Source organism: Nelumbo nucifera, chromosome 6 (assembly GCF_055504915.1).
Source record: "Nelumbo nucifera cultivar China Antique chromosome 6, China Antique-T2T, whole genome shotgun sequence".
Lineage (NCBI taxonomy): Eukaryota > Viridiplantae > Streptophyta > Magnoliopsida > Proteales > Nelumbonaceae > Nelumbo > Nelumbo nucifera.
In genome coordinates this window covers 67125766-67197674 of record NC_142654.1, presented here as the reverse complement: position 1 = coordinate 67197674, position 71909 = coordinate 67125766, and the positions used below count along the sequence as shown (strand labels likewise).

Genomic DNA, 71909 nt, shown 5'->3' with positions numbered 1-71909 from the left:
AACTGTTACGAAACCAAACATATATGAAATCTAAATTCAAAAAATTACAATTATCAATTATGTCATCCAAAAGTTGAGTTTTCAAAATATTACAATAGTACCCCCAAAAATAATCATTACTCTCTTTTTGCATTGTATGCGTAACCTTATGTTTTCAAAATATTAGATTAATATCACAAAAGTAATCACTATTCTCTTTTATTTTTATTTTTATTTGTTATTCTACTTGTTTCTCTCTTTTCCCCTCCCCTCCCATCTCATTCCATGACAACTTATTCAATTAATACCAATTTAATTTATATTTATTTAACATAATTATTTTATATTTATAATACTATATTCAAGTGAGCCTAGATTAATTAATTAATTTATAAGTTTTAATATTGTTTAACCTATTTAATTTAATAATTTTATTATTTTTGTTCTTATAATTTTTATTATTTTTTGTTTTCAATATTATACTAATAGCCATCCTTAAAATCCTTTTTTTATTTTATTTTTTATGATTTTTACTATTTTTTGTGATACAACTTTTATGATTTTTTATTTATAGAAATTATATTTTAATGTAAACAAAAATAAGAAATGATGTTTTAAAGAAGACCCTGTATTTTTAAAATATTACAATAATGTCATAAAAAATAATCATTACTCTCTTTTATTTTCATTTATTATTCTTTCCTTTCTTTCTCTAACCCCTCTTCTTTAACCCTCTCTCCCTCTCTCTCTCTCTCTCTCTCGTCATGTTATAGGATGACAACCTATTTAATTAATATCAATTAATTAATTTATATTTATGTGACATAATGGGTTTGTATTTTTTAATATTATACTCAAGTGTACATAGATCAATTAATTAATTTTAAAATTTTAATATTTGATGGTGCGCAATCCGGTCACTCCTAGCTAGCACTTGCGTGGCTCCTTAAAGGTACCTGAGATGGAGAAGATAAGGGATCCCCGGGGGCTTTCCGGGCGGGAACACTCCGATGCTTAAGTTAGAGTTATGTGAAAGATGTAAAGAGAGGAAGAAAGCTAAGAGTGCAGATAGCGCGAGTATCAGAAAGTTACCTCTGTCCTTTGGGATTGGGCTACTTATAACAGAACTCTATCGAATCAGGCCCACCTGCCTCTAACAGGGCAGGTATAACCACCACTGTCGTTCTACCGCAGTCGTTACAGCCAAGGCTGAGGTGGCACGCGCGGGGCCGTCGTTGCAGGGTACGTACCGGTCAGGTGTAAGACACCTTCTAAAGGTGGCGGGCACAACACTGTCTGACGAGAGACGTGGTTGCAGTCTCCAGGTTTGCCAGGTATGGTGGTCGGGTAGGAGGCCTTCCTGTGATGTGCCGAACTGCTCTTCTCCGAGCTACCCTATATCGAGTTACCCTGCAAGTGGCGAACTGCCTGTGGCAAGCTACACCGAGCTGTCTGGCCCGAGGTGTCTCTACCTCAAGTTATCTAGAGGTGGATCAGGGTGTTCCTGTTTGGGGGTGGCCTAAAATCCACTGAGAGGAGCTCGGGCATTAGGAAAGGTCAGGGGGCCCCGAGCTCGGATGTAGCTCGGAGTGCCTCAGCCTTGGGAAGGAGGTGCAAGCCAGGCGGATCTCTGCGAGTAGCCTAACCCGCCGAGTTGCCAGACTAAACTCGGTGAGCCCTTCCCACCGAGTTGCGGTTGCGCTTGCTGTGCTGCCACGCTGAGTCATTGCTTGAGCAAGGTCATACCCACGTGTACTCGTGCTATGAGGTCGGGCCAAATCACCCTCCATCAATATTCTTTAACCTAATTAATTTAACAGTTTTATTATTTTGTGTTCTTACATTTTCATAATTTTTTTACTTTTAGTATTAGACTAATGACCTTAGTTAAAATATTTTTATGGGAAGATTCCTTATTAGTACCATGTATTTTGGGCCCAATGCCACTTTGGTCCCTGAATTTTAAAACATGACAATTCAGTACCCAAACTTTCAAAATGTGTCTTTCCAGTACCTGCCATTAACAAACTGTTAAGTAGAATGAGAAAAGACACAAATGCCCTTCAAGTGTCATATACTTTTCTTTATCAACCATCCAAATGCCTTTCTCAAAATTAAAATATTGTTCATCATCTTCTTCTCAACTCTAGTGCTGCTTTCTCTAGTGTTGCTTTCCCCAACAAGCAACCCATAAGGGTGTATGACATCCTATGGAATGTAGACGATTGGGCAACGAGAGGTGAGCTTGTGAAAATTGATTGGTCGCAAGCACCCTTCATCTCTCTCTCTCTACTCTCTCTCTTCCCCCCTCTCTTTCTCTTGTCTCTCTCAAGGAGTCTCTTTTCAAGATCTGATTTGGGTCACGAAGCACTATTCCAATATCAATATAGAAGACGATGAACAATGTTTTTTAAGTGTAGTTTTAACATATTAAAAGTTTTAAATCAGACGTCATCACATGATACAGGTAAATGACAGGCTACTAATGGTAAGTGTTAAATTGGCATATTTTGTAAGTTCGGGTACTGAATTGTCACGTTTTAAATTCCAGGGACCAAAGTGACACTAGGCCCAAAGTACATGGTACTAATCGAGAATTTTTCATATTTTTTTTTCATTTTTTATTGTTTTTTGAGATACAACTTTTATGATATTTTATTTATAGCAATGGCATTTTAATGTAATCAAAAGAAGAAATGATGAGAGAGAGAGAGAGAAACGAATTGTGTGGGACTTCATGTCATAATTGGGGGGAAGAGAGAGGGAAAGAGGGGAGAGAAATGGAGGCTATGTGGGACTTGATGGGGTTGGTGCTAGGAGAGAGATGGGGGCTATGTGTAGACTTGTTTATGGGCCGGGCCAGGTCGGTTCAGGCTAGGCTTGCCTCTTTATCAATATAAAATGTGCAGGCCCAAGCTCAAGCCCAGCCCAATCATCGGGCCTAGATCTTGAGCCTAAGCTTGACCCTTATATAAAGCCCGAAGTCCAATATGTACATAAAATGTCTTATTTTCAATGTACTTTTATAAATTAATATTATATTAATTTAGAAAAAAATTAATAAATTAACAAACTAATTTGTATTTCATAATAGTAAATTAATACTTATTAATAATTTAATAAACAAATATTTATTATATATAACATAAGTACCTTTTTAATTATATGTAATAGTGTCAGGCTGGGCTTATTTGAGAAAGTCAGAGCCCAGTCTAAAAAATGATCGAGCTTGGTATTTAAAGTCTGAGCTCGAGCTCGCGGGCATGGAATTTTGTCCAAAACCGAAAAATAATAGGTCGGACCAGACTGGACCAATCCATTAGGCTACCCAACCCATCATCAAGTCTAGTTGTGTGGATTTTATTTTAAAAAAATTAAATATTATTATTTTAATAAAGATAAATTTATTTTTCTTTTGTTGATAAAACTTATTAAATAAACAACTCAATTAACCAATATTATTGGTATTGATTTATATATTTTTTGAAAAAAATAACATGACTTTTAGCCCCCTAACCAAATAAAATTGTTAATTTAAATACTTTTGTCTTATCATTACTCTGTACAACGTGGGTGTTAAATAAAAAGAAGTGTAAATTTCTGAAATTTCCCCTAAAGTTTTTGGTTGATGTTGAAACCTCTCTTGAAGTTTGGTAATTGTAATCACCATACCTGAACTTTCTAACATGGTTGCAAGTAGACCTCCTTTGTTAGAATTTGCTATAAAAAGCACAAAAATGTCCAAAATACCCAAATAGTTACTTTTGACCAAAATGTTTATTATTCTAAATTTTCTCTTCATATAAATCACTAGCCTAAAGGCCCAAACCCTTCCAATATCTTCTTTGAAATTGATTTATTTTCTAAATTTGCCCTTCACATCAATCGCTCAAATGTAATAATGCAACTTTAAATTCTCTATTTATTTTTGTTTATAAAGTTAGTATTGGTTTCTTTTTTTTTGGTTATAGAAACCAGTCACAATAGTAATTGCATGGATATTTTAGATATTTTTGTGTCTTCTTTTAAAAGATTCTAACATAAAGGGTCTACTTGCAACTTTACTAGAAAGTTCAGGAAAGGTGATTGCAATTATCAAACTTACTTAAGAAAAGTTTCAGCAATTTAACCTATGAACAATCCTTAAAATTTGGAAATCTTTCAGAGGTTAGTCAGACATGCAATCAATGCGTATCTAGAACATATGATTTTTCTCTTGTTTTTCTGCTATAATAAAATGGAATCATGGAGGTCATAGTAGTAATTTCAAAACACATGTATTGAAAGAAGAACAGAAAAATGCCTGTCTTTAGTTACGTGTCGTTTGATTGCACTTTTTAGAGGTCTAAATCTGAAAATGCTACTTTTCAGACCTCACCCTTTATTTGGTTATACCTCTTAAATTGGGTCTAAAACTAATTTTCAGATCTGAAAATCATAGACCTTGGGCAGGCTCTTAACGCGCTCAGACGCGTTTCAGAGCCAGTCCACTATCCAAAATATCCTTACAATTTTTCATAAATGACTCGAGTTACCCCTAATACCCCCAAACCTAGAAAACCTAAACACTCGACCTCTATCTCTCTTTCTCTCTCTCTCTTCGCCCTATCTTCCTGCCACCGCTGTGGTGGCTCTTTCTCTCCCCTGTCTTCTCTCTCTCTCTCTCTCTCTCTCTCTCTCTCTCTCTCTCCCTCTCCCTCTCTTCGCCCTTTCTTCCCGCCACCACCACTGCAACTTGTAGCGGTGACTCTCTCCCCATGTCTTTTCTCTCTCTCTCTCTTATAGATTGCTTGAAGAAAATGATACTTGTTGGCACCCAATTTTTTCTCGGTCCCTTCACCCTACCTCTTGGTACCCTCCTCAGAACCATCCACTTGAATCCTCTCATTAATCCATCCCTATCCACCAAATTTCATCCCTAAATTACTCCGTTTGACCCTTCATAAAACTAAAATTTTGTTTTAGCAAATATCTTTGATCCGAACTTGTTAGCCATAGATCTCAATCATCCCAACCCCATTTGTCTAGTCAAACATCACCACTATGTTCAAAGACTCCCCCAAAAAAAAACAAGACACCAAATTTCATGACCAGATTCACTCATTTGACCATTAAACTAGAAAGATACCATTTCGACGCACTAGATTAAATTGCCACATCATTTGGCCCAACCTAAAGCCTTATATGGATGATGGCTGATGTAAGACCCATTCTTGACCTATTAGAACACATGAATCAATTAAACATGGCCTAATAAGCTTAAAAAATAAAAAATACCAAACATACCCTTACTTAAAACCAAGAAAAGACAAAATATCTTTAAAAAGTTCATCAAATTTACATTTTCTGCCACTGTCAGCCCCAAATACGAGACTGCAACATCTGGCACGCCCTCAGCTCCCATTGACTGCACAAAACCCAGGAAAACCACCCCCAAATCGAATAAAGAGTTTCACCAAACATGAAAGCTTGACTGGGCACCAATTTCTTTGAAGAATCTTTGCCTATTTCAGTGAAAGAACTCTGCTCAGCCACAAGCATTGTAGCTGAGCGAATTTCAAACCCGCCTCCTTCCATTTTCTCTATAAATAGAGGCCTAGTTCGAGTTTGAAGGGGGGACCTGAGAGGCAACCTGATGAAGGGACAGAATAGAGAAAACCTGAGGGAGTCCCCTAGAGAGAAGGAGAGAAAGAGAGAAAGAGAAAGAAGCTTTTTTCCAACCCATACTGCCTCTTGTTCACCTGAAACTCGGAAGTAATCTAAACCCCTGATTCCAAATTTGCCTCATCCATTTTAAAGCAGAAGTTGTCGCAATCGAAAGCACTCCCTAGCTCAAGAACCCATTCAAGCTTCCTTCTACCTCATTTCGAGTTGTTGGAAAACTCCTGTCAAGGCACATATGAAAGGTAAGTCTTTTTTAGTTTTTTTCTGGGTTGCTTGAGGTTCTGAAATGTTGGGGAACCATTGCTTGCAATTTCTTCTTGATTGAGAGTAGAGACAGAGAAGTGAGGGTCTTAGGGAAATCAGTACCTAAGACCCGGTAACATTACCTCAAAATCGGTCTTAGGAGGAGTTGAAAGCATGTTCCTCCAGATCTAAGAAACTCTTGCAACCATTTCTGTTTTCTCTGAAAGAAACTAAGCCTAGACAACTCCCCTTTTGGGCTGCAACAACAACTTGTAGAGAGGGGTGCCTAACACCTTCCCTCCCCCAATTCTTGGGACCCGAATCTCTTGGTTGTATGCCTTTCCCATGGAGGACAGAGTCACTATCAAAGACTTGAAATCAATATTTTCAAATTTGAAATGAAGGCCCATTTCATTTAAAAAATGAGTGGCGACTCCAAATCTTTTGAGTCAGCATGAGCTTCTTGGAGCTCACAATACCACTCGAACAACCTTTGGATGTTGCCTTTCCGGTCAATCACAAAAGCCAATGCAGCTCGATGCAACCCATCCAACTTGGACCCGATAGCCTTGTTGAAGAAGAGGAAGATAAGAAACGAAGATTTATGAGCGGAATTCTTCAAGCAAGCCTTGGGTGAAGAAGGATCAACCAGATTCACGGGATCAACCATTAAAGATAGACCTCCATCTCTATGTTGAAGGCCCATCAATGGTGTCACCATTCACCTACAAAGCCAATCTTTCCTTTCTAAAGGAAAAACAAAACAAACTTTCTGAATCAGATATTTGGAACCCTAGATTCAACAAGATTGTTGTAGTCTCTCTCTCTCTCCCTCCCTCTCCTGTCTTCCCATCACCACCACCACCGCCGCAACAAGCAGCAGTGGTGGTTCGGTACTTCGGTGAATAATAATAATACCTCTCTTAATTATTTTATTATTTTTTATTAAACATTAATTATTTTTTATTGAATTTACTTGTGTTATTTAATAATTATTTTTATTAATTAGTAATTTTTAATTATTTCATTATTTTTTAAAAAATATTTTAATTGTTATTTGTATAAATTATTAATCAATAATTATTAATTATTTTAATATTTTTATAGTCATTAATTTTTTAATTTTAATCGTTTCATTTATTAATTAGTAATTATTATTTTATTGTTTTATTATTATTTTTACATTAAAAATTATTTTTTATGAGATAATATAGATTGAATTCAATATTTTCAAATTGTATATTTTAAGAATAAAATTGTAAAATTAATAAATTTCAGATGGTAAGGATTGATTCAGTTGCGCGACAAGTATCAGTTGCGCGTCGAGTTGCCATTTCCCACCCCTCCAACACCCCCTGAAAAATCTGAACACTCTCCCCTTCGACTCTGAGGAACATACTCTCTCTTTCGCTTTCTCTATTCCTCCCCTCCCAAAACCCTAGAAAAGGACCTCTTAAGGATTTCTCTTTGATGGAGCTCGCACACAGCACTCAGTGAGTGCATCATCTCGCCGGAGCCAAAACTGCCGTTCCGATCTCCGGTCAGTCATTCTTCTCTCTCAAACCCACTATCAAAATGATGCATAGAAACAAAAACCCAATTCAACGACCCTAACCACAACCACTCAAAACATGGAGTTCGAACCTCTGAACATGCCCAACGAGGTTATCGAATTCGACGTGATGGCTGGTGGCTCTGGCGAAGACGACGACACAGCCATCGCCGTTGACGTCGTACACCCCGACGACGATGACGATGACTACAACGACGACGACCTCGTCTCCGGGCGAGACCTCGCAGCAACCGTCGATTCCTTGGACCCGGTTCTGGAACCCTACGAGGGCATGGAATTCGAGTCGGAGGAGTCCGCCCGGATCTTCTATAACTCCTACGCCCGCCGCGTTGGTTTCAGCACCCGGGTCAGCGTCTACCACCGCTCCCGCCGCGATGGCGCCATTATTTGTCGTCAAGTCGTCTGCTCCCGGGAAGGTTTCCGCCGCTGCCGGGACGGCGACGACACTGAAGGTCGGTCATCGAAGCGGCAACGAGCGGTGACGAGGGTTGGTTGCAAGGCAATGATTACGGTGAAAAGACTTGATTCAGGCAAATGGGTAGTCTCCAAATTCTTCAGAGAGCACAATCACGAGCTGGTACCGCCCGATAAGGTGCATTGCCTCCGGTCGCATAGGCACGTATCGGGCCCCGCTCGAAGCCTCATTGATACCCTTCAGGCGGCCGGGATTGGCCCGAGTGGGGTCATGTCGGTGCTGATTAAGGAATCCGGTGGGATTAACAATGTCGGTTTTACTACAGTTGATTGCCGAAACTACATGAGTAGCAGCAGGCAGAGGTCCCTTGGGAGCGGGGGTCAACATGTGTTGGACTATCTAAAGCGAATGCAGGCGGAGAACCCTTCTTTCTTTTATGCAATTCAAGGAGATGAGCTATCGACGGGGAATATTTTCTGGGCTGATGCTAGTTCTAGGATGAATTATAGTTATTTTGGGGACACAGTGACATTCGATACGACTTACAGGACGAATCGGTATAGGGTCCCCTTTGCACCGTTTACTGGGTTGAACCATCATGGGCAGCCGGTGTTGTTTGGTTGTGCATTACTTCTCAACGAATCGGAATCGTCATTTGTTTGGCTCTTTGAGACTTGGCTTGCTGCTATGTCTGGGCGGCGGCCAATTTCGATTACAACTGACCATGATAGAGTCATAAGGGCAGCTGTTGGGCAGGTTTTCCCGGATGCCCGTCATCGGTTTTGCAAGTGGAACATATTTAGAGAAGCCCAGGAGAAATTGTCTCAGGTTAATCAATTACAACCTACTCTCGAAGCAGAGTTCCGAAAGTGTATCAATGCAACTGAGACGGTTGATGAGTTTGAGGCATGCTGGGAGTCGCTCATTCAGAGGTATGGTCTTGTGGGAAATGAATGGGTTCAGTCCATGTACAATGCCCGTCAGCAATGGGTACCTGTTTACTTGCGGGGCGCCTTCTTTGGAGAGATGTCCATTACCCAGGGGAGTGATAGTGTAAACTCATACTTCGATGGGTTTGTTAATGCATCGACCACCATACAGGTTTTAATTAAGCAGTATGAGAAGGCCGTAGCAAGCCGTCATGAAAAAGAAGTAAAGGCAGATTACGATACAATTAACACTGCACCGGTTCTAAAGACACCCTCTCCTATGGAAAAACAAGCAGCAAACATTTACACAAGGAGAATATTCATGAAATTCCAAGAGGAATTGGTCGAAACTCTTGCTAATCCTGCAACTAAGATTGAGGACACTGGGACTGTCACCACATATAGAGTGGCAAAATTTGGGGAGGACCACAAGGCACACATTGTTAGGTTCAGTGTTTTTGAAAAGAAAGCTAACTGTAGTTGCCAGATGTTTGAGTTTTCTGGTATTATTTGTAGGCATATATTAGCAGTCTTCAGGGCAACCAATGTTCTTACACTTCCATCTCACTATGTCTTGAAACGGTGGACAAGAAATGCCAAGAGTGGTGTGGTTTTGGATGAGCGTGCTCTTGACATGCCAAGTAACTCTCGAGAGTCAGCAACAGTTAGGTACAACAACCTACGCCAGGAAGCCATCAAATATGTTGAAGAAGGGGCAAAATCTATACATATTTACAATGTGGCTATGGAGGCTTTACAAGAGGCTTCAAAGAAGGTTGCTGCTGCAAAAAAGCATGGTCCTGGGGTCACACAGCTTGGAACCATGGTAAATGGAGGGAACCGGGAAATGCGTACTGGTGAAGGAAACTGTATGGGCCAGCCTCAATCCTACTCTCTGGTAAGTTCTTCGATAATAAGGCATTTTCTGTTTAAATTCTCTTAACAAGTATTATTGTCCATTATTCTTGCAGAATTATGCTATTTTTCTTCTGTTCCCTCTTTAATAAACGTGGTCTTCACTGTCTTTTGCTAAATTTCTGTCTTCTACATTTTAAAGCAAAACCAGTTCTGTTCTTATTAGGAAATTTTGAGTGGTTACACATAGGGAACTCCTCTCAATGGGAAAGGTGTCATTTTGAATTGTGAGCCCCACACTTTTTAGAGAAAGCAATCCCAATTCTTTATTTGATTTTGAGAATCGTTTAGTAAACATCCAAGGATTGATTCCAGAGGCTCAGTTTGGAATGAGTACAAATGCAAAGATGTACAGTGCAAATACATACAAAATATAAGGTTTTGCACTCTACATATTTGCATTTGCACTCCTTCCAAACTGAGCCTTAGTGTAAAGTGACTACCTTGTACATTCCCTTTGTGTAGCCTCTAGTTGTACAGGGGATTTTTGCCTTTTGAAGATCAATACAATACAATAATTTACTTTTTTCAAGAAAAGGGAACTCCTCTCAATGGTTTCTTCCCTGATAATCTTCAACTATCTTCAGTATGTTGATATTGAACTCTACTACATTAATGTATTTTTGCATAGCAGAAGGGTTAGAGGTTCCCCCTTCCTACACAGACATGCACAGATACAAAGAAAAGGGGAGCTAAAGAAAAGGATAGCTGGAAGGGAACTATTACAAAGAAAAGGGGAGCTAAAGAATCTTAACTCCCTAGGGAAAGGATAAATCCCAAGCTGAAATAGAACAAAACAATTACAACTGAGCCCAGAACCCAGAAATCCTATTCACTCCTTGCCTAGCCAAACCATCAGCAAACGAGTTTGCACTTCTCTTAACCCAATACACTGAACTTCTATATTCTTGGACAACCATTTGAATTTCCTCTTCTCATTACTGTAACTCCAGAGCTTAGAATTGTCTTCTTTCAACCAGTTCACTACCACCACAGAATCTCCCTCTACAATCAGCTTCTTGACCTTTAGTTCTTTAGCCTTTTGTACCCCTTCCAAGGCTGCTAACACCTCAGCCCTCAACGAATCCCCCACTAATTGAGCTAGAGAACATAGTTGTTATATTACCATTCTCATCTCGTAAAACCCCCCAATACCTGAAGGCCCTGGATTCCCCATGCTACTACCATCAAAATTTAATTTGATAAATCCAGGAGGAGGAGGATTCCATGTAGTATTCAGGGTCTTCTTAGCCGAGAGTGAACTTGCAATTTCTTTCCATTTCCTTAACATATCATCTGTTGAAAAATCTGTGAACTCATCCATTGTCTTCAACCAGTGTATTACCCTTATATGGATCACTTCCAACATATTTTCCAACCCTCTCTCATTTTCTAAGAAAATCCTTGAATTCCTTTCTTCCCATATTGTCCAGCAAACAATAGCTCCCACACACCTCCACATGATCCTTGATCTTTTTGTTGGGCAGTTAACAGAGGAAGAGATAAACAAGCTTTGCACATTCGTTGGGGGAGTCCACTTGCCCCTAAACAAAGAAGCAAACCATTTCCAAATATTTTTTACCAAAACACAGGATATTAATAAGTGGTAACCGGACTCACCAGCAGCTCTACAGAGAATACACCAATGTGGAGATAAACAACTATTGGGTCTTTTTCTTTGAATTTAGTCACCTGTGTTAATTTTTTCCAGAAAAGCTTCCCAACAGAAACTCCCAAACCTCGAAGGTATAGGTCGACACCACACATCCTTGACAGGGAATGACAAGCCAATAGGACTTTCCAGATGCAATAGGGCTTTAAAGAAGGAGGCACAAGTAAAGAATCCAGAAGGAGACAAGGTCCAGATCCTACTATCTGTTTTTGTTGGCTCCAAGAAAACCCCATCAAGAATGGACAGGAGATTAGATGTACAATTCAGTTCAAGTTCCACCCAAACCCAGAGTTTGAATTTGAGGGAACAAGGAAAGTGGCAATTGGTTCATTTTTGAAGGTGGAGTTTGCAAAAAGGGCCGGAAATTGGTCTTTCAATGGATGATCCCCAATCCACACATGTTCCCAAAACTTAATTGAGTTACCCGAGTGCAAATCATACCTAATCCAAGGAGAGAATAGAGGCAAAATAGCATGGATTGATTTCCATGGTGATGCTCTTGTTGCCATAGCCATAATCCCAGAGTCCCATCCATTCTCTGCAAGCCCGTGAATACTGCCAATTATCTTAGCCCACAACTTTTCCTTTTCCAATGAGAATTTCCACAGCCATTTCCCTAGTAGAGCCAAGTTCCTCTTCCTAATATTCGCAATCCCTAAGCCTCCCTCTTGCTTACTTCTACACACCACCTTCCACCTAACCCTATGATCCTTTTTCTCCTCCCCAGGCTCCCACAAGAAATCTCTCATCAACTTTTCCAACTTGTCAGCTACCCCTGTAGGCACTTTAAAAACTGAAAGGTAATAAACGGGTAGGTTAGCTAAGGTAGCCCTAATTAGGGTGATTCTTCCTCCTAGAGATAAATAATTCTTCTTCCAAGATGCAAGTTTCTTTTCAAACCTCTCCACAATCGGAGTCCAAAAGCTTCCTTTTTGAGGATTATCTCCAAGAGGAAGACCGAGGTAAGTTAGAGGCCAATCCGACACTTCAAATTCCAAAATGTTTGCACATGCAAAGATCTCACTTTCCCCCATATTCACACCCACCACACAACTTTTATCAAAGTTAACTTTTAGATTTGACATTTGCTCAAAAAGTTGTATAGTGTGTTTCAAATTCCTAATCCAAGTCATGTCCTCTCCCTCACAGAAAAGAATCGTATCATCTGCGAACTACAAGTGTGTGAGTGGTATATTCTCCCTGCCTACCCTCCACCCTTTGATTAAGCTCCTAGAATTTGCCCTAGAGATCAATCTCCCCAAGACTTCAGCAACCAAGGCAAACAAGAAAGGAGAAAGGGGGTTTCCTTATCTTATTCCCCTCAATGCCGGGAAGAAGTCCACCACCGTTCCATTCACCAAAATAGAGTAATGGCAAGTCCTAATACGTCCTAGCACCCACCTGCACCATCTATCCCCGAACCCAAAATTGATCATCACCTCCAGCAAAAATGACCAATCTACCAAGTCATAGGCCTTTTCCAAATCTAACTTACAAACCACACCTTTTTCCTTGATTTCTTGAGTCCTCCACACTCTCATTTGCTATAAGTATTTGATCAATTATCTGCCTACCTCTCACAAAAGATCCTTGGTTATTTGACACAATGGTAGTGAGTACCTGTCTAATTCTAATAGACAAGACCTTCGCAATGATCTTATACAAGCTATTAACTGAACTGATTGGTTTGTAGTCCCTTGGGTGTGTTGCTTCTCTCTTCTTGGGAACCAAAGCAATGAAAGTAGAATTCAACCCCGGATTGATCTCTCCTCTTCTGTGAAACTCATCAAAGACCATTATTAGCTCCTCTTTCAAAATCTCCTAACAGTCTTGATAAAATGCCATCGTAAAACCATCTGGGCCTGGTGCTTTTGATCTATCCATAGAGAATATTGCCTCTTTGACTCCATTTCAAACTTCCTCTCCAACCACTCCCTATCCCTTCCACTTAGATTTGGCCACTCCATCCCCTCAATCCACACCCTATTACTTAAAGGCTTCCTATAGATAGATTTAAAATGGTTTGCAAAGGCCCTAGCAATCTCACCATGATTAGAAATGATTGTCCCCTCCACTTCCAAGCTTGAGGTGAGATTTTTTCTTCTCCAACTTGCCATAGCATGAAAAAATTTGGTATTCCTATCCCCCTCCTTCAACCATTTACACATTGACTTTTGCTTCCAACTAATTTCCTCCTTGAGCAATTCATCCTCCAATTGTTTTCGCAATTTCTACCTTTGTTCTTTGTCCTCCTGTGTAATACAACCCCTCCCTTCCTTCACATCCAGATCTTCCAGTTGTGCAATCACAGCTTGCTTCGTTTTTTCTAGTCTCCCAAATTCAAGCTTATTCCATTCCTTAATTTTGCCCTTCAAAAATTGTAACTTTCTATGGAACCTCATTCCACACCATTCTACTGAGGGGTCACTTTCTAACCACCATTCCTTGATTTTATTAATGAAACCTGGGTGGTGTAACCACATATTTTCAAATCTGAACGGGGCAGGCCCTGTATTTTCCAATTCTTCCTCTCCAATCATAATCGGCCAATGATCTGAGGTTACCCTAGGAAGTGTCATCGAGGTCAAATTACCCCAATGTTCCTCCCAATCTACTGAGAAGATAAGCCTATCCAACCTAGAACAAATGGGATTAACTTGTAGATTGGACCATGTGATGTTACTATGCACCATAGGAATCTCTTTAAGTTCAAACACCTCTACAAACTGGTTAAACTTCCTCATGCTTGTAGTCACCCTCTGCCTAGGATTATTTGTTTCTTCTGAAAACCTGGCTACATTAAAATCACCTCCTATACACCAAAGTCCTTCCCACAAACCCTTATATCCCCCAATTCTTCCCATAGAACCCTCCTCTCTCTATAATCATTAGGCTCGTAAACATTTGTTAAAACCCACTCAAATCCATCCTCCACCTGCCTAAACTTCTAAGATACTGAAAATTGGCCTATCAGCTCTTCCAATCCTATGCAGACCTCATTCTTCCAAAGTGTAATTATACCCCCTGCAGACCCCCCAAGAAGGAGCAGTAACCCAACTGATCCCCCCAGCTCTCCAAATACTCCTGGCCCATCTAGCATCAAATTCTGCTCTCTTAGACTCCTGTAACATAACTATATCTGGGTTTATCTTTTTAATCACCTCTTTAATTACTGCTCTTTTCCTAGCACTTCCCAACCCTCTAACATTCCAACTGACAATTTTCATTCTGCTCTCTTGTTTTCCTCCCCCAAACCCAATAGGTCATCACTTAACCCCCTTCCTTCTTTTCCCTTTGACACCCAAAATCTTGTCCCCCCCAGCATTCCTTATCAGTCTTTCGGCCTTTCTCAGTTTCCTCTTCCTCACCTTACCTTCCTCCTTCTTTTGCAAGAAAATCTTCGGATCATTTGGGTTTTTCAAGCTACACCCCAGGTTCCTCACAAAAGCTGCCACGGAATCCTCACTATTCCCCTCCCTCACACTTAACTTATTGGGACTTCCTTTCCTACTTATTCCCTCACCACTTCCTACACCCTTGTTATCATTTTCTACACCTAACCCATCTGCCATCTCCTTCTATAAGTTATTTTCCTCAAATTCATCCACTAGCCTCTAACATTTCCTAGATTCTTATATTTCTCTCTATTGCCTCCTCCTCCCTTTCACCTTTTTCAATGTCATCTCCACTTCTACCACTCTCTTTTCTTCGTTTTTCTCCAACACGGGCTCTGTCCTCTGGAATGGGAAGGGAATCTGGCACAACAGACAGAGAGCAGTCATTAGTAATAAAATCGAATTGACACATATACATGGGTTTTGCTGGTTCTGGGGGGAACTGCAGTGACTAGTAACAATGTCTGTTATTCCCTGTTTTGGAGTGTGAATGTTATCTATTTCCTCAGCTTGGTTCTGAATGGACAACTTTCCTTTCTCTTGTATAACACAAGTAATATTTCCCACACCCTGTTGTTTACCCCTTACTGACATACTTTTATTTTGTTGCTGGGAAGCATCAGAAGCTTCCTTACATTATAGCCTGCCTTGGAATCTGGTTTGGCAATGGTTCTTCTGGTTGAGAGCAAAGGTTTCCACCCCCAAAGATTTGTCTGTGCTCAGTTGCGTCAGTCTCCTCTTCTCTATCAGGTCGAGTTGTTACACCATCAATAATGCCGTTTTCTACTTCTTCTGTAAAAAATCGTTCCAGGTCTAGATTGGCTACAATCTCTTCCACCTGCAACTCCCTTTCCGCTACACTACCAAGACTGGAGGAAACTTCAGAGCCATCTTCCCCTTCAACCTCCTCCAAACTGCAAGCTACCCAACCTTCATCCACTGAGTCCTCCGCCACATTTGCTCGTGCATACCTAGGGTTTGGGCGGTCTGAATAAGAGTGGCCATCAAAGTCTGTAGCCACGTCTGCGAGAGGTACCCATTGTAGGAAACCCCTTGAACCCTGTTCAGTCCTTCGTGACTGTCCAATCCGAACTATCTTTGTTGGAGAAGAAGATAGACAGAGACTGCTGTCTATAGTCGCGAGTTGCTTCCCCTGACCCACGTGATCACTTAAAACATCACATGGGTCGGTCTTCACACCACTGGCTAAACCGCATCTACCCCCAGTTGGTTCAGAGTGGGCGGTTCTCATAATATAATTACTCGACCCACTCCCCCTCTTGGCCACATCAGCATAGGAAACCCAGCCCTCTTTTGCTCCTAATAATTCAAAATTTTTTGAATTTTTTCCTTTAATTAGCTTACTTGTGCCTTGGTTTTCCTTGGCCAACTTTACAGCTTCCCCAAATAAATCTCCTTGCTCGCCAGTAACTCTCACCACTGGTTGCATGCCACGTGTATACCAGCCTGCCACCTCAGCATCTTCAACCTTTGTTCTTCTTCCCCAAAGAGTCGCTTCCACTTCTGAAATCAGCCAAACACGATACCAGTATCCATCAGCTAACACATCAACTGATCTGGGCAGCAACTCCGGTTTCACCCCTGCAATTTTAACCTCAGCAGCGTATAAATCCTGAAAGTTAAACTCCTCCATGGCTCCTCCCAACAACTTCACTATTTTCTCCAGGTTCGACACGTTCCATAGATGAAACGGAAGACCTAACAACTTGAGTATGAAACTTCCAGGGTTGAGTTCCATTTCATTACAGAGTGGCTTCCAATTCTGGAGCTGGAGCAGACCCTCTTCAGAATCCAACGTAGTGAGATCCCACTGCTCATCACCTACGTCAAGGATTGCTTTCCTTTCAGAAAAGGGCTTCAATGCAACATTGGATTGAATTCCTACATTGCACACCACTGTATCCAACACTTTTCTCCAATCCTTCACTTCCTTATTAGCTGTTACCACCATTCTCCTCACCCAGGTATTCTTCTCCGCCTCCATCAAAAGCTTTTTCATCCCTATCGAACTAGCAAAAGCTTTCCGCACTGTACTGATATACAAATTAGATTGAACCATTTGAACCATCTGGTTGTTAGAACAATGGGCAAACTAGCTGTTTTTATTGAACTACCCAATTTGATAGACAAAAGAGAGAAGTATATGAAGTAAAAGAAAAAGAAAAAAAAAAAACTTTTTTACCTGACAAGTGACAAGAACATCCAAAATAAAAAAGGGTTATTTTCAGTGTTTTTTCCTCATCTTATACTATTTATAGGTGAACTTTTGTACTTCTTTATTCCATATACTGTTAAATTTGCAAACTATAGTAGTTATAGGAGGCAATAAATTGAGACTACTGACATCTCTCAAAAGTAAATCCCTCCAATACATGTCTGCCTCCCTCTACTGAAACACTCTAGGTACAGCATTGTGTATGTCCATTCTGATTTATTTATAAATAGAAGTTTTTTGGGGGGAATTTTGTTATTTTCATGTCCCTACTACTGGCATTAAACAGAGCGGAATGGCAAAACAGAATTCATGTACTGGATTTCATTGCTATAAGGCTTCAACTCCTCATAACAATATCTTTTGCAAGAAGCCTCTTCTTTCAACTTCCTTCTCTCTCAATTTCTGTGAGCAAATGTGTATAAACAGCGACTCTGCTCCTTTCTTTTGTTCCCTTCCCCCTCAATGACACCTCTCTGCATTTCTTTCTATGATCAGAATAGGGTCTCCCCTTATTATTTATTTTATTTTGCGATTGATACATGCATATTTAGGGTCTCTGACTCTCTGCCCCTTTGATTTTCTTCCTGCAATTCTTTGATTTATCACATATGCATCAGTACAGATCTGCTAACCACAAGACACTACAGCTGCACATCGGGAACATCTCAGTTGTCATTCATGGGGAGGTATTCCCGATGTGCAGCTGTAGTGTCTTGTGGATATGTGTGAGTAGCAGATATGAATTCCATTATACATACAACTCTAATTCTTGTGATCTTGGACACCTATCCATGTAATATGCTTATATCATGCTTAAATACCTAGGTTTTGGAACTAATGTCATTTTTCAATACATATCTTGCCAGTTTAATTAAACACCTAATGTGTACAGATTTTTACAACATATTTTTGTTACCAAACAATTTTACATATCCTATTTGTGTTAATACTATAAAGTATACTTCTTGTTGTAATCTCTTCATTTTAAGTTTTAATAAAATTCTTTGAGTTGCTCATACAAAAATGCTATCAAGTTTACTCTAAAGTGCCCATACTACAGTTTCTGGTGTTGTGCCAGATATGCACTGTGCCCTGAACTGTACACTGATACACTAGGCATGTATGGGTATCCTGGTATCTTAGGCTGTATCTGGTGTCATATGGGGTACATATCGTGTTTGATAACTGTATGCTAGGTATATTCAGGCGTTCGGTATTGTGTGTGTATGTGATAGGCATATTCAGCTAGACATCATTCATGAGACTGGATTGAAGGTAGAACCTAGGTTAAACCAAACCATTCTCTCAAATGGTTCAACATCCCAGATCAGTTTCTAAAACATCATTTCAGAGGGCTTCAATAGAAAGGGAAGAGAATACCAATAAAATGATCAGGATTGGAAAGATGTGGATCACAATTCATAACCTAATGACTGAGAAATCCATATAATTTCATGAATCAAACTATACAATTTCCAGCTCCAGCACATCTGTGAGAGTAGATTGCTAATGCAGTGTTCAAGCTGTCATTAACTTCACCATCTTGTATATGTGCAAGGATAGACAAGATAAAATACTTGAATTGCATAGCTTCTAACTTCCAAGTGTATGTTAAGGAAGATCATTATCACCTTGATTGGAAACATTGGACTGCCTCTGACCATCCAAATAAATAAATAACATTGGGCTGCCTTCTTCTTTTTTGGGAGATTAGTCATTGATGCTAATGTATGTAATTATATAACATAAAATGCTATTACATAATATTGGTCCCAGCTACCTGGGTCTTGGTTCTGAGGGATGAATATTTTGGGCCTTATTCAAAATAATAATTGTGTTTGTTTTCAAAGAGTCTGAGACCCTGTTTGGTTTTGTTCCTGGTAAGCCCTTCTATGGCTCTCTAAAAGGGTAAGCACTTTTTTGGTAATTGATATAGAAATGCTTCTGGGGAAGCTGGATGAAATTTTCTTTAGAATCAGAAGCCACAAATTAATGCTCCTGGCTTTCGCCTCTTTGGAGCAGAAATTTCAAACATGTGCTGAAATTATAATATTTAGATTCTTTTTGGACACCTAATTCAGACTTTCAACCCTTCTAATAAATTTTGGAATTACTAATATACAACTAGAACGTGTATTTATTTCAGAAACTCTATTACATAAAAAGAAACCATTAAAAATTCTTATTATCCCTGATATCCCTGACACTAGTATTTGGAAGCTCCACTCTGCTGGTAGGTTCTCAACTAACTCCTTTTTTAGGCTATGGTGCCAGGAGATCCCAACACAAGTTTCCCTTATAAGAAGGTTTGGAGTTCGTGTGTTCCCCCTAGAGTTTCTTTCTTTGTTTGGGAGGCCTGTTTGAAGAAAATAAATGCTTGTGATTTACTGCAGAAGAAGAACTCAGGCAGATGGTGTATCTCACCTACTATCTGCATCCTTTGTCTGGGTGATAGTGAGACTGCTGATCACCTGCTTATTCACTGCCCAATTACAAGGAGGATTTGGGTTCACTTTCTTAACCTTGTTGTATATAGTTGGGTGGCTCTGGAGCATGTTGAAGATTTTATTTGGCAGTGGCATGGCAAGTGGCTAAGTGAAGGAGGAAGATTTTACTGGTGTGTGGTATCTCAGGCGGTGATGTGGTGTGTGTGGGAAGAAAGAAATTCTTGCTTATCTGATAACAGAGTTGAGGAGCTGCTTTCCCACACCACCTATTTGTGTAATTTGTGGGCAGTTAATTCTCAGGAGTTTAAAGGAATCTCTTTAAGTCATCTTCAAAGGAACGTGGTGGGGATTCTTCAGTTGTCTCCAGGCCATTTTAACAGGCCTAGTCTTGTTCCTGCAAGAGAAGAGACTGATTTCAGCTTAAACTTTGATGGTAGTGCCCGAGCAGTCCTTGAGCTGCAGGGATTGGTCTTTTGAGGAGGAAGGATGTAAGCATTTGCTGGGTTTTCAGTGGTCCATTTGGGATTACTGATTCAACTAAAGCAGAGATCGTGGCAGCTCTCACAGGCCTCAGAATAGCAAAAGAAAGGGGTTTGTCTTCTCTAACCATTGTAGGTGATTCTGTTAATACTGTTAAGTGGTTAGGTGAGAGGGAAGAAGGCCCCTGGAGGTTGGCTCATTATTTACAAGAGACCAGAAATATCTTGTTTGTGCTGAATGCAAAGATTTATTGGGTTCCTAGAGTGTTAAGCTCTATGTAAGATCAGTTGGCCAAGTAGGGTACCCACAGGGAAGCTTTTATCAGTGATACAAATCTGCCTTGTAATTTCTAATTGTGGCTTTTCTTTTATACATCATCTCATGTACCTTTGAAGTTCCTCTTTGATATAATCAGTTATTTTTTCTCAAAAAATTCTTATTATGTTGAAGCCTTTTCATTTGTTGGAACTTTCTTTAAGTGCTCCTATTGTTTATAGCAATCAATGGGTTTTGCTGAGGCTTCACTATCCCTGTTGCCTTGTTCTACAACTTCAAGCAGTTAACCTCATCAATTTGAAGATTTACCTGAGGAAAAATTTTGGGGAGTGGGGGAGACATGGCTGACTAAATAAGAATATTTTGACTTGGATGAAGAATATTTTGGAGTTGCAATAAGGTTGTGCATACAGAGGTAGCAGGGTGATGTCTTCTTTTGAGCTGAAATTTCAGGGGAATCAAACAGAACCTTGGTGGTAGTTTTGAGAAAAGGGTGATCTTACATTCTGCAACCCCACATTGTTCTGGAGATGGTTGAAGTTGATTTGTCATGTGGACTGAAATTGGAGGAAAAATAGAGTAACTTTGGCTAATAGTATTACTTTCTTTCTTGAGGTTTGAAGGAGTGACAATGCTACAGGTTGGCTCAACAGACTCATCATAGGTTAAACCCTTTAAATTTATGCTCATTTTCATGGAAATGTGCATATGGGCCTCCCAAATTGAGCTTACCAGCAAGGTCTATCAAGCAGACTTTATTGGGGGGGGGGTATTAGAGTTAGCTACCATGCAACCATTCTACGACTTCATTATATTTTTCTTATATTCATGTTCTTCAAGGTTTATTGGAGTGTTGCTACTGAACAAATTAGGAATCTTCAAAGTTTACTCCTATAGTGGGTTGTGTAGGTCTAAGGCAATATATGCAGAGTGGCCATTGCAAGGAGAGAATCTAAACCATAAACTAATCAAGTCTATGGTATTAGGAGTTGAGCTTAATGGAGATGAAAGGATGCTAAGCAAGAAAGGGGAAAGGTGGGTGGGTATTTAGTGTTGGACTTGGAGGCTTGAAGATTGCATTGATTGGACATGGTTTATGTTGGTTTTCTTATTGTGTATTTGTTTTAGTGGTTTAGCAGGGTGGAGCTTGTCTTGCTTGGGGTGGTTATTTTGTGTGTTTGATTGCTTGATGTGTATGATCCCAAAGGTGTTGTTATGGAATCATTGTTTACTAAAAAAATGATTATCCCACCGTATGTAGTATCTTGCCCAAGAATCAAGTCACAATGATGGTTGAAGTGAGATCAACTGAAGTTTAAGTCATTAAAGCCTCTTTCAGCTGTTTGCATTCTTGGCCTTCAGTCATGTGATCAAGTTGTTCACTATGCTTATGAGGATGCCTATACATAGGCTTACATGCAGTATTAATAAATTCTCCAAACAAGGACGTAATGATTTTGAGAAAAATGAAGGCATGCTCAAGTAGAACTTAGACTAGGGTGTAGATGCAGGCACTAATATCCACTAAAAAACAGTGGCAGGAAAAATCAAAGCATGATTTCTTCCTAATTAAGGAGTGGGGAATTTAATTAAGCCAAAAAGGGATTTTAGTTGGTCCATACTAGATAGTTCATATCAGATCCAAGGTTCAAGATATCGATACACCCGATACACCGGAAGAGGCATATCAGGCAGTATTAATAGCTTTTTTTTTAGTTGTTTTTTTTTTTTCAAATCTGGTTCAGAGGGGCCGGTTTAAGGTCTGTCCACCCCCTGAACCAGTCAAAACCCCGATACACCCTCTTTAGGGGCATATCGGGAAGCTCCCGATACGATACGTATTGGCTGATACAGCCCGATACATGTCGATACTTTGAACCTTGATCAGATCTTATTAGAATTTAAAATCTTGGTCGTCTCAAAGTCCCTGTGGATTTTGCTTAAAGATGGCATTTCCATAATTGTGTTTTCATCAAGGTTCTGCACTTGGCCCTTGTTTTTTTGCACTAATCATAGATGAATTGACTAAACATATTCAGGAGGAGGTCTTATGGTGCATGTTATTTTCTGATTACACTGTTTTAATTGATGAAACTAATGAAGGATTAAATGCAAAATTAGGCTTATGGGAAAAATTCCTAAGAAATATAAGATTTTAAATTAACTAAAACAGACAGAATATATATATCATATGTAAATTTAATAACAATAGGAGTGCAAATCAGGGCACACTTAGGATTGGAGACCAAGAGATAACTCAATGTGAGCCTTTCTGGTACCTTGGTATGTTATTCATAACAAGGGAGAGATTGAGGAGGATGTTGCATATAGAATTAGAGCAGGATGGGCAAAATGGATGGGTGCATCTGGACTTTATGTGATAGGAAAGAAAATTCTATAAAACAGCTGCATGGCTAGCCATGCTGTATAGAGTGTTGGGCAGTCAAGAAACAATATGCCCAAAAAATGAGTGTGGCAGAAATATGTTTGCTAAGATGGATGAGTTGAAAATGTAAAAAGGATAGGGTCAGAAATGAAATCATTCAAAGGATCTTAGGAGTAGCTCTAGCAAGTTATAAAATGAGAGAAAGTAGATTAAGATGGTTGGTTACGTGCATAGAAGACCATCAACAGCACCTGTAAGAAGCGATTATTATTTTATGACAAGCTGAAAGAGTGAAAGGGCTAGAAGGGCTAGCCGTAGACAAAAAAGGACATGGATAGTATTAAGAAATGATTTAAATGCCAATATTTAAAAAAATGGATATGGCATCAAACAAAACGAAATGGCAAAACAGGATTCATGTAGCCAATCCCATATAGTTGGGATAAGGCTTGGATGATGATGGCGTTTTCATAATTTTTGATTTATTATTTATAGTATACTGCTTAGACTAACAGAAAAATTTTATAAAACAGTTACAAGGCCAAGATGTTATATGGAGCAAAGAGTTGGGCAGTCCAGAAACGACATCCAAAATGATTTTGGCAGAAATCTGAATGTTGAGATGGATGAGTTGGAAAACTAGAAAGGATAGGATTAGAAATGAATTTGCTCGAAGGAACCCAGGAGTAGCTTTAATAGGTGATAAAATGAGGGAAAGTTGACTGAGGTGGTTTGGGCACATGCAGAGAAGGCCATCTACAGCACCAGTAAGAACTAATCTGTTACTAGTCAAATGGACTAAAAGAGATAGGGTCAGACCAAAAAGGACATGGATTGAAGTAGTAAGAAATTATTTAAGGTCCATTATTTAACAATAGATATGACACTGAACAGAATGGGGCAAATGCTGTAGTTTTATTTATTTTGTATTTTTTCTGTTCTTTTGTGAAGGTAAAATATCATATATATATTTTTTAATTTTAATATTGGCATTTAACTGTATTCTACTGGATCTTTATTCACAACCACCACCCTGTATGACATGATTGGATTACATCACCTTTAAGTTAAAAGATTCCTTCGATGGGAAAAGGGGCCAAGCAATCCTTATAAAATAAAAAAAAAGAAAAATTGGAAATTATTTAAAGTTAAAAACAGAGGCTCCAAAAACCTTCTCTCTTTTTTCCATCTTCTTCCCTTTTCCCCCCTCGTTGTGGATAGCAAAGAAAGCCCTTCTTCCTGATCACATCCAAACTGTTTGAACTGTTGGACAACCCATGCAGATCAATCTGGTTACTTTTCTAATATAACCTCCTTGTGGGTGGTGGTAATGTTGAAGTTTAACCCACAATCATCCACATGTTTGAACTGTCATGGTTGATCTGCCTTGCAAACTCCCTTGATTTGTACTTTGCAAAGTTGCAATACTCACAATAAGATGGTTATAGTGACTGTGTGATTGAGCTCTCAAAATGTATCCTACTGTCATCATATCTGCACTTGCCAACAGTGCTGGATCACTCCACTTTCCAGTCATGGGAAGCAACCAAAGTAGCAACCACCGCTCCCCTTGAGAAGAGGTTCGGTACTTCATATGTTCTAAGGTGACCTTGTAACTTGCCAACAGTGCTGGATCACTCCACTTTCCAGTCATGGGAAGCAACCAAAGTAGCAACCACCGCTCCCCTTGAGAAGAGGTTCGGTACTTCATATGTTCTAAGGTGACCTTGTAATCCATCCCCAACCAAAACATCATCTTCCCCATGGACAGAAAAAGAATTAGCACACATCCCATATCAACACTCATGTTGTCATGATGGAACCAATACCTTGGGATAAGTCAAATATCAGAGGCCACTAGTCAGATTCTTATGCATTGGCCCATGGCCTAGATTGGAGAAGTGATTTTAGAGATATAGGGGACCCCCTGAATGGGAGTTCTGTTTATTTTCTGCATTTATTTTCTTAATGTAAAAGCTTCCTTCAGTGGTTGCTGAATTAGTGATCTTCTCTAAAAGGGACTTGCTCGTTCTTTAGTGTGATTGGTTCACGAGGTATTTACTTGCTACTCTTGCGCAACCAAGGTTGAATGAAGAATATTTTGACCTTCTTCCATAAATGACTTTTTTGTTTCCTCTTTTGCATAGAATTTATGGGTTATTGCACTGCATTGGGCTTTGTTTTTAGTTTGAAAAACTTGTATTGACTGTGGATGATTTGTGTATCCATTAACCTGTTATCATGCTTGGGTTTTTTTTTTTTGTTAACTTATTTGTCCGTCATTGTTTTATATAGGATGAGAAGGACAAGAAAATTATGGAGTTGACCTCTGAGTTGGACAATGCAAATCAACGATGTGAAGTATATCGAGCAAATCTACTTGCGATTTTGAAAGATATGGAGGAACAAAAGTTAAAACTGTCGGTGAAAGTTCAAAATGTAAGACTTGGTTTAAAGGATTGAATTGAATGAATCTGAATGGCGAGATCGAGTATCGACACATCCCTGCCCTGGCATTGGATATTGATATTTTTTCGTGTATTATTAATAGTGAAGGTGGAGTAAATTTTCAATGTGGCTTTGCTGAACTCTGTTATTACTTTCGTCTGGAGGCTAGCAAGGCTGCTGTTGCTGCTGTACTGACTGATCCATACTCCATAGAGATAGAGATAGAGAAGTATTTAATCATGTATATTATACAGATACAGATGTTTTTATTTAAACCTTATTTTCGGAGTAAGGGAAAGGCTCAGTAACATCAGAGTTGTGGTTTGCCAGACAATGGATGGATTACCCGAGAGAGATAATCAACCATCAAACTTCGTTAGAGTTCAAGATCCATCTTTTACCATCAATATCATTTCAAGAAGAAATACCATGTCCCAACCCAAGTAGAAGTAGTCACGCCTGCCGTATTACTTGCGCAATTCTCAATCTCAAGTCGCTACTGAGGCCTGCCTACAAACGCTTGTTCTGGGTATAACAACCTGTAATTACTTCTGTTTAAGTAAATATTAATTAAATTAAAACAGTTGAAATAGATATTGGTTTTCATCATTTTGTGATGTTTGTTTTGAGTGCATCTCAAGAGTCCATAGTTCACAAAAATAATTAAAATTTTTACCTCAACAGTCGCATTTTGCTTGTCTGGGCTACAAGGGAAGGGAAAGCACAAAAATGTACTAGGATCTAGAAACGTACATGTTGGTACTAGAAACATATCTGAATAAAAGTTGGATATTTGCCATTAATCTCCCATCTAATCTGTTACTACTATTCATTGACATTCTCAGTCACCCAGGAGTCCAGGACCCCCGGCTTGTGTCCTCTCTCTCTCTCTCTGTTATTTTGAATGGTTATTATCTTTTCTCTGTTTCAGGGTTTTTAGACCAGATTGTTTATGCGATGCGATGCCAAAGCATTGGACGTCAAACTCTAGTTACCAGATGTTGGTTATCGCTTAGGCTATGTTTGGTTTGAAGGAAAAGTAAGGAAACTTATATAAGGTTTGTAAAAGTTCCTTTCCTTACTTTTTTTTTTTTTTCCTTAAAACCAAATACAGTCTTCGATAATCATTAGAATCTAAATGTTATATTGTTCATTCGCTACTCATTGGAGGTTTTGATATTTGTCAGAAGAGTAAGGGGAGTTTTTTCAAGTATTTATCCCTGAATTTTGTCAAACTATTAGATAGACCAAAAAGCAAAGGAAATAATATTAAAGAATTTCTTTCGAAAAAACTTTTATGCCCATTTCACATTAGAAAAAACATGGCTTTATATGTATAGCTTTGGGTTAATTTAAGTCTTCTCTCTCTCTCTCGTATTATACATATTGCACAGAGTGGGGGTATCATGGAGTGGAGGCATAGCAAGGTGCACATGAGGTCCATTCTCTCTTAAAGGATGCCTAGTGACCATCCGACTACTAGGTCATTAGCAGGTCAGTTTAAGTTAGAGAGCCCTCAGAATGGCCCATATTTAGTAAGGCCAATGTAGGGCTCATTTGGGAGCACTCAAGTTTCAGTTAACTGAATTGAGTTTAGAGGTTGTGGGTGGCCCGCTCAAAAGGCGAGTCATGCCGTGCTGGCCTATGGGCCATGCTGCCCTCCCCGGTGGAAAATTTGGGGGTTGGCACGACATGGCCCTCGGCCCAGGCCCAGGCGGACCCGTGGTGTGTCATGCCGTGCTGCGAGCCTGGGCTGGCTGCAGGCCGTGCCGGGGCGGGCCTTGGGCCTGGGCTGAATTGGGCTGCACTGTTTTTTTTTTTTTTAATTTTGATTTCTTTTCTAAGTAAAATTGTAAAATTAAAATATTTAACTTTTCTTTGAACTTTGGGAATTGGAAACTATTTAAAAAATTAAGAAATGAGAAATCTAAGTTATGTAACACATAAATGAAAAAAATACTTAACCAAATTGAAATAAGAATGATGGAATAACAAATTGGAAGAAAAATAGGAATTTTATTTCATTTAAATTTGAATGGTACAAATTACAAATACAATAATTGGATCATTAGATACTTGGATGAATGAAATATGAAAATGGAATAAATTAATAAAATATAAAAAATACAGTATGGTTACACATTGAAAATACAAAATTACATTGTTAAAAAATAAAAAAAAATCAAATAAATTAAATAAAATAAAAAATTACAATAATTTGAAAAAAATAAAAAATTCTATACAAGTAGTCAAATTCTTGAATATCATCATTTGCTTTAGGTGAAATATTCGGTGTAGTATCATACCCTCATTTGTCTTATAATCTATCTTCTCATCTAGCCAATCCTTGAGACAGATGCACATCTCTATGCTTTCATCGTTCATGCAGCTTCTTTTGTCATTGAGCACCCTGGTACCTGCACTAAAACAAGACTCTGATGGAACTGTAGACATCGGAGGGGCTAGTAGATCATGTGCCATGGTGGGCTTGTAAATATCAAAATTATTTGATCCTTCGTCTAAATTAGAAAAATTTGCTTGTAAATAAAAATTAAGTTTAGTAAATGAATTTGTTGTAGAACTAGCACATTTCTGCCTTTTACTTATTAAATAAAAAAGTTTTTCTCTTCTACTACTGGGCTCAAGGTCAGAAGTAAAAGAAGATGATGAACAAGTTGTAGGAATATTTTCTACAATTTTAGATTCATACAAATTGTACATTTCAAATAATAAATAGTTAATTTCTTCTTTTTTATTTCCCATATTAATATTCATATTTTCACAATATGATTCAAATAAAATATCTAAATCATATTTCCTAATCCTAGGGTCTAATATTGTAGTTAAAGAATAAAGGGGAGATATGTTCTCCCAATATTTTTTAAATTTATTTTCCATTATTTCAACAATACATTGAAATTGTGGATTATTTTTATATTTTGAAAAACAATCACTAATTATCATTAATGATAAGGTAAATTACAACTAGTTGGATAATAAATTAATTAGTTGCATCATAAAAATGTTTTAAAAAGTCTCTTATACTGACTGTCATTTCCCAATCTTCCTCAAATATCATATCATTAGGCATTTTTGAATTATAAAAATCAGAAAGAATTTGTTAATGAGATATACAACTTTCTAACATAGCATATGTACTACCTATGCTATACATCTAATATAAAATATTTATATTTTAAACCATAATTTTGACATAAATAAAATGGCCATTCAAGCCTAGTAAAACTTAAAATTCTTTTATTCAAAAACCAATTTTCATCAATAAAATGGCCGGTAAAACAAATATAATTAATATTAAATATGGATGTCCAAACATCCGAAGTAATTGCAGCTTTAGAATTAAGATTTGCTAACAAAGAAATTAAAATTTGTTTATATGAATAAAAAAAATTTAAAGCATCAGTTCTTATAGTATTCCTAGTAACTTTTTTATATTGTGGGTTTATAGAACTACGTAACCATTTTTCTACCTTTGGATCTTCAACTAATATAAATGGTTGTTCTGCATGTACAATATACTTAGCAAGTTCTTGTTTCATTTTTTCTTATGAATATTTAAAAGTACCAAAACTATTCCCCCTCCCAATTTGTGTTTGGTTTGTTTCTCTTCCTTCATCTTCTTTCTCATGTGTAAGCAGATGTCTACTCAAATGACTCGTACCACCCTTGCTACAATAACTAAAGTCCTTCCTACATTTTTGGCAAATGACCCTTTTCCCTTTCCCCTTGATATCCTCTACTTTGAAAATTTCCCAAACCGGACTACTCAACTTAGAGGCCCTCCTTTTTCCCCTAGTATCACTACCGGGAGTGAAAGTTCCACTTCCATCGACATCAATCACATCAGTGCTAACACTATCATGATGCGATTGAATATCATCAATGGTAAACATATTTGGGAATCGGTTTTCATAAGAGTTGGCCATTTTTTTTTAATTCTAAAAGATAAAAATTAATCTAATTCGACTTACCCGGATTGCCGGTTCAAAATCCTAACTTGATTTCAATGGTTGTCTAAGCCTCCCAAATTGAGATACTTGAGTTGATTGAACAAGCATTCTTCTTGTTGAAAGTTGAAATTTCAATAAAGTTGAGACTTGAGAATTGGAGAATGCAGAATCAGACAATCAGCTAATCAAAATTACTTAGATTGTAGAAAATTGAGAATGTATGAGAGAGAGAGAGAGAGAAGAGATTAGGAGAATTGTTGAATTGGTGTGATGAGAATGGTGGATGATGGGCTATTTATAGGAATTAAACATAATTCAATTACCCAAAAAACTAGTTGTTATTTAGTTATTGGGAGATATTTTGGTCATTGTAAAGTTATTTATTATTTTACCCAAAAAGCCCCCTTAAACTAGTTGTTATATAACTATTGGGGGGCATTTATGTCATTTTTTCAACCCCCATAAGCAAAATACACAAAATACCCCCCTAATATGGTTGTTTATAGCTATTGGGGAGTATTTCTATAACCCCCTAAATCTGAAACTAGCGGTTGGGCCCCTTTGGCGGAGGGGGGGGGGGGGGGGCAACAGCTATATTTTAGGTGGGCCAATTTACACCTCTAATTGAGTTATTTTAATTGAAGAAGACATGACATAAGAAAGGACTTGACCGGTAAAAATCCCCCCCACCTTACCCCTAAACTTTTGATAAAAATCCACCTGATTGATTACCACTTTTCATGAAAATCCAATTTTGATGAAAGTCCCACCTGAGGTCTCATATGAGGCCTACAATTTAAAAGGAGTAAAAAATAAATATATAAAACTTTATATTTTGTATTATTTTATATGCATTTATACTGTATATATTTATATTTGTATTATTTTCAAATTGAGCTTAAACGTTTCCTTTTTGTATTCTATAACATATAATATTATACCCAGCTTCATATAGTGTTATTATTATTATTAGTATGGGTAATATGATCGTCAATATCATCATCTGAACTCGCTCGCCACGTGCAGTGCATGTTAACATTTTCTAATTCACGAAAAATGTGGGAAAAGTAGAAGGATGCCATTCCCGGAAAAGGAGCGTCCTCTCTGCCCAGAGTAAGGATGAAGCCTGCATGCAATAGTAGTTCAGCCGGCCGTAGAACCATTAATAACTGTCCACACAAGTAATAAAATAGATGGTCCCACAACTATTTAATTAATTTAGGGAGAATCATAATCAGTCCAGATCAGAATTTTATAGTCCTATAGTACAGAAGGAATGCATCCTGACATCCTGACCGTGAATTGATGTTCACGGGCATGATGTAGTTTATAGGGAAAAGAGGGCTAGTAGTAGAGGGGTTGGAATTCAGAATTCTGCATCGGGTGTTTTCGTACTTCTCCATTTAAGACTCAAAGGGTTGGAGTCTGGGGCCGTGGCCAGCTAGAACCTGAATTGACTTTATAGGAAATATTGAATACTCAGAACCAAACTAGATCTGATAGAGTTGTAATTTTCAGACTTAGAACCAAATCAATCAGTTTTTGGAATAATCAGGATAGACCCAATTATAATAAATAAATACGTTTAATATATTAAATATTAAATATATTATATATAATTTATTTAATATATATTATATATTATATGAATATAACTTGGGTTGGGTCTGAATCAATTCAAGATTGAGTGGAACTAGTTCATCAATAATAATCGGGACACTATATCCAGACCTAGGCTGGTTCTAGGAAAACCTACTAAACAACTATCATATTCAGCTAATCCAAATTCCCAGATATGTTGGTTGGAGCAACGTTTTAAAAAACGATATGGAAATAGAACCGTTTTAGCCATCGGTTTTCGGGTTGATGGTCCGATCGTTTGATTCAAACGGATGGCTTGTTCTAACAAATAAATTAAAAACAAAATAAAAAATAATTAAAAATAAAAAATAGTCAAAAACTATTGAAAGGGTTGATGGTTTGACCGCCTGGGTCAACAGATTATTGACTTTTTCAATGATTTTTTTACCAAAATCGGGTTTGGAATAAAACAGAACCAATTGCTTAAATAGTTCTTGAACCGAACGGTCAGACCGTCTGAATCAACGGCGGTTCAAAAACCTTGGATTGGAGTAACGTTTCCGCCTCCGGCATTGTCATCCTTTGGCAATATAAACAGCTTGTGCCTTGTGGGATGGGCTACCCACATTGCCACTAACAAGGCACAGCATACAATGCTCCCTCTGTAGAGCCCTGAGCCCCGGGGTGCACCAGCGGCATGCAGTGGAATCGTAGGGCTAAGTTACCATTGACTGGACACAGGTGCTTTCCGGCGTTTTGTGGTGTGATTCTAGATACAAGCTTGAGGGGAAGGAGGAAATGGTGGAAATAAAGAATTTAAGTATTTAGGGCCTGTTTGGTTGGGCATAAAGAATTGGAATTGTATTCTCATTGTTGGTGGAATGGCTTTCCCTCATTTGAAGGAATGGCCATTCTTTTACCTTTTCATGGGAATGAAATTCCATTCTAGCTGATTTCATTTTTCATTCTGATTTTTAAACCAAACAGGCTATAGGAATAGACCATTCCAATTATAGTTCTCAAGGATTTTAACTCTTTGTCGGAGTTGAAATTTCAATTTCTCAAAATTAGAATAATAATGGCCTAATTCCGATAGTCTATTTGGTTCATACATGAATTGAAATTAGCTGAAATGGGATTGCATTTCTAAGAAATGGGGAGAAATTGGCCATTACCACAAATAAGGCGAATCCCGTTACACCATAAATGGAAATAGGATTTTGATTCCACCCAACCATACAGATGGAATCAAAATACCCCTATTACCAAATGGGCTTTAATGTATGTCATTATAAGAGGATGTGAAAATTTAGACTTCAGTCAATTTAGAGATTTTTATTAGATTTTTGGGTTTTATGTATCGATACCTCCACCTATGATTCACTACACCCCTTAAGGGGTTTTTACTGTTCAGTCCACTTCTTAAATTCTTAGTTCCACCGTACAGGTGGGATGAATCTTGATCCCTCATCCCACTCGATAAAGTGTGACTCTCAACACATATCACCCGTGTATTGGAAATATCTTAATACCCAATGCATCGTGAGATATGCATGAGCACCAATGTGAGTTCGCAAGAAAAATTCTTTAACTGACGTAAAACATCTTACATCGAACCATTAAAAAGTAACCGTTTGAATTTCGAAAACTATGCATGAAATAATGGAGTTTTACATCAATTTTATTGATGTAATATTTACATTGATAGTCGATGTAAAACTCTGCTTTAATGAACTTTTACATTGATTTATGATATAAAACTCCACTCCATCTAAACTATGCAAAATTCATCTATAGTGGAGTCTTGTATCGATTATAATTATACACTCATTCCAAACATGGACAAAATCAAACCGGTATAAATATTTACATCAATTATATTTTACATCAATTCTAAACACAAGCTCAGTTTGGAAGGAGTACAAATGCAAATATATAGAGCGTAAAACCTTGTATTTTGTATGTATAAATATTATACATATTTGTATTTACATTCTTTCCAAATTTCAAATCCAGCTTTAGGCTCCATTTAAAAGGAATACAAATAGAAATATGTAAAGTGCAAAACCTTATATTTTGTATGTATTTAATTGTACATATTTATATTTGTACTCCTTTCAAATTAAACTTTAAGCTTAATTTTAAAAATGTACAAATACAAATATATACAATATAAATACATATTTATATTTATATTTGTATTCTTTCTAAAATATATATCGAGATTTAGGCTCAGTTTCAAAAGAGTATAAATACAAATACATACGGTATAAATACATACAAAATAATAAATACTCCTTCCAAACTGAGCCTTAGAAAATTTATATTACACGTCACACGTGTAATGCGAGGTCGACGGAGTTTCCGTGTCCGGATTTTCTACCCATAATTCTCTACCGACACCAATACGCCACTCTAACGGCCTTCAATTGCATCGTACTGTAGGTAAGCCGTGGACAACGGAGAAGGTGCTGGTTTGGTAAACGCGTAGACGGTAATGATGACAAGTACTATTCTTCTACTTATTTCTACTTGCCTTTCTCACTGCTCTAATCAACAAATCCAAAGCAAGCCGAGCTTTTTTTTAAAAGTAGAACTTTCTCGGTCATCCTTAAATCTCTCTCTCTCTCTCTCTCTGTAATAGCTATATCCATGGAGGAGACTAACGGAATCCGCGGAAACTCCGTTAACGCAGGCGAAGAGCCGACGGTATTCCGGGCAAAAGAATCTTCGCTGTTGCAGGCGGTTACGGCTCTCGCCATTTGGCTGGGCTCTATCCATTTCACCGCCGCATTGGTTATCACCGCATTCTTCCTTCCTACTCACCTAGCTTTCTTGTGCGTACTCAACCTCTTCTCCTTTTCCTCCTTCTCCGTCAGCCTTTCTCACCCTTTATCCCATCCTGATTTGCCCCTGCCCCCCTTCTTTCTGACACCCTTTTTTTCAGGATTTTTGGTCTCCTCCTGTTTTTGATGGTACTTCCTATTGACGATAGAAGTAAAGTAGGTCGAAGATTGGCAAGGTACAATCGGAGTCGTTTTCCCCCTATTTTTCTTAAATTAAGTTTGATTGAATAACCTTTTTTTTTTGTAATTCTATTCTATGGTGTGTAATTTTATATGAACGAATTTCAGGTATATCTGTAACCGTTGCTGTGGATATTTTCCGGTGACGCTGTATGTAGAGGATATGAAGGCGTTTGACCCCAATCAAGCTTATGGTATGTGTTAGCTAGATCAGTGTGATCTAGCTAGATCACACTGATTTTCTATTCTTTTTGGCCTGCCCGATAGACCTGGATTCTCGACTACGACTGGTGTTAGCTAGATCACACTGATTTTTTTCATGGCGGACTCTACTCATCTGGGCGACTGGGCCAGTGAGCTAATATGCGGTTGGCCTAAACAGTACATTGTACAGATAAACCATGGATACCATAGCTTTGTGTAATGATAAAATCCCGCGCTGACAAGTGTGAAAATGCAAATACAAGTCTGGGAGTAGTTTGTGAAAATATGCTAAAGGTTAGGTCTGTATCCACCGTCCAATTCACCCCTCGCAAGATCCCAGATAGCCGGTACCAACATGGGGATATGGTGTTTTGTGAGAGGAAAAGGAGTAAAGATAAGAGGAATGACTTACAATATTCTCTATCAGGTAGCAATCCTTTGGTTAGAGCTTTACCTACGACGAGAAGAGAAGGCGAAATCTTACAATGGGCAGAATTTACCAGACCACAACAAAATTGTAGGAACATATCAAAAAACTTTCATTCACTAAAAAGGAGAATAAGGGTACAATGCATCGCAAGAAAACAAAATTATAAATATAGGAAGCGTCTAAGAATACACTGGGTGTTTTATCGCTTCAGCATTTTCTTGGAATACTCTTCTTTTAGTTTCTTTCATCCTGTATTTGTTAGAATGAGTTTGGTATAGGCCATGTGGCCGGCATCTAAATACCCTTGTGGGTAAAATGAACTAGGTTGTGAGTCATGTTCAAGAATATTAGGTTTGTTTGGTTTGTAAACAAAGAGAACATCCAGTATGTAGGCCTACTGGTGTCTTTTTTTTTATTATTAACAGAGCGGCTTCATTTATTTACCGATAACCTTACATAAGGTTGAGAGGCCGAATTGTAGCTAATAATTACTTGGCCTTTGCATGAAAAAATGTGAACAGATGAGCTAACTGATTAAGGTTTCTATGTACATGAGCAAAAGAGATAGATGGGAAGGATGTTATTATAGGGCATATTTGGTATGCTTCACACCTCACGAGCACGATATTCTTCATACTTGCACCTTTTGGTACATTATTCACACCTTGCGTTGAAAAACAGTTCAGGCCTTACACCTCAAACATCTACAAAATAAAATCACTGGTTAGAACATTGTTTACTTTGATAACTCAACTGAGTCCTACCAGAATGGCAGGCTTGGTACCAAATCATTTCAATTCCTGGTCTTAAGTGAATTGTCCAGTGAATCAATAATCAATGCTTCGAATTGTGAATATGTGATGTCTTGGCGGGAGGTCATTGGACTATTCATGCTATCATCTGTTCATCTCCTTAAGAGATTTCTTTGTTGCAAAGCTACCCATCAGGTATCTGGGTAAGGCATTTTTTGTTTTTTGCTTCTGTATGACTTAAGGATTTATTCTTTTTTACTACCTTGTATGTACAACACCTAGATGATGGATAATCTTGATATCTTTCTATCCACATATTAAAAAAAAACTTGAAATCTTTCTTAGTGACTCCAAGTCTCCAACACCTTCTGCAGTCTTTGGGTATGAACCACATTCGGTTTTGCCAATTGGAGTTGTTGCTCTTGCGGACCTTACGGGATTCATGTGTCTCTCAAAAATCAAAGTTCTAGCAAGTAGTGCTGTATGATTTCTACCTTTGATGCCTTTAGGTATGATTGGGACCTTTTCACTATTTTCTTCTTTATTCATATTTGTGGAAAATGACCAGGTTTTCTATACACCATTCCTGAGGCATATATGGACCTGGCTGGGGCTTACCCCTGCAACGAAGAGGAGTTTTACCTCACTTCTGGAAGCTGGTTATAGTTGCATCGTAGTGCCAGGTGGGGTGCAGGAGACATTTCTTATGAAGCATGGATCAGAGGTCTGTTTGCATCTCTTCTTTGGATTATTGGAGGATTAAGTGGTCTTAGGGTTTGTTTCAATGATTTCTTTCAACAAATTAAATCTGACTTGTTCTTGTAGTCTTTCTTGTCATTCATACAACAATCTTTGTGCAATTTTTAAGCAGCCAAAACTGCAATCTTTGTGCAATTTTTAACCTTTTCTGTTGTACATAGTCAAGTATTTGCAAATCTCTCTGATAATCTCTGCTTTGCCTTTTTCCCCTGGCTATCACAAGTGAAAATAAAATAGCCCAGATGTTAGGAACCTGCCTAACTCAGGGCTCTTCGAGGGGCCAACCTCCTGAATTCTTGGAAGAAGAGAGAGGAGAGAGGAGAGAGGAGAGAGAGAGAGAGAGAGAGTTTAATGTTGAAAGAATCAATGCTCTATTCCTTTTCTGCTCTACTACTTATAGTTTTACAATCTTGATTGTCTTTCTGTTACAGTTGTTACAAGTGGATGGTTAGTTGTGCTGACGTGGCCTCCTCTTGTAAAACTGATTAACTGCCTTCTGTTGGTCTGTTCCAACAGTCTTGACAATCCCCCCTTCCTTTAGAGCGACCTTGCCCTCAAGGTCTAATGTAGGGAAATTTGATTGCAGATCTAAGTAGGATTCCCAGGTTGCATCCTCTTCCAGAAGGTTAAATCAAACAACTAATGCCTCTGGTATGACTCTGCCTCCCCTGTGCGCCCATCTGAAATCAATGATGCAGGTTGGCTCAGTCTGCACTTGTCCTTCTTCTGAAAATATGGGAAGGGTCGCACTTGTAATGACTCCTGACTTTGGCCCCTTCTTTAGTAAGGAGATATGGAATACAGGGTGCAGTTTGGATGTTGCCAGAAGGTCCAGTTTGTAGACCACTGATCCTATTCTCTCCAGGATTTTAAATGGGCCAAAATAGCGCGGGCTGAGTTTGTTCCACTGTCGGTTTGCAACTGAAATCTGCCTGAAAGGTTGTAATTTGAGAAACACCCAATCACCTACTTCATATTGGACATTCTTGTGGTGTTTATCATAGGTGTGTGCTTCATCCATTGCTGTGCCTGTAAGAGATGATGTCTCAGTTCCCTTAGCACTTCATCCCGTTGCGTTAGTTGTTCTTCAACGACCGCTACTGTGGTGGTTCCTTTTTCATGAGGAAGTAGAGGGGGAGGGTCCCGACCATATAAAGATCTGAAGGGTGTCATCCCCGCGGCGCTATGGAAAGTGGTGTTGTACCACCATTCGGCCCAGTGGATCCACTTCATCCATTGTCTTGGTCGATCTCCCGTGAAGCATCTTAGATATGTTTCGAGACTCTTGTTAACCGCCTCTGTCTATCCATCAGATTGGGGGTGGTAGTTAGTTGACTTGAATAGTTTAACCCCGTGTAGGCGGAAAAGCTCAGCCTAGAAATGGCTCATAAAGATAGGGTCTCTGTCTGATACAATTGAGTTGGGGAGCCCATGTAGGTGCACAATTTCCCGGGGGAATAATTCAGCAACTATGGCTGCTGTAAATGGGTGTGATAGAGGTAGGAAATGACTATATTTTGTCAGTCTATCTACTACCACAAGGATAACTGTTTTGCCGGCAGAAACGGGCAATCCCGTGATGAAATCCATTGATATATCATCCCAGACTTGGGTTGGTATTGGGAGTGGTTGCAAGAGGCCTGCTGGTGTTGTAGTGGCTGACTTGTTTTGTTGGTATACTGCACACCCAACTATGAAGTTCTGGATAGATGTACGCATGCCTTTCCAATGAAATTGTGTGGCAATGTGCTTTTGTGTTTGTAGGATGCCGGAGTGGCCACCCGTGGGTGAGGCATGGAATAATTCCAGGAGCTTCCTAAGATGAGCAGAGGCTGTCGGGATCTCCAGGCGTCCTTTTAAGAAGAGTAGATCATTCTTAATTGTGTACTCGAGGTGCAGTGAGGGATTTGCCAATACTTGGGCCTTCAACTGTTGTAACTCCTTATGGGATTGGGCTTCTTTTCGCAGTAGATCCAGGAGTGGAAAAGTTGGGGAAGATACAAGTAACTGAAATGACTGTGGGTGCCATGAGAGGGCGTCCGCCACTCGGTTAGCAGCCCCTGCTTTGTATTCAAGTCTATAGTCGTACCCCAGTAGCTTGGATATCCAGTGTTGCTGTTATGGGGATAGAACTGATTGATCCAATAAGAACTTCAAACTTTGATGGTCGGTCCGAATTGTGAACCGTCTACCGATCAAGTAGGTTCGCCAACGTTGGACTGCTAAGACTATTGCTATTAATTCTCGCTCATAAACTGATTTGGCCCACTTTTGTGATGTTAAGGCCTTGCTGAAAAAGGCTAGTGGTCGCCCCTCTTGCATGAGAACAGCCCCAACGCCTTGACCGGAGGCATCACACTCAATGATGAAATCTTTTGTGAAATCAGGCAGTGCTAATGTTGGAGGACTCGCAACTGCCTGTTTCAATTGCTCAAAAGCTTGTTGGGCCTGGTTTGACCAGTTAAAAGTGTCTTGTTTCAGCAATTGGGTCAATGGGGTAGCTATTAGGCCGTAGTTTTTGATGAAGCGACAGTAGTACCCGGACAGTCCCAAGAAGGCCCTCAATTCTTTCACACATTTGGGTTGCGGCCAGCCCAGTATACTGGAGATTTTATCTGGGTCAGCCGCTACAGTCCCCTTTTCTACAACATGTCCCAAGTAGTGAACTTGGTTTTGTCCAAAGGAGCACTTGGACTCTTTAGCGAACAACTGGTGGGCCTCAAGTGTTGCAAGGGTGACCTGTAGATGGTTCAGATGTTCCTCCCAATTGGGGCTGTAGACCAATATGTCATCAAAGAAAACAAGGATGAACTTATGTAAATATGGTCGGAATATGTCATTCATCAATGCTTGAAATGTGGCTGGAGCATTGGTCAGCCCAAATGGCATGACCCGGAACTCATAGTGGCCATCGTGTGTCCTGAAAGCTGTTTTGTGAACATCCTCCCTATGTACCCTTATTTGATGATACCCAGCTCGTAAATCCAGTTTTGAGAATATGGTGGCTTGACTGAGTTCATCAAGCAGCTCATCAATGACTGGTATTGGGAATCGGTCTTTAATGGTGATGCTGTTAAGGGCTCTGTAATCAATACAAAACCGCCACGTCCCATACTTGTTCTTGACTAATAGTACCGGTGAAGAGAATGGGCTGTATTATCCCTTGCTTAAGCATATCTTGAACTTGCTTCTCGATTTCAGATTTCTGAAAGTAAGGGTATTGGTAGGGTCTTACATTGGTCGGGGTTGATCCCGGCATGAGGGGGATGCGGTGGTCATGCTCCCGGCATGGTGGCAGTCCTTGGGGTTCGTTGAACACGTTGCCATAGTGCTGAAGGAGTTGTTGTAGGCGGCTTTGGAAGTCTCTAGGCCCATCTGGGCTGCTGTTAGCTAAGGATGGCCTGGTCCAATTTGAGTCCATGTGCATGAATATGGGCTGATCTGGATCTCCTCTTTGCTTTGTCAGTGTTGCAAGATTGATGGGCCTTGGGCCCTTGCATGTTTTCCCTTGTAGATGGACTGTAGAGTTTCCTGATGTGAAGTCCATGGTGAGACGGGCCCAGTTATAGACCACGGGTTCTAGCTGTCTTAACCATTGAAGCACCACGTCCGCTCCACTGAGATGGAGAGGATATAAGTCCACCGCAAACTGATGACCCCGAATCTTTAGTGGTAGGCCCATGCAAATGCTATTGCAAGATAGGCTGTTACCGTTGGCCACATGAATCGTAAAGGCCGTTGTTGGTTGAACCGGAAGTCCCATTTTATCCACCAAGACTTGAGTTATGAAGTTAAGGGAGCTGCCACTGTCTATGAGGATTGACACTTGGCGTCCTAGGATCAGCCTTGTAACTCTCATTGTCTGAGGGGATGCAAGTCCCGTAAGGGCTTGTAAGGATATTTCAGGCATGCCATTGGATTGTATTTTCCACCTTGGGTTAGATTCTCCACAACTGGTGATGTCGTTTTCCTCTTCGGCATTTGTTTGGAGGAGAAACACTTGTTGTTTCTTGCAGCGATGGCCCGGCCCAAATTTCTCTTCGCCGTTGTAACAGAGACCTTTGTCTCTGCGGGCTTGCATCTCTGCCCAGGTCAGCCGTTTGAAAGGAACCAGTGGGCCTGGGCCTAATACTCCTTCCTCCTTGTCTGGTGCTGTCATCCTTTCTTGCTCCCTTCTTGCTCCTGGACCCCATGGTCGCTACACCTTTCTTGCTCGACTGAACTTGTCCTCATACAATCTAGCTAGTGCTGTCGCATTGATGATCGAAGTGGGCTGCATCGCTTTCACTTCCAGTCGCAGTTCTTCTTTTAGGCCACCGACGAAGCTTCCCACCAACGCCTTCTCCGTCCACCCTTGGACTCTCACGGCCAGCCTTTTGAACTCCATCTGGTATTCCTTTACTGATCCCACCTGTCGCAACTTTGCCAAATTTTCATCAAGATCTTCGAACCCAGATGATCCAAAACGGATAGTCATGGCGTCCGTGAAGTCTGCCCAAGTTTGACGAGGGTGCCCCCTTCAGTACCATTGAAACCAGAGGATAGCTTCCCCTTCAAGATGTGCAGAAGCCAGAGCTACCCTATCTTGCCCCAGTGTTTCATGGTAATCAAAATACCTTTCGTCTCTGAGAATCCAGGGAGTTGGGTCGCCGCCTGAGAAGATGGGGAAGTTGATTTTGGCTGTTCTTATTGCTGCCCCTGTTCTGCGGCTGTTTTCATTGCTGCGCTCTTCTTGGCTTCGTCTGTCAATGTTCGTTGCCCCCTGCTCCAGTTGAAGGAGGAGAGTAGTGAAGCCTTCCTTCATTTCTTTGAGATCTGAAGATATTCGATGGATCTCTACCTCCATCTGATCCACTCGGGTGTCTACTGACGTGTTTCTTGTGTTGGTCATGCTGGCTCTGATACCAAATTGTTAGGAACCTGCCTAACTCAGGGCTCTTCGAGGGGCCAACCTCCTGAATTCTTGGAAGAAGAGAGAGAGAGAGAGAGAGTTTAATGCTGAAAGAATCAATGCCCTATTCCTTTTCTGCTCTACTACTTGTAGTTTTACAATCTTGGTTGTCTTTCCGTTACAGTTTCTGTTACAGTTGTTACAAGTGGATGGTTAGTTGTGCTGACATGGCCTCCTCTTGTAAAACTGATTAACTGCCTTCTTTTGGTCTGTTCCAGCAGTCTTGACACCAGATATGCATTATAAACTTTGGTTTGTCTGACATTCCGTTTCTGATAAACTGGGACAAATTCCAAATAAAAAGATGAAAATGCCATATCTATCACTGTAATAATCAATACATGGGCACCTTTTTCTCTTGAAACAAGCAACTTTTGGCCATAGTTAGGGTTCTCCCAGTTTGTCTAAAATGGGATGTTCCTGGGTAAGTTTTACATGCAATTTTTCTTGTTTAGTCTAAAATGGAATGCCCACTTTTCTGGTTATTTGAGAGGGGTATTCCCTTATGTGATCTTAACGTTCTTACTTAAAGAACATCAGTTTCCCTTTTCAAATCATTTTTTGTTTTCCTATTTGGCAACTATAAGTTGAATTCATCAGGCCTTGGTTTTTTTCTTCTCCTTTTTAATTGTTCTATGTTTAATTGCTGTTTTGTAGATTGCCTTCATCAAGTCAAGAAAAGGGTTTATTCGCATAGCTATGGAGGCAGGCCGACCTTTGGTTCCAGTTTTCTGCTTTGGTCAGGTATTGATCTTTAATATTGGAAACCTATGCATTATGCTTTGTTATTTCCGTTCTATCCTTTACATTCTATGACCAAATCCCCTCCCACTATGTTTGGTACTTCGGTATGGGCTTGGATCTGCTACCCACTAGATGTTCCCACATCCCTACCCATGGAACGTTACAGCTGCACATTGGGAATATTCCCCTTGTCATTCATGGGAGATATTCCCAAAACATTGTGGTGTTCTGTGGGTAGGGATGTGGGAACAGTTTGTGGGTAGCAGATCCGGAGTGCTTTGGTATCCAAAGGGGTTAGTGATGAGGAAGGATTTGGCATGTGTGTTTTTTTTGTGCATTTTATAAATCTTCTGATATATCTTGGAATTTCAATTTTTTAGGAACATATGTGACGTGAAGCCTGTTAGCCTTTCTGATTCCCCTAGTTAGTTTTTGCTCAAAAGCATCTTATCAAGTTATCCTTAAACAACATACTTCCTCTTGCATACCAAAAGAGTTCCTTCACAAAAAGATATTGCCAGCTAGTGCTTTTTTTTCCAGACATGAGGTGAATTAGCTTCATCATTTACCAAAAGAAATATAGTTAAGAGGATGTAAATTGTGACCCATTCCAGAAAACTATCACTAAAGTATGAATCTAACCCCATAAGAAAAACCCTCCTAACCCCTAGTTTGGCCTGCATATATCGGTGTTGCATGGATGTAGACATGGGGAACAACATCTGATGTATGCCTTGGGAGTTTGACTTGGCAAGACGAAAAAACAAAAACTCTTAGGCATGTATATAGAAAAGTATAAACTATTGAAGGATATATTATACCCATGGGAAAATGTTTAGAAATTTGGAGATTCCATTAAGTGTTGGGATATGATGCATGTCTGACATGGACAGTCATTTGGAGATTCCATCCAACACAGGCATGTATGCAATTGAATTGAAGTTTATCAGGATCCATTTTATTTGACCATTCCTTCTGAAGATATTTGAGTGGATTACACAGGCATGTTCCAGAAAATGCAGCCTCTCAAATATGTCTTCTCATGTTTTATTCTTATCTGAAGTGGACAAAGAATGAACAATTCATTTCAATAGTGTTTCTTCTATTTGGTCTAATCTGTGCCCTTCCAATGTATATCAAAGACCTTCAGGGCCGCTCTTATGGGCTTAGTAGGTGGTGCCATGTGGAATGTGGCAATACTGATGATATGAGAGCTCAGAAAGTAAGAAACAAGATCGATTTGAAAAGCATACTTCCATCATGTGTATGGGATTGCCAAATATTACCTTTGCGGTTTGTTCTGCATACTGCTTAGTGGAATCTCCAAACACTTAATGGAATCCAAACTTCTAAACCTTTTGACTGTCCATGTCAGACATGCATCATATTCCAACACTTAATAGAACTCCCTGTGTGTGTTTGTGTGTGTGTGTTTGTGTGCATGTGTGCATTGTAACTTTGTTCATTTTGTGAAGTGCAGACAGATGTCTACAACTGGTGGAAGCCAAGTGGGGAACTGTATTTGCGACTGTCTAGAGCTATAAAGTTCACTCCAATCATTTTCTGGGGAGTATTTGGGTATGTAACATATATATTTAGCATCTTCTCCAAGAATTCTTTTATCTTTTCATCTATTCTTTGATGATTATATTGAGTCACTGGAAGATGTCAAAATTCTTTAGAGAAGAGAATAAAGCATAACGGGATTAAGCAGTGGCTCATTTGGATGCTATTTGGTAGCACAGCATCCATGTCCAACCGCCCTCTCTCTATTATCAATCTAGATAAAGGATCTGATACGAAATACTCCTGATCCATGCTGACAATGTTATCTTTGTCACCCACAAGTAGACCTATTTATGAGAATACCTTGTTTAGCAAATTTTAACCAACCATAATCCAACTCTGAGATCGTGCATGTTTTTTAAATTGAAAACCAACTAGCAGGGGAACCCATATTCTTTTCCATGCATTGGGTCTTGTTGTTTGAATTTGCCACACGGTAGAGGGCAATAGGCAAATTGGAATTAAAACTGCAAGCAACCCTTGTCAAGGCACTGAGAATTAGGAGGAAAAAGGATACATGGCATAATAAAATTGTACATGTTAAGCCAACGGGTACTGTTGATATGACCAATGAAAACATTCTAGAGAGAAAAACTTAACATCATCCCTTGAGAGAGACAAAAGCAATTGCATACAATTCTTTAACTATAGATTGTTTGATATACTTCTTTTTATAGACAATGAAATTCATCTATTGGTTTTATTTTCTCAGATCACCACTACCATATCGAAGACCCATGCATGTTGTGGTGGGCAGGCCCATTGAGCTGAAAAGAATTCCACAACCAACTATGGAAGAGGTAAGAACACTTCGGACCCTCTGTTCCTATTGATACTGAACGTAAATAAGTTAGTGTAGTCTTTGTCAGGTTATTGTTTATTTCTTTCAATTTGGCATATCATCTGTTTCTTAGCAGTGGTTTCCCTTGATGGTAATCAAGGGGAAAATTGACATATAAATGCTGTGTGGGCTTAAAGCTTGCTGCTAGAGGTTTTCTGTCACATTGGAAGGCTGGTATGCAAGATCTAAATGATGATGGATGGGCCATTCCGATCAGCGAAATTTAATGCCCTGCACGAGATGTACCGTTGTCTCCAACCCCCTTGGCACAATAATGTGTTGGGATGCACATGTGAGTAGGTGTATAGAATGAGGAGTGAAAGAGAGTCCCACATTGGAAAGACACAAGAAGTGCAAGGGACTTATATACAGGAGTGGCCCATAACCCAATAACTTGGGTTTTTGGGTTGTAAGTGGTGTCCATATCTTGTGTACAAGTCTGATGCAAGTTATGTGTGCAAGACCTCTGTTTTGGCGACTCCTCATGGTTCGTGACTCCCTACAAGGCCCCAACATAATGGAATTCACCCTTTCTGACAAACGATAGAACGATGGTGGTTTAAATGAAACACAAGCAAATACCTGGGTTGTCGGATCAACTGCAACTACACTGTCTACACTTGTCAAAAATAGTAAAAATAAAAAGAGGAATGAAAGAAAAGAACAGTCAGAAAGAGAAACAATATAGTGAAACAGCCTTTATCTGGAAGGTATGCCGGACTGCTGGTTTTATCAAAAAGCTCCAAGTGTTGCGCCATACCTTTCTGAGTCATGGCCTTTTCTCCGGTCATAACTCATAAATTAAACTACTTGCTCATGCCGCTAAACCCTGTAATCTTACACCATCACTAGAAATGTTATAGGCAACAGAAAACATCTCCGGGCCTGTTTGGTTTACACTGGAATTGGAATCGAAATCTTCTGGAATTGAAATCAGAATAATCCATTCCCATAGTCTGTTTGGTTCAGACAGGAATGAGAATGGAAATTGAAATCAGCAGGAATGGGATTTTATTCTCAAGGGAGGGGCAGGAAATGGCTATTTCCTCAAATGAGGAATGCCATTCCAGCAAGAATGGGAATGGGATTCTGATTTCATCCAATTATTCTGATTCCAGACCCCTATTCCAACGAAGGACCTCCCATCAGTATTGTTTTGACTGCTGCATGTCGATTGGTTAGTTGTGCTGAAAACTAGGCTGTGTTTGGTTGCAATGCAAATAAATTTGTATTGATGCAAAACTATGACAGTGCAAATGATTTGAGTGTAAATTCTGACCTATTTTTTGTTTCAAATTTTAGCTTATTTTGTTTGATTGCAGTGCAAATAAAGTAAATTAAGACATGAAGCAAATAAAGTAAAACCCAAAACAAAATTAAACAAGAATTTACATTTTTTTCATTTGCACTCTTATGCATTTGTACTAGTGCAAATAAAATTGCACTGCAACCAAATGCAGCGATAAAGTTGTCTGCCACTGCCACATAATGGGCTATAAAAAAAATTTGTCGCACCACAAATATGCGACTTACATCTGTCAAGTGTTAACTAACATTCTTTTCTGTTGGGCGGGCAGGTGAATGAGGTGCATAGCCGGTTTGTAACAGCTCTTGAAGAACTTTTTGAGAAACACAAGGCTAGGGTGGGCCATGCTGATCTTCAATTGAGAATACTTTGATAAGTGCATTTCCTTGGGTTTGCAGTCTCATCCATTTTTAAACATGTATAATTTCAGATGTAATTTTTTGTGAAACTTTATATTAAAATCTCAAAAGCTTCCTCATTGATCTTTGTAACTATTCACGGCCCCTAGAAAGCTGTCCAAGCTAGACTGTGGTATATATAGAAACTTTTAAGAGAAGGAAGAAAGTAAAAGCCCCAGATTGCACTGTTGCAGCGTAGTGGTTTAGGCTCGGTTTGGAAGAACAAATACAAATATATACAGTACAAATACATACAAAATACATTGTTTTGCACTCTACATATTTGTATTTGTATTCCTTCCAAACATGAGCATTAGGTGAGAAAAAGCAGCCCTCGCTTTGTTTGTTTGTGCGTTGTTTTTTAACCGGATTAGCCCTAATTGGCCCCGTTCTTGAGGGTCCTTTAGGCCTCTACGTACATTACCCCCATCCTAACCTGAAGATGAAGGAAGATTGCTTGTGTATATCCAAATTAAGATGGTGTGATCGACAGCTCAGCGCCATATAGGTGTTTAATAGAAAAAAGGTCAAAAATTATGTTTAGTCGAACCGTTTAAATTGAAAAACGTGTCTCTTAATTTCTGGAGCAACAAAGACGTAGCTGCATGCACCTCACTATATTATTTTAGTTTTTTTTTTCAAAATTTCAGAGGGGGGGCTTTTTATGTGTTTTAATTAATAAAAGAATTTCTTAAAAACACCTCACTCTTTATATTATTTTAGTTTTTTTTTCAAAATTTTAGAGGGGCTTCTTATGTGTTTTAATTAATAAAAGAGTTTCTTAAGAACACCTTTAAATATATGTATAGTTTATCTGAATGTAAAAGATACAATACCATATGTACATGTATCGAAAGTTTGAACCTTCGGCCAACAAGGCATGTATAAGTTGTTTTTGACGGTCATGGTATATATAATTAGTTTCTCAAATGTATAAAACGTATAGGGTATAATTCCTTTAGGCTGTGTTTGGAATATTATTGGTGTATTTTTACACTGATAATGTTTTATACTGAACCGTGAAAGTGATCGTTGCTTTTTGAAAAATGTGATGGGTGGAAGAGTATAAAGTTTTACATTGATAAAATCGATGTAATATTTATATTAATTATCGATGTAAAATTTTATGCTTGATGAGATTTTACATCGATTCACGATGTAAAACATTATTCCATTCAAATTTCATATCGATTCTTGATTTACATCAAAAGTTGTGCCGGGGGGAAGGGGGGGTTCTTGTTATTACAACATGTACTTTGATAACTCTTGTTATTACAACATGTATATACTTTTTGTTATTACAACATGCATATACAACATGTATATACTTTTTGTTATTACAACATGTATATACTTTGATGTCACTTAACATCAAAGTACAAATAACTTTGTTATTACAACATGTATATACTTTTTGTTAAAAGTTCAAAAGTTGAGGGGGGAGGGGGGTTCTTTTGTCACTTAAGAAAGTTTGGGGTGGATGATTTAATGACGATTAGGATGTTGACAATCAAAATTAGAGTTCGATTTGCTCCTCACATCACTTAGACTTATAAGATGTTCTCAATGCCATGCTGTAAGGTTGGTGTGAGGCATGTTCTATTAGGAACAAATCTGAATTCCAAAATTTAGCACTCATTGGCTGTGGAAAAAGCCAAATGGGAGTAATGTCTAATTGATTTTTTTTTTCTTTTTGTGAGAAAAAAGATCGTGGATGGCCCGTGCAAAGTGTGGGCCATGCCATGTTGGCCCACGGGCTGTTATGGGCCGTGCCGCCCTCCCCGGTGAAAAATTTGGGGGTCGGCCCGGCATAGCCCAGGCCCATGCGGGCCTGTGTCGTGCCATGGGCCGGGTTGGCCCATGGATCGAGCCTTGGGTCAAGTCGAGTCATGCATTGGGCCGAAGCTATTTATTTAAAAAAATGACAAAAAACATAAAATTTTAATTTTTATATGAATTTTGTGTATACAATTGCTTATATATACAATAATTAAATAAATTAGTATAATAAAATAAAAAACTATTTATTTTATTAATATATTATATACTATATATTATTATGTAATTATAATTTATATAATATTATATAAATATATATAAAAATTAGAGGTGTAAATTGGGTCATGCCGCTTGCGGCCTAGCATGACGATCAACGAGTCATGCTGGGATGGGTTTTAGGTCGACGGGCCAGCATGACACGGCACAACCGAGCGGACCGTGTTGCCCGTAGCCTGGCCCAACACGGCCCATATATATTATTTATATATTTATATAATGTTATATAAATTATATTTATATAATGTTATATAAATTATAATTATATAATAATATATAGTATATAGTATATAGTATATAGTATATAGTATATAGTATATTAATAAAATAAATATAATTTTTATTTTATTATATTAATTTATTTAATTATTGTATATATAAGCAATTTTATACACAAAATTCATATAAATTTAAAATTTTAAGTTTTTTGTCAATTTTTTTTAAATAAACAGCTTTGGCCTGATGCACGACCCGACCTAGCCCAAGACTCGACCCACGGACCAGCCCGGCTCACGGCACGGCCCCGCACGGGCTTGGGTCGTTGGCAGTGCCAAGCTGGCCCCCAAAATTTTCACCAGGGAGGGCGGCACAGCCCGCACTTTGCGCGGGCTGCAAGCAACATGACCCGCTTGGTCGTGTCATGCCGTACCAGCCCATGGACCTAAAACCCTAAGCCCAGCATGGCCCGTAAATTATCGTGTCAAGCCATACTGGGCCGATCCAAATTCGTGCCGGGCCACAGGCGGCACGGCCCGATTTACACCTCTAGTCTGACCGGATCGGACAGTAAACACCCCTATGATGCTTAGGCTATGAAAGTGGAAAGTCGAAAGATCAAATGTTGCAATCGCTGCCTTGGACAGAGCCTAGAGCCTAGAACCGGGTCCCCCGGTTCATCCTCGTTTTAAAACGTGGTCGCGGATCAGAATTTGCCGCTTGTATTTCAGTTTTCATTAAGACATACCTTCCCGAAGCAAGCCCAGGTTCGTTTTAACCAACCTTCACGGGAACCTCCTCCTAATTCTCTCTCTGATAGCTATATGCCTGTATTCATGCCGGAGACTATCGGTGACCGTGAAAAATCCGTTAACGCCGGCGATGAGCCTACAGTAATCCAGAGAAAAGAATCTTCGCTGTTGCAGATGGTTACGGCTCTCGCCCTTCTGCTCGGTCCCTTACATTTGGTCGTGGCATTGATTTTCATGGCGTGCTTCCTTCCAAATTACCTAGCTTTCTCGTGCGTAGTAAAGTTGTTCTCCTTTTCTCCGTCAGCTCTGCTTAGCCTTTTCCCTCTCTCTCTGCTTTCGTCTCTCTTTCTGAATGCTGACACTTTTTTTTTTTTTCAGGATATTTGTTCTGCTCTTGTTTTTTACGGTGCTTCCTATTAACGATGAAAGTAAACTAGGTCGAACATTGGCATGGTAAAATCGTTTTTCCCTAATTTTCTTCAATTATAGTTTACCAAATAACCTTTTTCTTAATTTTATGGTGTAATTTGCATGAATTTTCAGGTACATCTGTTACCATTGCTGTGCGTATTTTCCGGTGACGCTGCATGTAGAGGATATAAAGGCGTTTGAATCAAAACGAGCTTATGGTATGCATTTATTCATTCAATTGCCAGTATATGATGTTTGAATTCTTTTTGGCCTGCCCGACGGTCCTGGATCCTGGACCAAGACTAGGTTACGCTGATTTTGTTCATGACGGACTCTATCCAATCTGGGCTAATACGGAGTTGACCTAAACAATGCATTGTAGAGATAGCCAAATAGCCAATGACATTGCTACATGAATCCTGTTTTGTCATTCTACTCCATCGAGGGCCATATAATGTAAAGATCGTAAGGGAATAAAGGTTCTAGTAGGTGGAAAGAGTATGAAATGGTGCTATGGCATCTAATTTGATGTTCACGATGATGAATCTCCTGATCTCAACAAGGATATCAGGCAAAGCTAACCAATATCTTGGGGCTGCAAACGAAACGAATTGAATATGGGTAGAACCAAATTTGATTCATTTACATTCAATTTCAAATTGGGATTGCAATTGTATGTTGAATAGTATCAATAAATTAAACTAAAAATTATCAAAATGTTATATATTATTAACAATATGAACTAAAAATGATTTTCATATTTCATTACAAAATGAATTTAAAATAATTTATACAACACATGAACCTATGACAGTTTAGTAAAAACACAACATCAAACCAACTTTATTAATAGATACAATACAGATTTTAAGTATATATGAGCATAATATTTATATATAAATGAATCAGTTTTTATTGGATTGGATAGCAGTTGATCCATATAGTTGGATCATATTAAACAGAATGGAATAGCGAAACAGGATTCATGTAGCTGACCCATAAAGTTGGGATAGGGCTTAGATGATGATAATGATGGTGATGGTGATGGTAATGGGGTTGATCCAATTATAAATGGATTGAATTCAAATCACCCTTAATGGGGTCAAGTTCATATATGAATTTGGACAAATAGATAACGTTTGCTGCCATATTTGTAATAATGGAGACAGGATTTCTTGAAGGCAAAAAGCATGCAAACACCCTCAGAGCACATCATCCAGCTGCACATTGGCAAACGCCTTAGATGCTGTGCTCCCAGGGTGTTTGCACAACTTTTGCTTTCAGGAGATCTGGGCTTGTATTAATGGTGTTGTTGCACAGAAGGTAAAGATAAAGAACAAGAAGAAGAAGATAGAAGATGAAAGTGAAGCATATGGGGTACAGTTTCACCATCTGGGATTGGCCTCACAATCTCAGGCAAGGAAAAAATGGTGTCTCACTACCATTTGGGTGAAAATTTTCCACTCAAGACTATAAGCATTTTATGGTTCAAATAGAATTCTTTCATACATTTGGAAGAGAAGGAGTGCAAGACTATTTATAGGCAAGAACAAGGTTCCTGGAAGAGAAAGTAACTTAAACCTTCTCAAAAATAGAGAAAGGGAGTAAGGTTGGCTACAAATGGATACTAGTATCTTTGTGCCTAAACAAACAGTAGATTGTCTTTGTTAATAGTCTAGGTTGTTAATCATGTTTAAAAATATTATGTTTGTAAACAAAGAGAATCTACTGTATGTATAGGGTACAAAGGCATTAGTAGATCCATGTAGGTATCAAAGAGGTAAGCTTTCCAATCCACCCCTCTCAAGACCTTAATAGATGGGATCAACATTGTGTAAAGGGCCATTCTTTTGGTCTAATACTCTAATTACACATCTAAAGCCTAAAATGTAACTTGCTTTTGAGACTTTAAATGGTTTGGTAAATTTGTTATTAAGAATTTATGTCTAATCTTGCTAAAATGGGTCATTCATATTCCTAGGTAAATTTATTGTTTTGCCCTTATGTTGTTTAGTTCATGTAAAAAAGTATTAAAATAGTCAAATACTAATGAAACAAAAAAAATATTAATAAGCTGTTCTGAATAAATTATTAAAACATTAAAAGAAAATACCAACATAATAAAATGTTACTAAAATCATACAAAAAAGTAATAAAAACATAATAGAAAAGTATTAATAAAAATTATTAAAAAAATAATACTATTAAACTAAAAAACTGATAAGATATTACTAAAATACTAATAAATATTACTTAAATATTAAAATGTGAAAAATAATGATACAAATAAAAATAATATATTCATAATATAAAAAATCAAATATAATTTAAAAATATTAAATGTTGTGTTAAAATATTATTACAAACTAAATATTAATAAAATATTAGTAACATAAAATATATTTCTGAATACAAATATTTAAATACTATTTATTATTAATACATTTATTTTTTAATATATTAATATTTCGTTAACAAAATATTTTCTATTATTTTATTAATATCTTAAATTTTATTCATGTTGTCATATTTGTTATTATTTTATTAATAGTTTACTATATTATTTAATATTTTTTTATCATTTATTAATTCTATTCCATTAATATTTTACTGATTTTATTAGTTTTTCGTTATGTTATTAATTTTTTATAATATCTGATCACTATATCATTATTCATTTTTTTGTGTTATCATATCATTATTCATTTTATTTATTTTGTTGATATATTATTAATAATATTTTACTAGTAATATTGTTTTATTATTTTATTAATATATTAGTACTAGTATTTTAATTTTTTGTTAACATGTTACCAATATAATATTTGTTATTATTATACCATGTTACTATTTTATTATTTCGTTGTTTTTATTACATTCTTATGTTATTAATGATTTATTAATATTTAATTAATATATTATTATTATTATTTTAATATTTGTTCACTATTTAATTACTCTAATAATATTATTTTATAAATATCTTTTTCTTATTTTGTTATTAATATTTTATTATTTGTTATGTTATTGTTATTTTATTATTTTCACTAATATTTTTTTAATTTTCCTGAAATTTTAATTTTATGTTCATATTTTATTATCTATTGTTATTGTGTTAATATTTTGTTAATAATATACTCTTATTGTCTTATTATTATCGTTTTACTATTATTACTTTTTCTTTATTAATATTTGATCAATTTATTATCGTACTATTATTTTTAATTATTTCTTTTGCTTCTCATTGTTTTTCTTTGTTTTTTTAATTTTTAACTGTTAAATGTTTAATTAATCCCTTTTATAATATTTTTTCATTAACATTAACATCCATTTTCATAATTCAGCATTCAAATTCCAGAACAACGTTCTCTATGCTTAGATGTCAAACAAAGGAGAAAATCACAAAATTTCAAAGTACTTTCTTTTGGAGCTTTTTGCTTCTCAGACATAAGACTTCAGTGTAACAAAATGGCAACTAAATGCCTATTCAGGATCCCTCACCCCACAAGTACGCTTTACTTTATACTTGAACCCTCTTGTTCTTTAGCTATATCTTGCCTTAAACACAGTTCAACCCTTACTCCTCAAACACTTGGAAAGCGATTAGTAAAAAACTTTGTTTACCTTCATAACAAAACTGACCCTACCAAAATGGCAGGCTTAGTGCCAAATCGTTTCAGTTCTGCTCTACCGTGAATTGTCCAATGAACCAATAATTATTTCTTAGAATTGTGAATATGTCATATCTTGGTGAGAGGTCATTGGAGTATTCATGCTATCATCTGTTCATCTCTCTAAGAGATTTCTTTGTTATTCTTTTTTAATTTTACTACCTTCTATAACACCTAGATTCTTTCTCTTAGTGACCTCACCACCATCTCAGTTCAATTATTTTACTCTCTCAACCATCACCTTATTTTGCACATTGACTGCCTCTATGTATACCTGCAGTCTTTGGGTATGAACCACATTCGGTTTTTCCAATTGGAGTTGTTTCTCTTGTGGACTTTACGGAATTCATGCATCTTCCAAAAATCAAGCTTCTTGCAAGTAGTGCTGTAAGATTTCTACCTTTGATGCCAGTAAGATATGGCATTAAACAGAACAGAATGGTGAAACAGGATTTATGTAGCCGACCCTATAAAGTTGGGGTAAGGCTTAGATGATGATGATACCTGTTGGTATGGTTGGAACTTTTCACTATTTCCTTCTTTCTTCATTTTTGTGGAAAATGACAGATTTTTTATACACCATTCCTGAGGCATATATGGACCTGGCTGGGGATAACTCCTGCAACAAAGAGGAATTTTACCTCACTTCTGGAAGCTGGTCATAGTTGCATTGTAGTGCCAGGTGGGGTGCAGGAGGCATGTCTTATGAAGCATGGATCAGAGGTCTGTTTGTATCCTTCATTTGATTATTAGAGGATTAAGTGTTCTTAGTGTCTGTTCCAATTGTTTCCTTCAATAAATCTAAATCCCACTTGTGCTTGTAGGCTTTTCTTGTTGTACCCAGTCAAGTATTTCTCAAATCTCTCTGATAGTCTCTGCTTTGCTTCTTTTATAATTTCTTTCTGGGTTTCACAACTGAAAATAAATAGCCCAGTTGTGCATTAAATGCTTTGATTTATCTGAAATCCCTTAGTCTTGGTTTGTGACATCCCATTTCTGATAAAATGGAGTAAAACCCAAGCAAAAAGATGAAAATACTCTACACTGTAATAATTAATGCACAGGGGCACCGTTTTCTCTTGAAACAAGCAACTACGGGGCCATAGTTATGGTGGTTTGTCTAAAATGGCCAAAGGCCATTACCCAATATTCGTCCCAGCTATCTAGGGTCTTGGGAGGGGTAGACTGGATATGGTCTAACCATTGGAATTTTTTTTGTACAAAAATGACCACTCGCAGACTTGAACCCGTGCTCTCACGCTTGCTAGCACAAGCTTTTACCATTACACCAAATCTAAAATGGGATGCTCCTAAATCACCAGTATATATTTTTCTCTCTTTTCTTGTGGGTAAGTTTTACATGCAATATTTCTCATTCAGTATGTTTAGAATGTTTACTTTTCTGGTTATTCGGGAGGCATATTCCCTTTGGTAATCTTTACAATCTGACTTAAGGAACACTAGTTTCCTTTCTCACATAATTTTTTGTTTTGTTTTCTGGCAAATATAAATCCAAATCATCAGGTCCTGGTTTTGGTGTAGAATATCAACCAATTATCTGCAGGTTCTAGTCCTTGTTTATACTATATTGGTTTTATTTAAATATTTCTGCTCCTTTTTTAATTGGTCTATGTCAAATTACTATTTTTGTAGATTGTCTTTGTCAAGGCAAGAAAAGGGTTTATTCGCATAGCCATACAAACAGGCCGACCTTTGGTTCCAGTTTTCTGCTTTGGTCAGGTATTGATCTTCAGAATGGGAACCTCTATGCCATGCACTCATACTTTATTATTTCTTTTATGTCCTCCAAATCCTGTGACCAAACCCCTTCCCACAATGTTTGGTACTTTGGTCTCTGAAGGGGGTCAGGAATGAGGAAGTATCTGAGAATTTCAACTTTTAAGAATTTCTTTTATGCCATGCACTCATACTTTTTCTGTGCATTTTTTAATTCTTCTGGTCTATCTTAGAATTTCAACTTTTAAGAATTACATGTGACGTGAAACTTGTTAGCCTTTCTGAATCCTCTAGTTATTTTTTCTCAAAGGTTCCTTATTATCCTTCAACAATCATACTTCTTGCATTCCAATAGAATTCCTTAAAAAAAAAGACTTTGGCAGCTAGTGTTGCATAGACCTAATCCCTAAATTGGCTGTCATTTTATCAGTATTGTATGGACATGGGAACCAGAATTTGATGCATATCTAAGAGCCTGATTCAGCAAGACAAATTAAAAGTATAAACTATTAACTCATATTTTTATTTATTTTTTTTTGAAAGGTAAGAAGCTTTCATCAAAAGGAGGAAAAAGAGGAAGTGATTCCCTTGCATATAGAGAGAGCTAGAAAATAAAATAAGATAGAACGGATTACATAAAGATAGCTTCTTCCCTGATCAGAGTACCCCACTGAGAGACAAATTGAGCAAAGCTTAAATGGTTAAACCCAAGATCTCCTAATAGAGGGAAACCCAACTAACCAGACCCTTTTCAATTCTGGTGCAAACCTTTCCGACAGAAGAAGAGACATTTTGGAAAGCCCTGTTATTCCTCTTTCCAAACATACCAACAGATGAAAGCTTTTAATCTCCAAGAAAGAGAAGAGACGCTGCATGTTTGGTGGAACCACCCAAATGACTTCAAAAACACCCAAGAATGACACCAGATTTGATGGGTGAGCACACAGTGAAGCAAAAGGTGCAAGCCACAAAGAAAACACCTATTGACAATAACCAAACCTTTAGATCTGAGGTTGTCGACCGTGAGAATATCTCCCTTGATTGCTGCCCAGATGAAGAAGATCACCTTTGAAGGGATTTTGGACTTTCAAATCCAGTTCGAGGGAACCTGAATTTCATCGGTCCTTACCAACAACTGATAGCAAGATTTAATTGAAAAGGCACCAGACCCATCCCCAGTCCACTAGAGTTTATCTTGGTCCAAAGGATTAAAGACAACATGGATCAGGGAAGCCAGTAAGGAAACCAGATTAGCAATGTCCAAACCATCCACATTCCTTATCAGCCATGGCACCCAGATGATATTGGTGGCTACCATTTCAAAACAGTCACTAGTTTTGATATCCTTGTCTTGGGCTAAAGCAAATAGAGAGGGGAACTCCTCGGCAAGGGGAACAATACTGCACCAAACATCCTCTGAAAATTTATACCTAAGGGAAAAGGTTTAGAACTTTATTTTTGTTACAACATTTTGTGGGAAAAAAGCATTCTAATGATTTATACCTAATGGGAAATTGGCATTTATGTCAAATAAGAAAAGAGCTAAAGGAAAATGTTACGTAAAAGTGTCACTCAAGAATCCATTAAGCATAAGAATCTGATGCATGTCTGACATGGATGGTTCATCCATATAGTCCTTGCAACACTAGCATATATGCAGTTAAATTCAAGTTTATTGGGATTGATCTTATTTGATTTTCCTTCTGAAGATTTTGATTGGACAACATTTTAGTAACTAAATGTGTGGCGTGCTCCAGAAAAGGTAGTCTCTCAAAAATGTGCTTTTCAGGTTTTATTCTTGTCTGAAATGGACAAGAAATGAGCTCGTTACCTTTTTATTCATTTCAATATTGTTTCTTCTATTTGGTTTAATTTCCCAAGGCTCTTATCCTGGGCCTTTCTAATGCATATCAAAGACCTTTAGTGCTGCTCTTATTGATTTAATAGGTTGTGCCATATGGAGTGTGACATTACTGGTGATATGTGGGATTGGAAAATATTACTAGGGGCGTAAACAGATCGAATTCGAATCCAATTAGAGAATCTGATATCTGACGGATATTAAAAATTAATATCCGAATTCGAATCCGATTAAGTATTCGAATATTCGATTCGATTTGAATTCGATTAATTAATTATTTTAGATAATTAATAAGTGTATATAATAAATATTTTATTGATATAAAGTATATAAATATATACATTTTTTATATAACTTAATTATTATATATATATAAATTATATAAAATATTTTATATTATATATAAGAATTAAATAATCGATCGAATTTGGATATTTATCGAATCAAATCAGGTCATATCCGAATTCGAATCCGATTAACTATTCGCTATGAATAGGATATCCGAATTCAACCGATTAGATATTCGAATTACCCAAATTCGATTCAATTATGTCGAATATCGAATTCGAAATTGGATTTTCGAATACTGTTGACACCCCTAAATATTACCTCTGCAGTTTCCTTCTGGGAATTGCCTAGTCAGGCCTTAAAAGTGTCAGATCTACTTTACAGAATTATTTTGGGGATTTTAATTTTATTGTCATACCCATTGTCATGGGTTAGAAATATTATTTGCATCCTCCTCCAATAGGGTTCGTAAGTTAATTTTGATGGTAGTCATCGAAGAAGAAAAGGCCCTTCAGGTCTCAGGGATTGATCTTGGAGGGATGAAAAAAAAAATTATCCATATCCCTTTGGCTCCATTCGCCACAGTTGACTCAACTATGGCAGAAATTCTTTCATTTTACAGAGGCTTCAAAATTACCAATATCTGTTGCTTTTCCCCATATCGGAACTAATGATAATCTAGAAATGATGTTTAGTTTAGATCTCTAGAAGGTACGGTGCCCATTGGGCTTTGTCTCATTGTACTATGAAAATCCAAGACTTGAACCAGCCATTGAAAATGATCTTGGTAACAATGGTAATGATAGGCCCCCAATTAACCTTACGTATGCTAGGAAAAGGAAAGGGCAACAATCGGTTAAGGGGGGAAATAATTGAACACTTGGGGCTTACCAGCTGGGCATTTATTGAGGAAGTCAGAAGGGAATAAGAAGAGTCTTGGGGCATTTATAGTTATGTCAGTTATGAATAAGAAGAGTGTTGGGCATTTATGGGGGGGAGTCAGTTATGCTGTCAGAAGAGTATAAGAAGGGTCTTTGGGGGATGGGAAAGGGTATGTTTTTGGGGAGTGAAGAATATTGTGAGTGTTTGGGAGAGCCGGCGTCTCTTGAAGAACCGACCAACTGTTAATGCTTTTCTCTTAATGAATACTAGTTTCTTTTCATTGGTATTGTGTAATTTTTGCCGTGTGACTGAGAATTGTGTGTGAAATCTCTGGGACCTATCAGTGGTATCAGAGCCCGTCTTTCCTTGGCCACGGTGACAGTTAAGGAAGTGGCATCGCAAGTGGAGGGATTCGAAGAACGCTTGTCTTCTCTGCATTCTGGTTTTCGTCTGGAGATGGATGGCTTACGTAATGATTTTCAGCGTCTCGATCCGGATAAGGTAGCAGCTGGACTTTCAAAGATCTCGTCTCTAGAGAGCTCGGTCCAATCTCTGGAGGGAGGCGTTCAAGATCTGGTGAGACGTTTTGATCTGTTGCTTCATCAACAGGTCTCTTCTGCTCCCTTGTCTTCTACTGACATTGCTCTTCCATTAATTACATCGAGTCGTGTTGCTGACAAAGGGAAGAGTGCGGCATTCCTGACGTCTTCTTCGATGCCGGTGCCGGAACATACTCTTGATTCACTTCCCAGGAAGTTGGAGTTACCTATTTTTTATGGGGAAAATCCAAACGACTGGCTTTTTCGTGCGGAGCGCTATTTTGAGATTAATGGATTGCTTCCGGCGAAGCGTTTGCAAGCTGTTGTTGTCTGTTTAGAGGGCGATGCTTTGGCGTGGTATTACTGGGAAGATGGTCGGCGACCTTTTCGTGGTTGGACAGAATTCAAAGAGCTCCTCCTTGAACGTTTTTGATCAACTCAAGAGGGTAATTTACAGGAGCAGCTCTTTTCGTTACATCAGTCTTCTACTGTTAAGGAATATCGTCGCCAATTCGAGGTGCTCTCTGCTCCCTTGCGTGACCTGCCGGAATCAGTCCTTGAAGCAGCATTTGTTAATGGGTTGCACCCAGATATTCAGGCTGAACTCCGACAGATGGAACCCGTTGGGTTGATCAGGAAAATGGTTGCGGCCCAGAAGATTGAGGATAAGAATTAGGCCCTTTGGGCTTATCAATCAGGTTCATTTCATCGTTGGCCCACAACATCCCCCTCTGGAGCTCATTTTAATTCACAGGTTTCGCAGGTGACTACTTCCGCTGTCACCCGACCTGCACGTGCCGCGATTCCTTCTTCCTCGGTCCCAATTATTAAGCCCCTGCCACCTGCTTTCAAAAAAATGACCGATAAAGAGATGCAGCAGAAGCGTGCGAAGGGTCTATGTTTCCGTTGCGACGAGAAATATAGTCCTGGTCATCGTTGTGCTCAGAAATCACTTCAGGTTTTATGGGTTCAAGATGAGGTCGAAGAAGTTACTTCTGATGTGTCTAATTTGGACACCACTTCAGCGGACACTGAAATTGCTCCGGCTCCAGATTCAGCCGTGCTTTGTGTTTCATCTCTTGTGGGCTTGTGTGCGGCTAATTCCCTTAAGGTACATGGATGCATTTTGTCACGTGAGGTGACCGTATTGATAGACTCAGGTGCATCTTACAATTTTATCTCCGAAGCTTTAGTGGAGGAATTAAAATTACCCCGCGCTCCTACACACGAGTTTGGAGTTTAGATGGGTAATGGCGACGAGGTGAGAACTTCTGGAGTCTGCCGTCAGGTCTGCCTCAACTTACCTGAATTGGAGGTCATTGCTGATTTCTTCCCTTTAAAATTGGGCTCTACGGATGTCATTCTTGGTTTTCCTTGGTTAGCATCCCTCGGGGACTCAGTGATGAATTGGGGTAACATGTCTATGAAGCTCAATTTGGGGGGTGTCCGTGTGAAATTGTAGGGCGACCCTTCTCCCTGTTCTTCTCAAGTGTCTTTGCATGCTATGATGCGTAACTTACAACATGAGGGACAAGGGGTTTTGTTGGAATTATAACATTTGCAGGTGGTGGATTCTTCGTTGAACTCTGCCTTGCCCATACCCCTGCCAATTTCCGCTTTACTGGATGAGTTCAAAGATGTTTTTGATATGCCTACGGGTTTACCCCCTACTCGGGCTACGGAGCATGCTATTGTCTTGCATGAGGGCACGTCCCCGATCTCTGTTCGTCCTTACAGATACCCTTAGTTCCAGAAAGATGAAATTGAACGCCTTGTCTCTGAGATGCTGGCCGCGGGTATTATTCAGCCAAGTACAAGCCCCTACTCGAGCCCAATCCTTTTAGTCAAGAAAAAGGACGGAAGCTGGCGTTTTTGTGTTGATTACCGGGCCCTTAACCGTGCTACGGTTCCGGATAAGTTTCCCATTCCGGTTATCGAAGAACTTCTTGATGAGCTTCATAGTGCTTCTATTTTCAGCAAAATTTATCTTAAATCGGGCAACCATCAGATTTGTGTCCGTAGTGAGGATATTCCCATGACTGCACTTCGCACCCATGAGGGCCATTATGAGTTTCTTGTCATGCCCTTCGGTCTTACCAATGTGCCATCGACTTTTCAGTCATTAATGAATATTGTCTTCCATGGTTTCCTCCGTCGCTTTATGCTGGTTTTTTTTTATGATATTCTGGTTTATAGTGCTTCCGAAGCTGCCCATTTGGATCACCTTCAACAGGTTTCTGTTGCGTGCCCACCGTCTCTTTGCTAACTCAAAGAAATGTATCTTTGCTCAGCCTAGCATTGAATACCTGGGTCATATTATCAGTGCGGCTGGTGTTTCTGCCGATCCTTCTAAGATCCAGGCCATGGTTGATTGGCTCCAACCATCTTCACTTAAAGCTCTTCGCGGTTTTCTGGGACTTACGGGCTATTATCGCCGTTTTGTGCGTAACTACAGTAAAATAGCATGGCCATTGACATAACAGCTTAAAAGGGATGCCTTCTCATGGAATGCAGAAGCTGAGAACGCCTTTCAGGAGTTGAAACGGGCTATGACGACCGTACCTGTGTTGGCCCTTCCGGATTTCTCTCAGCCCTTTTTGATCGAGACAGATGCATCCGGTGTGGGTCTCGGTGCGGTATTAATGCAGAATAATCGGCCCATAGTTTTTTACAGCCACAAGCTTAATCCGTCTGCACAGTTTAAATCGGTTTACGAGCGTGAATTAATGGCTATTGTCTTTGCCATTAAAAATTGGTGCCCCTATCTTCTTGGTAGACGCTTTATTGTTCGTACCGACCAGCGTAGTCTTAAGTATCTGTTGGAGCAGCGGATTGTCGAAGGTGAGCATCATAAGTGGCTCCTTAAGCTTATGAATTATGACTTTGAGATTCAGTACAAACCTGGTACTGAAAATGCCGTGGCTGACACTCTCTCCAGAGTTCCTACTGAAATGCACTTAAATTATCTTACAGTCCCTATTTTTCTTGATTTTGATGACCTTAAGGAGCAATTTGATGCTGATTCTTTTCTGGCCAACATTAAAAATGTCATACAGCATGATCCGGCTACTTATCTTGCCTACTCTTTAGTTGGGGATCACCTTTGTTATCATGGTAAATTGGTTCTGTCGGCTTCTTCTCCATTTATCCCCCTCTTACTTAAAGAGTTTCATTCTGGTGTTGTGGGAGGTCACGCTGGAATTCGCCGGACATATCGGCGTATAGCAGCTGAATTTTATTGGCGGGGGATAAAACATTCTATTTAGGAGTTTGTGCAGGCCTGTGATGTGTGTCAACGCAGTAAATATGAAGCCATGTCTCCTGCTGGCCTTTTTCAACCTTTACCCGTTCCTAAACAGATCTGGGAGGATATTGCTATGGACTTTATTGAGGCTCTTCCTAAGTCGAAGGGATTTGATACAATTATGGTGGTGGTCGATCGTCTCTCCAAGTATGCCCATTTCATCCCTCTCAGTCATCCTTTCTCAGCTCTCACGGTTGCTCAGGCTTTCTTACACAACATAGTTCGTTTACATGGCATTCCCCGATCAATTGTGTCTGATCGTGATAAAGTCTTTATGAGTTTCTTTTGGCGCGAGCTTTTCACTTTGCAAGGTTCAGAATTGCGTCATAGTTCAGCTTACCATCCCTAGACGGATGGTCAGTCGGAAGTGGTTAATTGCTGTTTAGAGGCTTATTTGCGCTGCTTCGCGGCTGATTCTCCCTCCCGCTGGTCTTCTTGGTTATCTTGGGCAGAATACAGCTATAATACCTCTTTTCACACTGCTGCTGGCATGACATCTTTCAAGGTGGTTTATGGGCGCGATCCTCCTCCATTAATCCACTATGAACTTGGCTCTACGGATAATGCTGATGTTGAAGCTGTTCTCCTTCAGCGTAACGCTATACTTGGTGAGCTATGTGCTCATCTACACCGTGCACAACAAAAGATGAAAGACTCGATTGATGCGAACCGACGTGATGTGAATTTTGATGTCGGGGATTGGGTCTATGTGAGAGTGCGACCTTATCGCCAATAGTCACTAGCTCGCCGAGTCAATGAAAAGCTTGCCTCTCGTTTTTATGGACCATTTGCTATTGTGGAAAGAATTGACGTTGTCGCTTATAAACTTCAACTTCCTCCAGATGCACGAATTCACCCAGTTTTTCATGCTCGCAACTCAAGAAGGCGATTGGCAACCATATCTCTTCTCTTGTGATTCCTTCCACTCTGTCTGCTGATATGGAGATGCTTGTGGAACCTGCTGCCGTGTGCGGTGTGCGCTTATCCACTATGCCAGGAGTTACTGGTTTGGAAGTGCTTATTCATTGGCAGGACCTGCCTGATTTTGAAGATTCTTGGGAGCCTTTTGACTTGCTTCGAGACCAATTCCCTCATTTTAACCTTGAGGACAAGGTTAGTCTTTGGGCGGCGGGTAATGATAGGCCCCGAATTAACCTTACGTATGCTAGGAAAAGGAAAGGACAGCAATCGGTTAAGGGGGGAAATAATTGAACACTTGGGGCTTACCAGCTGGGCATTTATTGAGGAAGTCAGAAGGGAATAAGAAGAGTCTTGGGGCATTTATAGCTATGTCAGTTATGAATAAGAAGAGTGTTGGGCATTTATAATTAGGCCAGCTGGCCATTTATGGGGGGGAGTCAGTTATGCTGTCAGAAGAGTATAAGAAGGGTCTTTGGGGGATGGGGAAGGGTATGTTTTTGGGGAGTGAAGAATATTGTGTGTGTTTGGGAGAGCCGGCGTCTCTCGAAGAACCAACCAACTGTTAATGCTTTTCTCTGAATGAATACTAGTTTCTTTTCATTGGAGTTGTGTAATTTTTGTCGTGTGACTGAGAATTGTGTGTGAAATCTCCGGGACCTATCAGGTAAGTTATGGAGGGGGCTGCTGGGATACCCATCTGTGTGTTGTAACGCTTGTTCATTTTGTGAATTGCAGACAGACGTATTCAAATGGTGGCAGCCAAGTGGGAAACTGTATCGGCGACTGTGTAGAGTTATAAAGTTCACTCCAATCATTTTCTGGGGAACTTTTGGGTATGTAGCATATATCTTCAGCCTTTCTCTATTAACTTTTTTAATCAATTTGATTTAAAAAAGTGAAAAAATATACCTATTTTCATCTATTCTCTGATATCGAGTCACTGCAAGATGCCAAAATCCTATAGAGAAGAAAATAAGGCATAACAGGATTAACCAGTGAATCATTTGGGTGTTATTTAGTAGCATAGCTAAGTTCAAGCACCCTTTCTCTTCACATGGAGGTTAGATATTAATCATCTGTGTCAGCCATACCTTTCCATGTATTGAACTTTGAAAATTGAAGCGGTCAGTGGCATTCAATGAGATCCTGAAAGTTTCCCCTTCTAAACTATATTGTAGCTTCACTTAAGAGAGACTTCATCTTTTATCATTTTTAAATAGAAAACTAGCAAGCATAGACTGCAGAGGAACCCATCCTTTTTCTTGCATTGGACAATGTTGTAAATATAGAAGAAGAGAGAGAATGGAACTTACTGTTTTGAATCTTCTTTCCAAAATTATAAATACAACAAATCTTGTTGGTTTGAGCTCATAACTTGGTATTGGGCAAATCGGTATTTTAACTACAAGAAACCTTTGTCAAAGCACTGAGAGTTTGGAGCAAAAAATGATGGATAGTGTGAATAAAATTCAATTTGTAAAGCTGGCAGGTGCTGCTTCAATGAATAATGAAAAAATTCTACATAGATTCAAAACCAGGCATTCATCCCTTGAGAGAGATAAAAGGAATTGTATACAATTCTTAACTATAGTCTATTTAATATGGTTCTCATTATAGACAATGAAATCCATCTAACGGTTTTATTTTCTCAGATCACCACTACCATATCGCCGGCCTATGCATGTTGTGGTTGGCAGGCCCATTAAGCTCAAAAGAAATCCACAACCAACCATGGAAGAGGTAAGAACACCTTGGACCCCTCCTTCCCATTGGTGCAGGATATAAATAAGTTGTTGTTAGTGACTTGGTCTTCGTAAGTTATCCTTTATTTCTTTCATTTAGGCTCTGTTAGGGATAGTGTTCCATATCTCTGGTTTCTGTTGATGGTGCTGAAGGATGAAAGCAATCCAACTCTCCTTCTGTTGATGCCTGATGGTTTAAATGAGACACAAGGAAAGACCATATCATTGCTATCAACATGGGTTAGCTGCAATTGTCACCCACACACACACAGACTTTATCCAGAAGGCATGCTGGCGTATCAAAAAGCTCATGGTGGAACACCCTATCTTTCTGGGTCTTTAGCTTTTTTCTCTAGTCATAAACTAAACTAACTTCCTCATGCCATTAGGCCTTCAATTTTACATCACAAGAAATGTTGTGGGCAACAGAAAACATCTCTCTTCAGTACTGTTTGACTGGTGCATGTTGATGGATTAATTGCACTGAAACCTGTGAAGTTTCCTTCTACATAATGGATTAATTGACTGTTCACAAGCATTCCGTTTTTGCTGATGTGTCATTCATGCCATATCAGCAATTAAATGGAATCGGCAAGAAAATCGCATTTGGCAATCCTGTTTTAAAAAAAAAAATGTTTTTGCAATGATTAGTTCTCAGATTCAGGAAAGGAGGCATTTCTTGAATCGTCAAATTGATGTTTCTTGAATTGCCTCGTAGGCGTAGCACATTGAAATTTGAAAAAACCGACTTCTTTTTTGAGATGTCATACAGTTATCATTATAAATATATTATAATATTAAGTTAAATCACTTTAAATGCCCAGTCAGCCTGCATCTCGATTTTTTTGTGTTATTCAAAATAACAGGTAAAATGAAACACTTGTGAATCGGGGCCCACTTGTTAAATGAAACACTTGTGAAATACTCAAGTGCCAAACACCCCGTTAGGATTTAATAACTTAACACACCACGGAAATACAAGCCTTTAAATCCGTTAACTGACATTATTTTACGTTGTCTGGGCAGGTGAATGAGGTGCATAGCCAATTTGTAGCTGCCCTTGAAGAGCTCTTTGCGAAACACAAGGCTAGGGTGGGCCATGCTGATCGTCAATTGACAGTACTCTGATAAGTGCTTTCCTTGGGTTTCCGGTATTCCATTTGCAAATATATATTTCAGTTGTACTTGTTGAATTTTATATATTTATATCATAGGGCATTTAGTGTCTCAGATAAAGTTTAAAATATTGACACGATAGGCCTCATAGGAAGCGCATTGTATCAGTATCAAATGATGTGGATATGCGGAATATGACGACATAACCTGTGCTGGTGGTCCTGACCGCCGCTAAAGGTTATAAGGATGTCCTAATTGCTGCCATAGCTCCGTGGCCACTAGCGTAGATAAAAAAAATGTTCACTTCTGATTTTTTTTTTTCTTTGTTCAATTTCTATAGGCTACCCCAAGAACCTATGGAAAATAATGAAAGAAAATATAATTGATTTTTTATATGTTTTAAATAATTTCGTTGTAATAAAAAATTATAAATGGATCTATCAATGATCTTTAAACTCATTGATCTAACAATAATTTATACAAAGAATGAATTTTTCTTAATTTTTAGGAAAATTTTGGAAAATAAAAATTCATTTATTTTATATACTTTAAACCATTTCATGGCAAGGAATAACTATAAAATGGATCTATCAATGACCTATCAAACTCATTAATCCAACAACAATTTTAGGCCAAGTTTGGGAGTGCTTATTCAAATAAGCACTTAGTTTGGGCTGAAATCACACCAATAAGTACTTATTGGTGTTTGAGAGATAAGCCTGAAATAAGTGATTGTTTTGAGAATAAGTGTTTATAAAATAAATACTTATTTTATAAATGAAGTGCTTATAAAATAAACAATTATTTCCTTTCTGGTATGTCTTGGCCCATCACATCATTTATAAAATATTTATACTTGCCCTATTTAAAATTAGTGTTTTTTCACCAAATGATCATGAGCACTTATTAGAATAAGCAATTACTTTTTAGCACTTATTTTTCAAATAAGCACTCCCAAGCTTAGCCTTAGTAGATTGGAAACTCAAACATTGTTTGATGTATTATTAATAAAATTATTGTATGATATGTATATGTTTTAGATTCCTATTATTGCTGATTGGAATGCATTTCTTTATATAAACTATGGAAGTTTGCATTTCTCATGTGTGTATGACTATAACCAATTCATAATTATTTCAACTTTAGATTTTCTTATTATTGATGTATCTGTGGAATCTGTAATAGTTTCCCCAGTGTATCCATGACTATCAATTTCTTTCCACTATATCTAAGCTTGCACGATACCAATATTCTGAACCTTGTTTCAAACTTTTCCTTGGCTGAAATATCCTTATTTCTAAATTTGGTCCCTCTATTATAAGGGTAGAAAACATTAGGAATAATTATTTATATATACCATATCTCTTTATAAAAATAATACTTAATTTAATCTCTTAAATTAAATAATAAAAATGGGTGTTAAACAAAAATGATAAATATGAGTGAACAAATAAATATGAGTGAAATATCCTAGTTGTAAATGACAGTGAACAAATAAATTAGCAATTGTTTCATCAATTTGACTTTGATCTCTTAAGAAACTTATCTTCCATGCACAGGCATCATCAAGGCATTTGACCTGAAGTTTAGTTCTGGAAGTTCTATGCATGTAATAATCAATCAGCTTAATACTCTGTAAAGAGTTTGAACACAAAACTGTTGTGTTGATACTGAATAGTACTAATCTGGCTCCTCTCCCCATCGGGGGGGAGGCCTTGAGTGGACTGAGGCGGCCAGAGTTAATCAAAGCAGTAACCAGTAGCTAAAGCAATGAGTGCACATCATGGTTTTACAAAGAATATACTCTTCCCACTCCCATAACTCAGTGAACCAAGTCCTTTACCATTCACAAGGTTCTCCCCAGAACAGGGAACTCTATTTTGCCCTGACCATTCATCAATCTACAGGGGTGTCAATTGGACCAGATTTAGTCCAATCTGATCCGATCAAATATGGATCCATTACAAATGGATCGGGTCCAAACCAATTTGATGAATACTTTGGACCAGTCCAATTCAATGTCTGAACCGTCCAATCTATTCAAATTGGTTTTAATTTAGATTTGTTCCTATCAAACCTAGTCCATTGACAGTGTATTCTTATCTTCAATCAATGGATTTCTATCTAACCCAATCTAATATAAATCCATTTCAGATGGATCAAGTTCAATCCAATCCAATAAACACTTTGGACCATTAAGTCTGGACTGGTTCAATTTGACATGTCTCATTGGTCCCTCCAATCCATCCAAATTGATTTTGATTCGATAAATCCAACCCAAAACCGGTCCATTGACACCTCTAACTACAGCCACAAGAATAGGTCGGTCCTACTTCCGTGGGAGCTAAGATGGGAAATGGACTTCCCCTATAACCAATTGGTTGATAACATCAACTCTGACTAAGTCTATCTTCGACCTAAGCAAGCCTATGAATCGAATTAGAATTAATCATGGTTTCTTACAGTGTTCTTGCCTTCAATGCAATAGATATATGATCAATTGAAACTTGAAATAGAAACACAAGAACTTCAGGCCCAGTATGTTATGACTTCTGAGCTTCAGTTTGGGATAACGACATGTTTGTTGGCATCGGCTAGCATGCCGCTTCCAGCGAAAACAACTCTTCACTAGCTTTATAATTAGAAATTTAGAACCCTTATATATAAATAGGTTCATTCTTATCCTAGTCCATCGCTAGCCAGTCACAGTCATGGCTTGTAACAAGTTACTCTTAATGAGGTTGGATTTTATGGTTCAAGTCATCATTAAGCCTTAAATAATCCAAAGATCAGGATGAAAGATTCTTCAGATATTTAAAAATGAAAAATAAACTTTTCTGGCATCTCTGTGTCCAAGTAGCAATTAGTAAGAAAAAGTAGGAATAGATCAAAAGTATATGGGCTGAAATAGTAAAAAAATGATTTAAACACTAATAATTTAACAATAGATATAGCATTAAACAGAATGCCCACATCAAATATGCCACAATTGTGTTTAAGGCTTTTATCAATCTTGCAGTTCAAGGGATCTAAATCGCTTCTTATGGCCTCCAATTCAATTGGGTTAAAGTTAAACTATTACCTAATTCATGCCAATAATAGCTAAGGGTGATCATGATTCATGAGCCAGGTTTTCACAGTGCATTAACGGCCTTTGGGGCTGCCTGAGCGGCTGAGCCCAGCCTAGCCCCAGCATCCAGACCTGGACGGGCCAGGTTGTTCACGCCTAAGATTTGCTTGGCTCGTTCCAGGTCATAAATGATCATCCCTGGCAACACAAGTTGGCTCAGTTTGGAAAGAGTACAAATACAAATATATACAGTACAAATATATAAAATAATACAAAATATAAGGTTTTGCACGCATTCCAAGCTGAGGCTAAACACTCTGAACCAAAAAATAGGGTAATCTGGCCAATTGGTTCGGTTTTGGTATGGCAGTTTTAGCGTTATAGGCCATTTAGCAGTTGACTTGCTGTTGCTCATCCGCAAGTGTGAAATACGCTTTTGTTACCCGAATTTGAAACTTTATTCAGGATGACTTATCCTCTATCACACGTCAGTTGATCAGTTCCAATACTTTTATTCATTCATTATGAGAACTGTGCTACAGGTGCAAACATTCAGCTAGTAAAGTAAATGGCTAGGCTAGAAGCCACATGAAGAAGGTGGACCAAAGGGTAATCGAAACAGAGGCAAGGATGTAAGTCCACAGCATGATGACAGAGCATTCTCTCTCCCCAGTCCCAAACAATTGGGTAATTGTCCCTGCCAAAATTATGAAAAACTTGAATCAGAAATAAAACAACCAAAATCTAGACAATAAGTTGTCAAACTGAAGAAAAAGGCCAAGGAAATATTTAGAGTTTGGAGGACAAACAGCACTCTTTATCCATCTTCCCATTTTCACTACCTATACTGTGACCTGACTAGTACGAGGCAAAAATATTTCAAACAACACTACTCACATGATTCAATTCAAGTCACTCAACCGGGGGTGCAAGTCAAGTACCCGATCTGAAAATTTTACATAGCATCAGGCTTGAGCCCTCAGGTGTGGCCGATTCAAAACTTAACAAATCTTCAATCTGAGCCTGCCCAAGTTGCACCCCCTACATTCAATCTAGTTCAGTCATGCTACACTCTACATAGTTGGATGGCATGACTACCAGAATAAATCATAGGAAGAAAAGGAGAAAATATGTTCCCAAAGGCAAGAACTGTTGAATAATGCAAGACAGTCATATAAAGTATTTATCCTAACCAGCTTGAATGTGCATAGTTAAAAAATACAGCCACATGTTTCTTGGGGTCCATCCAATAAGTTCCTTAGCTATGAGCATTGCACTCCCGTTCTTGGCAAGAATCATTTACAATACCTATGTTCATGGCAGGCGGAACTGCAAACTGAAGCAAAAGAACAAACTGATACAATGGATCAGAGTGAACCAAGCCATAGCGAATTGCCCCTTTAATAATGAGAATTCCAAGCAAGGGCAGGGTAATATAACGTACTATTATGATACCAAAAATGAGTGACAGCTTAATTTGGGACCCTTGTAAACCTACACAATAGCATAGCCGTAAGTTAGAACAGATAGACTCTTTCTAAAATAGCCAACCAGAACCAACCGCAACCAGTATAACTAGGAGAGAGATCAACAATAAATCAGCAATTACCCTTCATTAGGTTTCCTCCCATTATCAGGGTGAGTGCTGGGACAGCTCCATCACTGCAGACTCGAAAAAGGAAATAGAGACAACCATAAGTATTCATATTATGAATAACCCAAGAGTTGGTCAATGTTTTTATGCTATGAATGCAGACCTCTCAATAGGTCATGCGTGTACTGGATGGGTCAGAGACTGAAAACCATGTCAGTCACCTATTACCAACAATGTCTATTTAAGACAACAACCAACAACAACAAAAACTTGGATATTGAAAAGCCATTCACCTGAGGGTTGTCCATATAATGAATGGTCCACATCAATTCATAGGGTGGTAATGTTTAGAGTATAGCATGAAGGGCACAACAGGTGTGCACTTCAGAGAGCTTATATTTCTTAATAATCTCAAGTTGGAAATTTCAGAGTTTCAATGAAATAACATTTATGGTTAGTCATTTATACCCCACCAATGAAGCTGAGTCTTGGATCACACGAAGAGGAGCATTTTCACCAATCACTGACCTTCGCATCTGAGGGACTATTCCAACCAAAAACCCAACAAACTATACATGAAAACAGAAATGAATTAAGTCCAATATAATTTCAGCAAGACATTTTCATCTTAGATTAGCACATTTTATCCAAGGAATCGAACTTCAATTAATAAATTCCAGCAGCACCATTACGTATTCACATAAAGGTCTATGCTTCTACCATATTCACAGAAGTATCTACTCAAGTGCTGCACTACAAGAACCATAACTACACTTACAGCGCTGTCTGATATCATATCAATCGACATGTTTCTAAGCCAGTAATGAAAGGGTAAAGTGATATCTAGAATCACCTAATTAATCTTTTACTTATTTGTTTGTTTTTTCTAAAATAAATGAAGCATCAAAAGTTGGAGTGAGATTTAGAAGCCTATTACAATGGAATAATCCTCCCAGCAAGTAAAACATGTGGCAAAATACTGGATGACAGAATTAAAATCAGTATCGAGGAATATCAATAGCTACTGCAAAAAACAGTAAGCAAGGTAAGCATACCGCTCCAATAATTGAAGGTGAGACCAAAGCTTTCCAGTTAATATTTTCCAAAAGAATCTCTAATTGGTGTCTAAATTTAACTGAAATTGGCCCCTGTCATGAAACAAAAGGCTCAAATCATTATATCTCCAAAACTTGAATTTGTTGAAAGAAAGGAAAATAAAAACTACAGAGAGAATCATAGGAGATCTTCCAAATGTATGATCAACAACCAAAGAATTTCAAGATAGCCACTCCTTCACTCCCCACTTTTAACTCTTTATTGAAAGAATAGGGGAGTGCTTGGTCAATAGTAAACTATTGGGCTGACAAGTGTGAGAATGCAGGTTCAAGCCTGAGAACAGGCACTTCATGCTAAAATGTTAAGAGGTTAGGTCCCTATCCAGTCCACCATTCCCAAAACCCCAGATAGCCAGAATCATAATTGGGTAATGACCTATTGTAAGATTGATTTAACCTTTCTTTTTTCTTCGTTACTTAAAGTAGCTAAGTACTACTCACATACAACTTCCTTGCATTTGCCTAGGTATCTTCCCTTCCAATTTTCCTGGATTAAGCATAATAGAAGTTTCACTTATTGCAAGCTTTTAATTTTACCCCATCTTACTAGGCAATTACTCATTGTTTAGCCTAAGGACATCATTTGACAGATATAAACCTTTTGTATATCTTGCCTGTTGCACCAATTCTCATACATCAGATATAACAAACATACCTGAACCATACAATTCTTCCAATTTGTAATCTAATATAGAACACTAGAAATACAATCTTCATAGATTTAACCAAGTTATTGAATTACATAAATCATAATCAATTACTGTTAATTATTCATCATTACTTAATTGTGATGTATGGATAAGATCAGCCAAAAGGCTTAATTCTTTTAAATACTAAGATTCTAGGGGGGACCCATAAATATATCACAGTTTCCAGTTTCACTTGGCATTGGTAAGTTTTCTCGTCCCAAGTTTTCTTCCCCTGACCAGAAGGTAATATTCATGAGAATGGTCAGCGATTTTATGGATTTTCACATCAAACTCATCATAATTATATGCAAAAACAAGAACAGAAAAATATATAGGATAGCCTAACTGTTTTGCAATTG

General features: G+C 38.4%; 4 protein-coding genes across 16 annotated transcripts in view; 3 read left to right on the top strand and 1 right to left on the bottom strand.

Moving 5' to 3' along the window:
- Positions 1 to 7181: 7181 nt before the first annotated feature.
- LOC104606874 (protein FAR1-RELATED SEQUENCE 5-like) lies at positions 7182 to 25350 on the top strand. Its single transcript, XM_010272288.2, has 2 exons — positions 7182 to 9701; positions 24906 to 25350. The coding sequence occupies exons 1-2, from the start codon at positions 7518 to 7520 to the stop codon at positions 25071 to 25073; spliced, it is 2352 nt and encodes a 783-aa protein (XP_010270590.1). The 5' UTR covers positions 7182 to 7517; the 3' UTR covers positions 25074 to 25350.
- Positions 25351 to 32979: 7629 nt separating this feature from the next.
- LOC104606873 (diacylglycerol O-acyltransferase 2D) lies at positions 32980 to 45759 on the top strand. Of its 2 annotated transcripts, none has more exons than XM_010272287.3 (10): positions 32980 to 33104; positions 33255 to 33447; positions 33558 to 33632; positions 33745 to 33830; positions 35397 to 35503; positions 35591 to 35746; positions 41390 to 41476; positions 42957 to 43054; positions 43755 to 43842; positions 45461 to 45759. In XM_010272287.3, the coding sequence occupies exons 2-10, from the start codon at positions 33263 to 33265 to the stop codon at positions 45560 to 45562; spliced, it is 984 nt and encodes a 327-aa protein (XP_010270589.1). In that variant the 5' UTR covers positions 32980 to 33104; positions 33255 to 33262; the 3' UTR covers positions 45563 to 45759. The 2 variants fall into 2 exon arrangements, with proteins under 2 accessions (XP_010270589.1, XP_088746167.1); XM_088890041.1 differs by lacking the exon at positions 45461 to 45759 and adding an exon at positions 43960 to 45445 and having other exon boundaries at positions 33093 to 33117.
- A 2737-nt stretch (positions 45760 to 48496) lies between these two features.
- Positions 48497 to 65389, top strand: LOC104606872 (diacylglycerol O-acyltransferase 2D-like). Of its 3 annotated transcripts, none has more exons than XM_088889248.1 (9): positions 48502 to 48879; positions 48989 to 49063; positions 49154 to 49239; positions 52973 to 53172; positions 53260 to 53415; positions 54346 to 54432; positions 62960 to 63057; positions 63877 to 63964; positions 64993 to 65389. In XM_088889248.1, the coding sequence occupies exons 1-9, from the start codon at positions 48683 to 48685 to the stop codon at positions 65092 to 65094; spliced, it is 1089 nt and encodes a 362-aa protein (XP_088745374.1). In that variant the 5' UTR covers positions 48502 to 48682; the 3' UTR covers positions 65095 to 65389. The 3 variants fall into 3 exon arrangements, with proteins under 3 accessions (XP_088745375.1, XP_088745374.1, XP_010270587.1); XM_010272285.3 differs by having other exon boundaries at positions 48505 to 48879; positions 52973 to 53079; XM_088889249.1 differs by lacking the exon at positions 62960 to 63057 and having other exon boundaries at positions 48497 to 48879.
- A 3255-nt stretch (positions 65390 to 68644) lies between these two features.
- LOC104606871 (protein PIN-LIKES 3-like) overlaps positions 68645 to 71909 on the bottom strand; it is a 7131-nt gene continuing 3866 nt past the window's right edge. For 4 of the 10 annotated variants that reach the window (XM_088890873.1, XM_010272278.2, XM_088890874.1 and 1 more), the window contains 5 exons: positions 70802 to 70894; positions 70215 to 70315; positions 69762 to 69814; positions 69461 to 69646; positions 68645 to 68849 (listed from right to left, as the gene is read on the bottom strand). In XM_088890873.1, the coding sequence (XP_088746999.1) occupies positions 68725 to 68849; positions 69461 to 69646; positions 69762 to 69814; positions 70215 to 70315; positions 70802 to 70894 (558 nt within the window). In that variant the 3' untranslated portion in view covers positions 68645 to 68724. Of the gene's footprint in view, positions 68850 to 69049; positions 69647 to 69761; positions 69815 to 70214; positions 70316 to 70801; positions 70895 to 71909 lie in introns of those variants that run through there. The other 6 variants (XR_016077974.1, XM_088890876.1, XR_002023186.2 and 3 more) reach the window with 6 other exon arrangements.

Coding starts and splice junctions, on each gene's coding strand:
- LOC104606874 (XM_010272288.2), top strand. CDS start 7,518: ATGGAGTTCGAACCTCTGAACATGCCCAACGAGGTTATCGAATTCGAC. Junction 9,702..24,905: donor AGCCTCAATCCTACTCTCTG/GTAAGTTCTTCG, acceptor TGTTTTATATAG/GATGAGAAGGACAAGAAAAT.
- LOC104606873 (XM_010272287.3), top strand. CDS start 33,263: ATGGAGGAGACTAACGGAATCCGCGGAAACTCCGTTAACGCAGGCGAA. Junction 41,477..42,956: donor CAGTTTTCTGCTTTGGTCAG/GTATTGATCTTT, acceptor TGTGAAGTGCAG/ACAGATGTCTACAACTGGTG. Junction 43,843..45,460: donor CACAACCAACTATGGAAGAG/GTAAGAACACTT, acceptor TTGGGCGGGCAG/GTGAATGAGGTGCATAGCCG.
- LOC104606872 (XM_088889248.1), top strand. CDS start 48,683: ATGCCTGTATTCATGCCGGAGACTATCGGTGACCGTGAAAAATCCGTT. Junction 53,173..53,259: donor GCCGACCCTATAAAGTTGGG/GTAAGGCTTAGA, acceptor GGAAAATGACAG/ATTTTTTATACACCATTCCT. Junction 54,433..62,959: donor CAGTTTTCTGCTTTGGTCAG/GTATTGATCTTC, acceptor TGTGAATTGCAG/ACAGACGTATTCAAATGGTG.